Raw genomic sequence first — 52,140 nt, 5'->3', positions numbered from 1 at the left:
GCATCCCCAAATCAACCTCACAGGAAACCCTAAGTACACCTTCCCCCGATCTCTACTCATTCCAAGTTCCAAAACAATTTTAATTTTACTTATTTTTTGGTATGTATAACTGATATTCTGCTCCACACCACACTTAGACCTATGTTGGGTCTAAGTGTGAGAAGTATGCATGCCTACTTTTGCTATCTGTTTTGTTCACCTGCCTATATCTGTTTTGTTTATGTTTGGTTATTAGCATGTTTTGATTGTTGGCACTATCTCACACTTAGCCCAGTGTCCGGTCTAAGTGTGAGAAGTTTCCCTTGATTGTTGTTATGCCGTTGCCTGTGCCTAACCCTTCTTTCCACTGCATCCAGCCCCTCGAGGACGAGTTCATATGCAGTGGGGAGGGGGGACGGGTTAGTTACAGTAGAATCATACATGCTAAAAAAATTTTCGAAAAATAACAAATTCCAGAGAGTATTAAAATAGGCAATATGCATGAAATTGAATAAATGGAAGACTTGATTACTTCTTGGGAGAGTTAGAAAAAGGATTCAGTACGCTCACATGTAAAACTTGATTGCAAAAGCTTGATCAATTTGAATGACGCAAGTATGATAGAAACGCTCAATTTTTAAACCAACTGTGAAGCCTCTCTATATGTGAGTTAAAAGCCAAAAGTAGAACACTTTCTACTATTTTTACAAAAGAAAAATTATGAGAGGCTGATTTTTAATATTGAGATGAAAATTGCACAAGTAGTAATGACTAAAGGCATTAGGACTTAACCATTTGAGCCGTGTTCTTCCTTCGTTCCACAAACCCGCCTCATTAGTCAAGGCACCCCCTAGTTAGCCAATTCGAGCTTATACACTCTTTCCCTTTCTTTGAAGCCTTAAAACCAAATTCAAAGTTTCATATCACATGAGGAAAGAGGGTCAAAGAGATGGAGTTTGTCAAGGGTAACGAAAGGGGATAGCAAGAAAAATGAGGGGCAGCTAGGTTGATCAAGTTAGACAATCGGGTTGATCATTGATCATATAAAAAGAAAATGATGAAAAGGTTAAAAAAAGAAAAGAAAAAGAAAAAGAAAATAGCAGGAAATAGTTGTAACCTGACCCAGAAAATCAAAAGCAAAAAATAATATAAGGCTGAAGGTCGAAATCTGACCAAGAAAGAGCATCAAAGAAAAAAATATCTCAATTCTGATCCAGCGAGTCTAGGCAAATCTTTGACTTTTTGACTCATGTGATTTTTCTTTAAAATTTTTTTATTATTTATTATTTTTTATTTTTGAACTTAGAACCCCTAGGACCCCACCCTAATACGTTACTAACCTTGAGCCTCGTTACAACCTTAAAACAAGACCTTAAGGAACTATCTTGTGCAGTCCGATTCAATGTATTAAATTTATGGCAACATCGAGTGAACAGTCCTAACTTCTCAGGGTAGGAATGAGTGACTGAGTGAATCCAACAGTGGTTTTTGAATTGAGCAATCTTGACAAGCTGAGACCTTGATCAAGCAAAGGCAAAAGAGAATGAACACAAGCTACTGACAAATGGATTGACCTCGACCTCGGGTATGATTGTTGGAAAATTATTCGGTCTAATGCATACATGTGAATACGTGTCTTTATCTTAAGGTCTTGTTTTTCTTTTCGTCTTTTCTTTTACTTAAAAAATAAATAAACCATGCCTGAAATTTGCCCTATCTTTTTCTTTTCTTTTTCTTTATATTTGGGGACAAGTATGTTTTAAGTGTGAGCAGTTTGATAGGGCCTATTTCATGCATCGGCTTATGGGTGAAATACATACTACTTGATCGGTTTATCGCGCAAAACAAGTGTTAAATGTGCAGAATTACCACTTGACCAAGGCTTCAAGGCCGACATGATCAAGCAAGTACAAAGGCGATAAAAGGCTCAGAATCGGGGGAGTTGATCAAGGGGAGCGATCAAGCAGTTAGGAGGGGACCACGGGCTTCTGGAAGAAGAGCACGTGAGGAAATGAGCTGGATACAGCGCACCATTCTGTTATCAAGGACGACGTTCTAGAAGGGGACACGTGCTGGAATATGAGACGCAAGGACGAAGCTGAGTCACGAATTTGTTACCAAAAAGTGTCGACATTCTAGAAGAACAGCACGTAGCAATCAATGAGTCGCTCATTCTCAGAATGAGTGAATATTCCCTGACAAGATCGTTATCCAGCTGGAGACCGAATCGAGCTTATAAATAGAGGGTGTGCCACCACAAGAAAGGATGAGACACTTTACTTTCCGCCTAATTTAGTTTAGCATAGTTATCTAGCGTAGTCCAGCTCTCTAGCTTAGTTTAGTTTAATTCTCTAGCTTTGTTAGATAGCTTAGTTAGAAGGGCGACCAAAGGGAGCACTGCAAAATACTCATTTCTGTTAGTGTGACTTAAGTTTCCCGCTGAGATTCTTCTCAGTTTACCGCTTTCTTAGATTCCAAGTGTTAGCTTAGTTTAATTTCACGTTGTAATCAGTTTTTAGTTTTATAAACACGAATTAAAATATGTTTATGTTCCTTTATTAATTATAGGTGTGTTGTATATAAGCACATATTTATTTGCATGTGATTGTTGAACCATAGGTTGTAAATATGAAAATACTACTTAGGAAATAAAAGTTTGGAAAAAGAAATGATCACGTAACATGTAATCAATTGTGTACACTTATATGTTCACTTATAGTAATATAAAAACTTATTAGTCTTTGGTGTTAGTACACGTGTGATGAGTGCATGCAAACAAGAGAAATAAAAATAGCTTAGTCATAGATTATAATATATTTATTTGGTTACCTATGCTCCTAAGTCGGCAAGTAGTTTGTTTTGAGTATATATGATGCAAATGAGAGTTAAAAAAAGGGGAAAAAAGAGGGAGATCGAGAGAATAATTGAATAAAAGCTCTTGAAATCAAGAGAAAAGAAAAAAAAAGATATGTTCTTCTCGGGCAATCGTATACGCACACATGGGATCAAGCGTTATAAATTATCATATGGTTCAGCGAAGGAACCTATAGTGCGTTTTGGTGACAAAGGAGTGAACCTAGAAGGTAGAGTAGTATCAAGGTGAAATATGCTTATGTTCATAAGCCTAAGAGGTAGGATATCTTTACTATGAACTTTACTTCTCTGGTTTGAACTATGTGAACTAAATGTATAATAATGTGTTATTCTATGTGATAATTGCATATATGTCATTAGAAGACACAAATGGAACTATTATGATATTTATAAACCTGATACGAAAGTTCTAAAAAGAAATGGTATAAATATAATTATATGATGATGATAGAAATAATATGGTGTGAAATGTGATAATATGTGTTGAAGTGTGTATGAATCACACTTTTAATTTTACATATATTATGTGGTTGATTGCTATATGTTGATTGTGGTGAATATTTGGGTTATATGGTGTGAACTAAATATAGTTATGTGTTATTTGATATTGATGGTGGAATACGATATGGATATGTGATTGGTGCAACAGATATGTTTTATATGTTATATTCGAATTATTTGGTAGGATAAGATATGGATATGTGATTGATGAAATTGATTGTTTTGCATATGATATTGGGATTATATGAATCATTCGACTAAAGAGGATCTGTGACGGTCTTGCCCTGGATCTGAAATCACAGTGGGACCTTCGGGTCAAATCACAGTGGGACCTTCGGGTCAAATCATATTAGGACCTTCGGGTCAAATCACAGTGGGACCTTCGGGTCAAATCATATTGGGACCTACGGGTCAATCATATTGGGACCTTCGGGTCAATCATATTGGAAATCCCGGGCAGATACCAGGCTTGATCCGTCACAGAATAATAAAAAGGAATAGAGAGGCATATGTATATGGATATGAAATTGTTTATGATATAAGTTGTATATTATTTCTGATTATATGTATTTCGGTATATGCAGTGACGAAGCCAGGATTTCTACGTTGGGGGCCCAAATCGCCGTTAATAGTTGTAGGGTATTCAAGTCATTTTAACATATGTGGGATATTTTCTCGTCGGTGCATAATGATTATCGTTAAAAGTGACGTCGATATCGGTAGATCACACTAAAATTCAATGTATATGACAAGAAATTGAATCAATGTAAAATGAACTTGGACAGTAAGAGTGTGTGTAATAATAGAATAGATTTTTGTGAGTGTTTATGTGAAAAAACTTAATTAAAATGACATAGAAAATAGATAACAAGAAAAAGTGCATACTTTTTTGGAGCGAGATCATTTGGAATAAGGAAAAAATTTTGAAATAACTAAAAAGTACTAGTACTAAACTTGACTATATAATTAAATTGAAATGAAGAAAATCGCATGATTTTTGAACGAAGACAACTTGGAATAAGGAAGTAAAACAAATAAAAGAATCAGCACATATTTTTTGGAGTAAGATAATTTATGATGAGAAAGCAATTCTTAAATAATTATCAAGAACTATACTAAGCTAAGATGAAATGGAGAAAAAATGCATGTCTTTTTGTACTAAAACAATTTGGAATTAAGAAGTAAAACAGAAAATATTAAATAGAACTAAACTAAAGTGAAATAAAAGTAAATTAACTAAATTAGAAGAACAGGATGCATTTCAAAACAAATGGGAGAGCCAATGAATCAATCCTAGAGCTATTAGAGTGTAGAAATTGATGCAACAATACTTAGTTGAAAAATGATTTGGGAGAGCCAGGTTCGATCCTAGAATTACTGAAGGGTAGACCACCACACCAACCATCTAAGCTAGATAACTGGATATTAATGTATGCATCATATATATATATATATAGGGATGTATTCATTTCCTTTTGTATCTTTTGTTCTTTGTTCTTTTTAATCTCAGCCTCACGATTTTATCATCCGACGGTTAGATTGGTGCCACGTGTCATTTAATAATGCAGATTTTCAGTTGAATAATGCACACCGACTAATAATGCACCATTATAGTGTAATGATGCAGATTTTCAGTTGAATAATGCACACCGACTAATAATGCATCATTATAGTGTAATAATGCAGATCATCTGGATCGTTGATGAATGAGATCTAACGACCCATATTAAGAAGAATAAAGCATCTAAGGGATGAATAGGAGAATAACGCTCCTATATATATATATATATACTAATAGTTAGAATAGCTGAGGGGCCCATGGCCCCCCAGGCCCCAATGTGGCTTCGTCCCTGGGTATATGAGTACCTTGGTGATCATTATATGTGTTTGAAATGGGTTACGTTTGCGATTTGTCTGCGTTGGTGTGTGGATAAGAATGTGACATAATAAATGACTGAATGACTTTGGATATGGAAATAAGACGTATGGCAGATTATGGGAAGTAATATTCTTATAAGATAAGAATAAGTGTGAATAAATAATAATTAGCTAATTGAATAAATTAAGGAATTATATGGAAACATGTATTTTGTAAGTAAGTATATGAAGAATTATGGTGCAATGTGATAGTATTGATATGAGATATTATGTGGAAAACACGGTGAACGTATAGATGTTGTAATAATGTGATATGTGGTAATACAAAAAAAGAATGATGATATATGATGTCTTAAGAAATGACAACATGTGGAAGGTGGTACGGAAATTAATGTGTTGACGAGTAAAAGATTATTATAGTAAATTACGAAAGTGGGAAGTGCTAAGAATGAAAGATTATTAACGAATGAGCGTCAGAATCACCCATATTCTTGCTCAGATGGACATTGAGCTCCAAAGGAGTCTTTGCTGGCTTACAATCAAACGAGTTGAATTTCTTAAGCATTTTCTCAACATAATGAGATTGCGTTAAGGCAATTCCCTCATTAGTCCTCAATATTTTGATTCCGAGAATCACATCAGCTAGATCCATATCTTTCATATCGAAATTTCTTTTCTACATGTTTTTTGTCTCGTTAATAATGACACTATTGCTTCCCATTATCAACATATCATCAACATACAGACACACAATAACAAACCCGTTATCTGTGTTCTTAATGTAAACACACTTATCACACTCATTGATAGTGAATCCATTTGTCAACATCACGTTGTCAAATTTCAAATGCCATTGTAATGGTGCTTGCTTCAACCCATATAATGACTTTACCAGTTTGGATACTTTACGCTCTTGCCCAGGCACAACAAACCCTTCGAGTTGTTCCATATATATTTCTTCTTTCAGATCACCATTCAGAAACGCAGTTTTCACATCCATTTGGTGAATCTCAAGATTGTGCAAAGCAGCAATCGCAACAAGCACCCGAATGGAAGTGATTCTCGTAACAGGTGAATAGGTATCAAAAAAGTCATACCCTTCTTTCTGCTTAAAACCTTGGACAACTAGGCGAGCTTTGTACTTATCTATAGTACCATCGGGCTTATATTTCCTTTTCAGAATCCACTTGCACCCTAAAGACTTACAGCCTTCAGGCAAGTCTACCAACACCCAAGTGTTATTTCTCATGATGGATTCAATTTCACTGTTGATAGCTTCGTGCCACCACGCCGCATCTGGGCCAGACAGAGCTTCCGCCAATGACTTTGGTTCGTCATCCAACATAAAAGTTATGAAGTCAGGACCAAATGTTTTAGCAACTTTAACTCTTTTACCACGTCTTGGTTCAACATCCTCAGAACTTGACCTCGTCCTTTTTGGAGGATTAGAACTAGTGGATTCATCCATCATTCTTTCACTAGAACGATCCTCTTGCCTCTTGCAAGGGTATACATTCTCAAAGAATATAGCATTCCTTGACTCAATCGTTGTTCCTTCAGCCACGCCAGGCACAGCTGACCTATGGACTAGGAAACGATAGGCACTACTATTAAGTGCATGGCCAATAAAGATGCAATCGACTGTTTTAGGGCCTATTGCAACTTGTTTCGGAGGTGGCACTTCTACCTTCGCTAAACACCCCCACACTATGAGGTATGAATATGAAGGTTTCTTCCCTTTCCACAACGCATAAGGAGTCACATCCCTATTTTTTAGTGGAATTTTATTCAGGATATGATTCGCTGTTAACACAGCCTCCCCCCACATGTTATGGGATAAACCAGAATTAATCAACATAGCATTCATCATCTCTTTAAGTGCTCGATTTTTTCGTTCAGCAACTCCATTTGACTGGGGAGAATATGGAGCCGTTGTTTGGTGAATTATACCACTTGCATGACATAATTCTGCAAACGGGGCTACATACTCACCACCTCTATCACTTCGAACACACTTAATTCGACAATTAAGTTGATTTTTGGCTTCATTTTTGAAGTTTTTAAACGCTTCAATTGCCTCATTTTTACTTCTTAATAAGTAAAGGTAACAATACCTTGTGCAATCATCTATAAATGTGATGAAGTACTTTTTACCACCTCTAGTTTGAACAAATTTTAAATCACATACGTCTGTATGGATTAACTCTAGAGGTTTTGTGCTCCGTTCTACCGAGCGAAACGGTAGCTTGGTCATTTTTGCTTCAACACGGACTTCACATTTTTCTTGTGAGTTAAACTTATCTACTTTTAGTAAATTAAGATTTACTAATCTTTTTATAGCATTTAGATTTACATGTCCCAATCTTTTATGCCATAAATCAGAGCACTCAAGCAAATAAGAGGATGTGTCATCTTCCTTATTTCTTAATCCTTTTCCATGGTGAATGACCGTAACATTCAGCTCAAAAAGCCCATTCACTAGGTGACCTTTACCTATGAACTTTTCATACTTGGTCAATATAACCTTTTCACACTCAAATTCTAGTGAAAATCCATGATTTACTAGAAGTGAGCCTGACACCAAATTATTTCGGATGTCTGGGACATGCAGCACATCCTTGAGGGTAAGAACCTTTCCGGATCCTAATTTTAGGAACACATTACCCACACCAACCACCTCGGAAGAGGCTTGGTTTCCCATACGTACTTTTCTACCTCCAACAGATTTGTAAGTAGAAAAAATGCTTCTCTCGGAGCACACATGACATGTGGCACCCGTATCAACAAACCATTCATTTGGATTATTACCATGGTCCACGTCGGAGACCATAGCGATCACCTCGTGATCATTGTAGTTTATAACAACACGTTCAAATAATTTGCACAATATTGTCTCCACCAATAAGTACAAAATCATATTGAACCATATGTGCATTGGTATATTCAACAACCCATGCATCCCAATTACTACTACCAAGTCTAAATTGGTCTTGCTTGTCAAATGACAAACGATAAACATCATTCTCAAGAGAATAGATCTCAAGGAATTAACCACTCCATAGCGCATCGACATTGCGACCGTTCGTTGCTTTATTCCAGCTTTGAATTTCATGTTTCCTCCAGCTTCGGTCGACATGATTTCAACAAGAGTACACTATTTCGTCTTGCGATTGTTTGAAATATTGAAGCCTTTTAGACGGGCAAACTCTTGCTATTACAAAAGAACCAAAAACTGGAAGGTAAGTAAAACAAAGTAAATACAATAAAAGGAACAAGATACAAACTATAGTCTTCTTTAAGTCGAGTCGAGGTATCCCTCTCTCCGCAAGACGAAATACGCCCCGGCTAGTGCTCACGGATTGGCGTAATGTCCCCAAAGATGAAACGACTTTCCTCCTATCGAGTTGAAGCACCTCAAACTCGTAGGCTCTGGCGAACTTGAATTGGAGGCGAGAATCGAGCAATGCAATGCTCCTAAGATGCACATTAGAATGTTTGAGCTAGAGAAAAGAGAGAATGTTTGTTGTTGGTGTATTTCCTCTCTACAACTCTATGCCTTATATAGGCTAGAGATGGAGACATGAAAGATCAAGACATAAAGACATTACATAAACTAATTGGAGGTTACACAAGATGAAAAGCCAAAGGTTTGGCCACATCAAAAGTTTCCCCATATTTTACACGTTTCTTACATATATATGGCTACTTGGCTAGAGAGGACACGAGAATTAAGAGACAATTACGTGGAGTGAATATTATGCCAAAATTTTCTATTGAGATGGGCCTCTTGCCGCATTATGTAATGGTCGCACATTGGCCTTACACTTTTAATGTTGACATATGAAGAAAAATACTTTGTATAAGACTATTTTAACAACAAGAAATTAAAAGTGTTAAATTGTGAATTACTGAAAAGTATTACTTAGCTTTCTAAAGGTTAATGAAGCAGAGAGATTTCATAATATGGCCTCAATTTGCAAATCGTTCGAGATTTGAGATTATATTTACTAATCTTTCAGAATATGATAAAAACACGCGAAAAATAAGGGATTTTTGCCTTTTTTATTTTTTTTCTTATTATTATTTTTCTCTCAATGCTTATCAATTGACCAAACAATCACGTATGAGAGTTATATTTATTAGATGGTAAAGATAAACGGGGAAGACAAATATAAATTCCATTCGTGATTGATTTTTTAGAATTTGAGTCCAAATTCACGCCATTTTTAAAGTTTGCAAAGTTTATATTCTCTTTTCATCTCTTATTTTACTAATTTTGCATTAAAACTCGTGTTGTTTCTAAAGTTTCTATTAACAAACAGAGATGATAGTAGGAAATTGGAAAACCAAAATAAATTTTATCAAAATAAAAAAAAAGTATGGAAAAGTTGAGGGATGGAGCATTAGAGTGTCCACAATAGGGGAGCCGAGACGCTGACTACCGCGTCCTATTGCATGGCTATGAGAGCCACGGCGACGGCCGTTCTGATTATTTATTTATTTATTATTTTTTAATTTTTAAAATATTTATCTATTAAATATATTTCTAAATTATTTTTTTCATTCAATTCCATTCTATTTATTTTTATCCAATTAATTTTATTCAAGTCCAATTAAAATATACCAACAATTGATAAAATAATGTGATTTATGGCAGTGGCGTGGCCACTATTAGACTGAAAAAGTTTTTATGATTGTGAAAGAGTTTTTGTGGTTGTGCCTTGGGCGCCTTCGTAGTTGTGCCACGTTATTAGAGCGTCCACTATAATGAGAACGCGGCTATAGCCGCGTTTGGGGCGGATGCGGGGCGGAAGCGGGGCGCCTTATAGTGGGAAGGGTGTCCGCCGCGGGGGTGGACGCGGCGGGTGGGGGGAGGGGCGGTGGACGAGGAATCGCCGGGCGCGGGGCGAGGACGCGGCGGGGGGGGGCATTATCCAAAGTCAATGAAAAGATTTTCCTTATCTATTTCCCAATCCACCAAAATGTTAGAAATCTTTTGAGCTAACTCAGGTGCAGAATGTGGAGGAGGCATTGAACAAAATGCAAGTATTTTGCTATCCAATTTACATTTTTCATCCACATAATGTGCAGTCAAACACATATACCCCGAATTAGTGCAAGCAGTCCAAATATCAGATGTTAAGCACAACATTCCAGGAACACTATTCAATCTTATCCTCAATTTTTCCTTTTCGGATTCATACATATTCATGACATCCAAAGCATGAGTATTTCTAGAGATAAATCTTACACTAGGGTTCAAATACTTCAAAAGAACTCGCATTTCTTTAAATTCAACCCACTTTAATGGAAGATTGTGTGCAACTGATACCTTAATAAACAAATCCTGAACTATTTTTGGGTCTATCACATTATCTTTATCCCTTAACTTCCCATCATGATTAAGAAACATAGCACCCACATCTCCAAATTTTGGTTTCTTCTTACAAACCAACATATGCCGACTAAAAGTGGAAGTTCCCATTTTCGTACATTCATATTTCCATCTTCTAAGACAGTGATTGCACTTGACATTCTTTCCATCTTTGTCGGGTTCTTCATTTGTGAAGTTATTCCAAACATCGGAAGTTTTTTGTCTCGTCTTAGGCATGGAATCACCTTGAATCTCCGCGTTTTCAATATTAATTGTTGAAGAAGAATCTTCCATTCTTAACAATTCTAAATCTGCAACATAAATATAAATATAATTAGCATGAATTAATCACTAGTCAAATAATCATGCATAACCAATTCATAAACTAACTAAAATGCCCAGTTTAGCATCTACTGTATTCACATTAATCACTTATATATGTTTATTTGTTTAGTATAGAGTACTCAAACATAGAAGGGATGGAAATTTGTAACTCATAGTCATAGCAATATACGATATAGAAATCTCTAATTGCAATTACAGATTGACATAAATTTCGTGTATTTTGATTTTGTGATCCTAATAAAAACATTTTTTATTAAAAAAGTTGAATTGTGTCTGAACACCTCGTGTGTGCTTTTTTGTATGATTAATGTTGAATATTTGAAAAGGGAATTTCTTTTCTTGTGTAAGAGTCAAGCTAAAGAACATTTTCATACAGTATTATATATACTCACACTGTCACACAGCAGCAAAACAAATTAAATAAGTGTGGATTCTCCCACTTGACCAAATATAGGAAGGACCGAAGGAATACAATTTACAACTAAGCCATACTATCGTCAATAATAAAAAAAATGCATTCACGCATAAGAGAGAGAAAGGAGAGGGAAACTGACCTGATGGAAGGAAGGAAGGAAGTGAGAACAAGATTATGAGGGTGAAAGTAATTTTTTGAGAGTGAAAGAGGAACGTCTTTAAAATCTAAAAAAGAAACAAAATTGAAGTGAAAAAGATGAAGAGTCACTGCAGGCATTTAATTATTAGGGTTTTTTTCTATAACCCGTTGGGCTGACCCGACAGCCCGCCGGGCCAGCCCGAAAAAACCCGACAGCCCAATAGGGCCAGCCCGATAAGGCCGATTCATTAACGGGCTGTGATTTTTTGGCCCTAACCCTGTAATTTTAGCGGGTTTTTCGGGCCAACCCATCGGGTTCGGGCTACACTGACATCCCTAGCTATAGCCGCCCCTATAGGCGCGGCGCCTATAGCGGCGGACATTAGCCGCGGCTATGGACATGCAATTTTTAATTTTTTTTTTACACTTCAATTCACCTATAAATACACCCCACTCCATTAATTATTTTCACACCATTCAAACACAACATCTATACAAATTTCTCTCACTACAATTTGGGGTCGGAAATGAACAATTTGTGGAGAGACAACTGGAATGCTCTGATTCAACAGGTGCAACACCATGCCGCCCAGGAGGTAGCGGCCCGTTTGGCGGAGGAGGCGGAGGATGCGGAGGATCCGATCCCTCGCACCATTACTCATCGGCGGACAATCCCACGAGACCACGTCGGTGCTCACCAACGTTTAATGGATGATTACTTCGTGGATAACCCCCGTTATCCACCCGAGATATTCCGCCGGAGATTCAGGATGTCGCAGCGGCTGTTCAACTATATAGCGACGAATTTGGCGGAGCGTTACCGATGCGGCTGGCCGGATCGGGCTGTCCACACAACAGAAGTGCACCGCTGCAATCCGACAGCTTGCCTACGCTGGACCAGCGGACATGTTCGATGAATACCTACAGATGGGTGAGACGACTAGCCTCACGGTGCTTAGGCAGTTCTGTAAGGGGATCCTAGAAATTTTCGGTGGGGAGTTTCTATGGAAGCCCAACCCGGATGAGTGTCAGTGCCTACTTGATATGCACGGGTCGGTGCACGGCTTCCCAGGAATGTTAGGAAGCATCGATTGCATGCATTGGGAGTGGAGGAACTGCCCCGTGGCATGGAAAGGCCAGTTCACTACTGGATTCAAAAGCAAACATCCAACGATGATACTGGAAGCCGTTGCGGACTACCGTCTGAAGATCTGGCATGCGTATTTCGGCGTGGCAGGTTCGAACAACGACATCAATGTTCTTCAGTCGTCGCCTCTCTTCAACGAGGAGTGCCGGGGGGAGGGGCCAGAAATCAGCTTCGTAGCCAACGGTACGCAGTACAGTAGGGGCTACTATTTGGCAGATGGAATATATCCGCGGTGGCCCGTATTCGTGAAGACTGTCCGCCAACCGGTAGGACCGAAGAAACAATATTTTGCGCGCAAACAAGAGAGTGCTAGGAAGGACGTTGAGCGGGCTTTTGGTGTCCTCCAATCGCGGTGGGCTATTATACGGTGTCCGGCATGAGTTTGGCACGAAGATGATGTCGCGAATATTATGTTAGCCTGTATCATATTGCATAATATGATAATAGAAGATGAAGGATTTGCGGCAGAGCGATGGGCGCCGGAAGAGGGTGCAAGTACAAGTCACGGTGTCGCCTCCGCGCCGATCCAGATGGGCGTACCACGGAGCAATGAATATTTGATCCAACGCTTCGCTGATATGCGCAGGACCACATCACATAACACACTACAGGCCGATTTGATTGAAGAAGTGTGGGCACGTAGGGGAGGTGGTGGCGTTGTGTAAACTTGGTAGTGATTTGTACTAGATTCAATGTAGTGTGTGATTTTAATTTTAATTTAGTGTGTAATTCTAATTTTAATTTGTATTATATTTTATTTTATTTTTATTTTTATTTTTATTTTTATTTTTATTTTTATTTTTATTTTTATTTTTAATTCGTATAGTCGGCTTCTTCTAATCCACTAAGAGCTCGATAAATTTGTTCATAATTACTTGAAATATTATAAAATGAAAGTTGATTATAAAATTTGAGGGCTATTGGAGGTGTCCACCATAGTGGCGGACACAAAATTTTAGGGCTATGGACAAAAACTGGGGCGGGACTATTAGGCGTGTCCGCATTATAGCGGACACCCTCATGGAGACTCTTACGTGAATGGGCATGGTGCACACAAATAGATGCCATGGGATGCAAATCTAAAAGGCAATCAAAAGAAATTGTCCTCTCAAATGCTCAACAGGAACATATACTAAGCTGACATCACATGTATCTCTTGTAAGGATTTTGGTGGGACCCCCACACACCTTTAAACTTTGAATTCCATTAAAAACTCCATTTTTCTATTCAATTTTCTCTTGTTCAAGAATCAATCCATGATTTGAATGCATATGCTTACATATTTCTTTATTCTTTGTTGCTAGACACTTCCGGTCTTGATTACCTAATACTAGTAGGAATAGGGGTAGGGGTAGGGAATTATACTGAAATATCAGAATATCGGACATACTGTACCAAAAAAATATAAAAAATACCAATGTTTCAGTATACCGTAGTTTTCGGTATGGTATCATACCGTACCAAAAGATTTGGTATGGTAATGGTATTATATTTCCTATACCGCAGTATACCGGTATATACCGTCATATCGGACGCTTCGGTATACCATGATATACCGGTATATCGATTGATTATTATATATGTAGACATATATATTTATGTTATATTTATACTAAAATTTAAAAAGAATTATTGTACGAACAAGATTTGATTGTGATGAAAATGTTTTGGACTTTTTTGAGTAGCTGAACACGAAAATAGTTTTTTTAAATATTTTGGGTATAATAGATCTTTTTTCGGTATAACATGTATAACGGTATGCCGTATCGCAGTTCAGTATACCGAAAACACGGTATGAAAACGGTATAAAAACTACTTTACCGAATTTTCGGTATACCGAAAAATTCGGTACGGTATCGGTACGGTGTTTTGTCATACCGTAACTTTTGGTAAGGTATACGGTATGACACTCATAGTACGGTATACCGTACCGAACCACCCCTAAGTACGAGTATTACTTGCTTGCCTTGTAATTCAAATTCCAAGTTGGAAAATTTTTAGGCAAATCTTTGGAGATCTTAGAGCACCCGCAACGCGGTGCCGTCGCCGTTCCTATGCCGTTCCGGAGGAACGGTTTCGCGGCGGCACGCGTTGCAGCGTGCGTTCCGTCGCCATTCCGTGCCGCCACCGTTCCCATGCCGTGCCGCGTTTCGTTCCTCCGGAACGCGGAACGAAACGTTCCGCCACGCGCCGAGGCGACGTGGCGGACTCCCATTCGACGCGTGAAGCCCACTCGCTGCCCCGCGAGTGGGCTTCGTCCCGATGACGCAATAATTCATTTTTTTTAAAAAAAATTTCGAATTTAATAAAAAAAAATAAATTTTTTTTTTATTAACGGTAATGAGACCGTTAATTTTATAGCCGTTTGTTTTTTTTTATTATTTATTTATTTACTCTATAAATACTCCTATTTCATACTCATTTCAATCACAAACACACATCTATTTCTCTCTATTTCCACCCCAATTTTCATCTCAAATCAACTCTATTTTCCTTCTCCCAAATTTAATCAAACTAATGGATCCTTATGAACAAATGCGTCAAATATTGGAACAATCACTTGAAGAAGATCGACGACGGGAGGCGGAAGAAGCCGCTCCGCCCCAACGTCGCTCCCGTACGTACATCCATCGTAACCGGGAGGAAGCCGCCGCAAGGTTAGTACGCGACTACTTCTGCGATAACCCGGTTTGGGGAGATACGTACTTCCGTCGCCGTTTCCGCATGGGGAAACCGTTATTTCTCCACATCGCGAATACTTTGGCAGCCCGGGAAGAGTTCTTCCAGGAAGGGTTCGACGCGGTCGGACGTCCCAGCCACACGACGCTGCAGAAATGTACTGCAGCAATCCGCCAGCTTGCGACTGGACAAACGGCCGACATGTTCGACGAATACCTCCACATCGGAGATAGCACTGGGCGAATGTGCTTGCTCAAATTCTGCAAAGGCGTCCGGGCAGCCTTCACCGACGAATTTCTCCGGAGGCCAAGCACGGCCGATTGTCAGTTCCTTCTCGACCTTCACGAAACAGTGCACGGATTCCCAGGGATGCTCGGCAGCGTCGATTGCATGCACTGGCAATGGAAGAATTGCCCGGTGGCGTGGAAGGGGTCCTACACGAGCGGCCACAAAGGTACCCACCCAACCGTTATACTCGAGGCCGTTGCCGACTACCGCCTTTGGATCTGGCACGCGTACTTCGGGGTCCCCGGGTCGAACAACGACGTAAACGTGCTCAACCAGTCCGACCTCTTGACCGAAGTTTTGGATGGTAAAGCGCCGGCCATCAACTTCGTCGCCAACAATCGGCTTTATAAAATGGGGTACTATCTCGCCGATGGCATCTACCCGAAGTGGCCTACCTTCGTGAAGACGTGCAGTGGGTCTGCGAACCCAAAGCAGACTCTTTTTGCGCAGAAGCAGGAGGCTGCTCGCAAGGATGTGGAGAGGGCGTTCGGGGTTCTCCAAGCGCGCTTCAACATCATCAAAGCCCCGGCTCGTACGTGGTTCATGGAGAACATGGTCGACATCATGTATACGTGCATAATCTTGCACAACATGATTGTCCAAGACGAAGGACCCGAGGCGGGAAATTGGTTCGACCCCGAATCCCCCGGAAGCTCAACCGCAAGTAGTCCGCCTCGAAGTGGAGCGCATCCGTCTATACAAGAACGGTTATCTATTCGTGCAAGGACACGCGACTCTAGCGCCCACACCCAACTCCAACATGATCTAATTGAGCACATTTGGGCAAACTTTGGCGGATGAAATTATTAAAATTGTGTACTTTTATTTTTTTATGATTTTAATTGTGTGCTTTTTATTTTTTTAAGTTTAAGTTGTAACTTTGTTTTAATGTTGTGTGTTTTTTAATAAAATGTGTTTGTTTTTTTAATTGAATTGAGTTGAAATAAAAAAAATGAAATTGAATGAATAGTAATTTAAGGAACGGTTAAGGAACGGTTAAGGAACGAGGGTTGCAGGTTCCGTTCCTTAGTTAAGGAATGGAGTAAAAAAGTACAGTGAGGCCCTCAAATAGTGGTTTAAGGAACGGTTTAGGAACGGTATAGGAACAGCGTTGTGGATGGCCTTACTTTGTGAGTTGTGGTATTTTGGTGGGACTTAAATTTCATTTCATTTCATTACATTACATATTATCTCTGATCTCTATTTTCTTCCTTCCACTTTTGCTTGAAACAAAGTGAAGAATAAAAAAGAACCAAACTTTTTCCCTTCCATCATTCGTTACTTTCTTCTTCTTTCTTCTCTTGAATCTCTCATCACTTTCTGGGGCTTGTCACAAATTTGGAGAAATGGGATTGGCTACAGTAGAAGCTCAGTTTCATGTTTTAGCTGTTGATGACAGCTTGATTGATAGGAAGCTTATAGAGATGCTGCTGAAGAAGACTTCTTACCAAGGTAGTACTGAATTTTTTCAATGGGTTGATTTTGTTTCTTGAAAAAAGATTGCTTTTTTATACTCCATTACTTTGGTTGCTTATTTGTGTGTGGCAGTTACTACAGTTGATTCTGGTAGCAAAGCTCTGGAATTTCTTGGTTGGAATGTTGAAAACTCTAATGAATCTTTTTTCTCTCCCAAAACTAATCAGGTAATTAAAAGTTAAAACTCCACCCCCTTTCTCTAATGATTGAGCAAGAGTCTTATTACAAATTGTTATCTATTTTTCATGGCTTTATTACAGGAGGCGGAAGTAAATCTTATTATTACAGACTATTGTATGCCTGGAATGACAGGCTATGATTTGCTCAAGAAAATTAAGGTATTGTGATTTGCACAAGTTCTCTTTTCCATTTAGCCATCTGTGAATTTCTTGCAATTCCTATTGTCTGTTTTGGTTAAATTCTTGGACACTTTTACCTTTGTAGAATAATTACCTCTTTTCTCAAAAAAGGATAAACATAAATGAAAAGGGACATTTCTAAAAGAACAAAATTAAAATGAAAAAAATTAAGAGGTTGATCCACTTGAAGAAAAATATGCCTTGTCAAGATTTTGTTAGATCTGAGGTTACATTTGATTTGATGTGTCCTGAGTAGTTTGTACACAAAGTCCCTTTCTTGCCAATCAATTGAGATCTTTGCAAAATCTCTCCCCCACCTAATATGTAATGTAAGATGTTGATGGGATATTTACTAATTTCACATGCTAATTTCTTTATTATACTCCATATCTAACTTGTTAATTGGAGTTATTAATAAGGTAAGAGATATGAGGAGAGAACAAAATAAGAGAGGCGATTACTTTTTTCAAAAATAGAAATGACTCAATTATGTCGTAACTTTCCAAAATAGAAAAATGACTCAATTAACATGGAACCTAGGGAGTACTAGTTTTCATATATGTATAAGCCTAAATCGGGTCACGCTAAAATGCTAACTAATTTCTAATCCATAATTTTAATTTTGTATGTTAAAATTATCAACACAAAGATACGAGTTAATCAATATAAGATTGTTAATATATTTTTATCTTTGTGTTAATATTCAAATTTACATGTTGTATTGATAAGGTTATGCCCGTGTGTTGATAATATTAATATACTATATTGAAGTTCGTAGTTCTAAATTTGAAATTAGTTAGCATTTTATGACAGCCTAGCCTAAATCTTTATTACTACTATTATTTGTCATCTCTATTTAACCTTATAATTATAACAGGAATCAGCAGTTCTAAGGGATATACCGGTGGTAATAATGTCCTCTGAGAATGTCCCCTCAAGGATCAATAGGTATCCTCTATTTTCATGAATTTCTAAAATCTTGAATCTCCACTAAATTGGTGTTTACAATCATATTTCTATGACAGATGCCTAGAGGAAGGGGCAGATGAGTTTTTTCTAAAGCCAGTGAGATTAGCAGATGTAAACAAGCTTAAGCCCCACATTATGAAAACCAAGACCAAGGAAAGTCAAAAGCCTGAAAACCAGGATGATAATGATGAAGAAAATCAAGAAAGTGAAGAGAATGATAATAGTAGTAGTAGTAGTAATAAACAAGTAGAAGAAACACAAGACCAATTACAATCAGAATCTCCATCACAGCAACAGCAAACAGCATCATCCAACAACAATAACAGTAAAAGGAAGTCTATGGATGAAGGGGTTTCACCAGACAGAACAAGGCCCAGATACAATAATGGCCTCACTGTTATGTCCAACATAATTTTTTTTTCTTTTGTCATACTAATATTTTTTTGGTGAGAATATATACTTGCACTTCTTGTATCGTTAAGTGTGACACAGTGACAAAGTAGAAAAAATTTACGCCCAATTTTGTAATCTAATGGATCAAATACTAACTAATTTACATAATAACTACTCCCTCCTTCTCTAAATATTTGTCAGTCCAATTTTGTAATCTAATTTAAGGATGACAAGTATATCTGAAACAGTGTAATCAAATACCAGCTAAGTGTAATCAAATACCAGCTAATTTACAGTAATAACTACTCCCTCCGTCCCAAAAAATTTGTCACTTATTTCCATTTTCGTCCGTCCCTAAAAATTTGTCACATTTCACTTTTACCATTTTTTATAGTGGACCTCATATTCCACTAACTCATTCTCACTCACATTTTATTGTAAAATTAATATACTCCCTCCGTCCCTTAAAATTTGGTACCATTTGACCCGACACGCATTTTAAGAAATGTAATAGAATGTGAGTTGAAAAAGTTAGTTGAAAAAGTTAGTGGCATGTGAGTCTTGCTTTTATATATTAGTTTTAAAATAAAATGTCAAGGAAAATGAGTTAGTGGAATATGGGGTCCACTACAAAAAATTGTTAAAAGTGAAATGTGACAAATTTTTAAGGACAGACGAAAAAGGAAATAGGTGGCAAATTTTCAGGGAGGAAGGGAGTATAAAAGTAGGACCCACGTACCACTAACTCTTTCAACTCACTTTCTATTACATTTCTTAAAACCTGTGCCAGGTCAAACGGTGACAAATTATAGGGGACGGAGGGAGTAATAACTAATATCAATTTTGTATATTAAAAATATCAACACAAAGACATAAATTTATCGATATTCTTGTATTGATAAACTTATGTCTTTGTGTTGATATTTAAATTTACATGTTATTTTGATATAATTATATTTGTATATGTATTGTATCATTTGTCAATGATTTGTTAGTGTATTGGGATTTGATTTGATTATGTTTTATTCACTTCACTTTTTGTTGGTATTGTTAATTAAATGAATTGGCTTGTGAATGGATGAAGCAGCCAATTATTTGTATGATAAAATTGCAAGACTTTTCAGACTTTTTTTATGTATTATTGTACTATTAATATGTATTTATATGCATATCAAAATGAACCATTTCTTTGTTCTTTTATGAGAATGGATTTCCTTTAAACTCCATGTATGTAGTTCCTAAACCGCCAAGTTTATTTGAATTCAACAAAGTAGATTTCCTTTAAACTCCATTGCGAAATTGTTTAGGGGGAAATAATGTAATATTTTGTTCCATTGCAAAATTGTTTAGGGGGGAAATATTGTGATATTTTGTCAAGTAGGAGTATAATACACTAGTACTAGGTTAAATCAAATTATATGGTTAATGAATTAGCATTTGTAAATAACTATTCTATTCATGGAGTATAATACTACTTTATTCATGGGCGGACCTATATGTATTAAGGGAGGGGCTAAAGCCCTTAATAAAATTGATTTTTAATCTTATATAAAATTTTAAAATTTATCCAAATCTAATGTAAATTATTGAGTAAAAGCCCCTGTAACAATCTAAAACGTCCTAAAATATACTTTGAAACAAAATTTAGAAGTTTCAGCCCCTAGTGAGATTTATTTCTGCGTCCGCCCCTGACTTTATTCTCTCTAATTTTTTCTTTCTCTCACTTAACACACTAAACATCGGTTCTTAAACTTCATGCTAAAAAGTGTCTCAACTATACAGGAACGGAAAAGGTATCACTCCCTCTATCCCACAATAAGAGTCACATTTCACTTTTACCATAAATAGTAAGTAGGTTTCACATTTCACTAACTCTCTTCACTCACATTCTATTATAAAATCAATATAAAAAAGTAGACTTCATATTCTACTAACTTTTCCAACCACTATTTTTTATATTTCTTAAAACTCGTGTCCGTATCAAATGTGACTCCTATTACGGGGCGGAGGGAATAGATTACATTAAAGTCAATAAAAAATTATGATTTAAATTTAAAAAAACGTAAAATAAATATAATTATATATTCACCATGACCGCCCACATTTAACTAATTGGTACTCTTATGAACTTTATGATTTTCTTCCCACGAAATATGCTTGTGCTTAAATATTTTAGGCTAGTGGGTTAAGATAATATTTTAGTTTTTTTCTCCACCCAAAAGTTATAATTATTGGACCCATGTCTAGGAATAATATTACTCCTATGTAGTAGTTATTATCCAAAGTCGGCCCCATCACAAAATTGTTTTTCTGTTAGGACTAAAAATTTGTTGTTATGACCGTTGAATGGTTTCAATAGTGCTCCATATTTTAGTGCAATATAGTTTGACCGGAGATGTGATTATCTATTCATCAATATTAAATAGTATTTGTTTTGAGTAAAGGTACTATCAAGTATATCAACTATTCATATCACTTTTTATAGTCCAACTCAAATCTCATTTTTGTCACGTCATAATTTCTCATACCCATACTTTCCCTTATATCTACCCATACATACACTAAATACCAGTACAATTTATTTTATTATTTCATTTTTAATAATCTTCCAATTTATATTATAATTATTCAAAAAATAATTATATTCAGATTTTAATACAAAATTGATAAAATAAAGAAATTAAGATAGTTTTAAAAAAATGTTGAATTACTGTTAATGAAAATTAGCCCCACCTCATTAGTGAGAGACATTATAAATAAAAAAAAAAATAAATTTGATAGACAAATCGAAGTGGAAATATTTTTTTATATAAAAGCTTTATTTTTATATTTTTGTTATATGTAAACTTAAAATAAATAATCCAAAATAATATTAATTAAATATTCTAAATCACAAATTAAAATTTTTAAAATTATAGGAGTATTAATTAAAACTGAAAAATATACTATAATTTAAATTTCTAAAATATGTTGATAAAGATTATTTTTTCAATAAAAAAAATTATTAACATAAATAATCAAAAATGAACTTTAACAAAGTGCTACTATTTATTAAATTAACTTGATGTCCGACTTGGCCCCGCAAGGCAAGCCGAGCCTCATTGCAATCCTTGCCAAATCTCATACTACCGTCTAAAGTGACAGGCTCGCCTAGCTTGGGGCCCTTCTGGGTGCAATGCATCCTAAATGTAGTAGATGGTAATCAACTGCATCGAAAGAGTTCGATGGTAAAATGTAGTAGATTTTGTATTAATGGTATTTGATATATTTACATGAGACTGTATCTGACTGAATTAAATTGTAATTTTGATTCAAATTAATTAAAATAATTGCTACATCTTAAACAAAAATTATAATGTAAATAACAATTATCCATAATAAACTCTAGTGTGTGTTTATATATTATATAAATTGGACAATTAATTTTTTTATAGTTATTAATTTTATTAAAATTACTAAAAGTGGAAAAATAGATAATAGTTGCAAGCTAATCGAACCGAATTTTATAAGATTAGAGAAATTTTACCACTAATTTCCTTTTAATTTCGTAGACTAATCGAATAAATCTACACTTTCGAGCTACATTAACAGTTTCACACCCTAGTTTTGAGTAAGCAATTGCCTTTAAATTAATTGAGCAGGAAGGATTCATATCTTTTGCTTAAGAAAATAAATTAGAAAATAAGTGCATTAATATGTGATGATCTACAAGTGAATGACGTAGATTTTGTATTAATATTCTTTGTTATATTTATAGGAGACTGTGTCTGACTTAATTAAACTGTAATTACGATTGAAATTTTAGTTAAAATCAATAAATGTGAATTAAATAATTATATCTTAACTAAATTTCTAGTAATCACTAATTGGTAGCAAGATGTTGTTTTATGTGTTAAGTAGTGAAAAAAATATTATACTTTTATTAATTTGAGAGAGTATTTTTCTAAAAAATATATAATAATACTTTTTAGAGTACATATTGAAAAGAAAAGTGTGACAATTACTATGGATAGTAATACTAATACGAAAACCTAACGTTTTTTACATATAAATCGCATGTTTTCACGTCGAAATTATAAAAAATATACCAAAATTTCTCACTTCAATGATCAATATTATTACTCCATTCGTTCCACAATAAAAGTCTTATTTCACTTTTACCATAAATGGTAAGTTGGCCCCACATTCCACCAACTTATTTCACTCACATTTTATTACTCCCCCCGTCCCATTGAAAATGACTCAATTTCCTTTTTTGTTTGTCACAATCAAGATAACACATTATTAAAAAATGGAAATACCTTTATCTTTACTTTATTCCATCTCTCTTACTTTACTCTTTCTACTTAACACATAAAATAAAGCTACATAAAATCTCGTGCCGCCCAAGGAAGGGGTCATCTTCCTTGGGACGGAGGGAGTTAAAACTAGTACTCCCTCCGTCCACAAGAATATGCACTCTTTTCTTTTTAGTCCGTCCCACAAGAATATACATTTTCCAATTTTGGAAACTCCTTTCTCGCTAATAAGATGAGACTCATTCTCCACTAACAATACTTTAATTACTTTTTCTCTCTACTTCTATCTTACTTTATCAATTTTGCATTAAAACCCGTGTCAAACCCAAAGTGCATATTCTTTAGAGACGAAGGGAGTAGTATATATAAGTGAGATTCATATGTCATTAACTCATTCAATCTATTTTTATTTATAATTTTTAAAAACTAATGTCATGGCTAAATAGCACTCCTATAATTTTTTAAATAATTTTTGGGATTTTGACGCGAAGCAATATATGGTTGGGATCCAAAAGGAACGTAGTGTACTAGTCAAACCGAGCTCCCCAGGTAGTGGGTCCCAGTTTTTCGACTTCCCAACTTGGGAATTTTTTTGGGACATATCAGTAAAAAATATTCTCTTCTATCGCTCTTAAATTTCTGCAACATAAAAAGGCAACGCAAACGGATTTTCAGGTGAAAGGTATTCGTGACTTTGTTCGAGGATTCTATCTTGTTTTGCTTCGTTTAGAGTTGATGCGCAATTGCATGTGCACCTTTTTCGTTTATTATGGCGCCATCTGTTGTGATCGTGTTTATGTTTATATTTGAATTCTGTGCTATTTGAAGTTGTTTTTGTGAATTTTTTGTTTATGAGAGATGTGATGGTGGAGGTGGACTGAATTTTTTCTCTAATTTTTAATTTTAATTTTTTATGCCTTGTTTGCTGGCCAATACCGGTGATTAGGTATGCATGTGAAGTGTTTCCATTTCATCTTTTTGGGGGAATGTTATGTGTTTGTTGAAAAATGCAGTCTAAAACATTAGAGAGGTTCAGAGGAGAAAAAAAGAAGAAGAGAGTTTATGGAAATGATTTTTGCCGCATTAGCATTAAAGTTTAATGGCTGATTGAGGTCGTTGAAAGGAGAAACTACATATTGCTCAACATGCTTACTAAGGATTAGTGTCATAGCATACTTTTCTTTTACCCTATTTGTGTGTAGTAGCCGCGATAACGGAATTTGTTGATTTGTGTAACGTTTCAGGCTAGATTGCGAGAATCATCCGCCATTGATTTTTTGCGATTCACCCGTGGCGTGGTAAACTTGACCACGTAAATATATAGTGTTCTAATTGGGGGTGATTGAAAAATGGCTAATGGAGAAGTTAGAAAAGTCTCCCTACATGATATACATGTGGTAAGTTTCCTGGCTTTATTCGTTTCAAATGCATTAATTTTAGTTTCGGCTCGAATATTTTTTCTACTTTAGAAGCAACAAAGCATACTAGGAGTACAATACAAGACAAATGTATCTAGACTAATGATACCATTTAATATTAACTTATAGTAATATACAAGAACATAAGCTTTTAGCGGAGTTTCTTATCCCCGGGGCACCTCCATGAATCACGTGGATTTGTATTGGGTTTATAGTGATATGTTTCACTTGGTACCTTATCTACATTTTGATGCAAAGTTCGAATAAATGTGTTTGAAAGTGATTTAAATCGCAGCAAATGTACCCCACATAGCTCTTATTGTTAATGGATCGTATTTAAGCCTTTTTCACAGGAAATTAGCGATACGTAATTATGAGAAAGATTATATGAGTACCACAAACTGGGAGCAATGCTTTAATTGGTTAGAGAGAATATAGGAGATGGTGATCTCTCAATAGTTTTCTACACTGTGGGTGTCTACTTTTATTTGGGTTAGATCATAGTATATGAAGCAGATGACTGGTGAACTTACTAACATACTGAACTCCTCTTCATTTGTATGAATGAGAAGGGTGACATATATCTTGTTACGTTGATCTTAGCATTTTGACAACTCTACTGTTGTGCATACACTGTGGGTGGCTACTTTCAGTTGTTGTATACCCATTTTTATGGTTCCTACTTTTTTGCACATATTTTTTTTCTGATAATATCACTAAACCTTGTGTTGCTCCTGGTATCAGGTTCAAAATCTTATCGAAAGATGCCTTAAGCTTTATATGAGCCACAGGGAAGTTGTGCATACACTGTACCACCAGGCAAAAATCGAGCCTGGTTTTACTGAACTTGGTAAATCTTTTTTTTTTCCTTATTTCTTCCTGCAAGCATGGTGATTATCACTATTTAGATTCTCTATACTACTGAAACGCTCTCTTATTTATGTGATATCCATAACTGAGAATGTATGCGACTTTGTTGGAGTACATGCATTCTAATTCAGTTTATTTGCAATAAATAATTTCTCTTACCCTTTGTTCAACGTGGATATCAATACTAGATGTGTTAGACCTGTCTTTATAAGAAAAGTGAAAGAACATGTCTCCAACTATAAGGATTGAACAAATTATAGTACCACTTCTCTGTCCTCTTTGTTTTGGACAACTAAAGATCTTCTCTCCATAGGCCATTCATTCCCCTCCTCGTGACTCTTGCATTTGGCAGTGTAATTACTAATTCCGCGTCTCTTCATTTGGACTGAACTGCAATTCCGTGCCTTAGGCTGCCAACCTTGTCCTAATGAATAAGCAGGAAGCATATCTCTTCTCATGATACTGTTTTGCTCAGTAAAAATATAGCATTGGACTAGACTCGATGGGCTTTTAGTAAGTCTTTTATGTGCTGGGTAGTTGGTGTTTCGTTATTTTTCTCAAAAAGTAGAAAAATAGCATTTCTGAACAGTACTATCATTATAAAATGCATCATATTACTGAGCATGGAGAATGCAGGCTTGATTTCTTTATCAAGTTCTTCATAACTGCTTTACATTCAAAATAATAGAACAAAAACTGGGCAATTTTGCAGTGTGGCAAAAACTTGAAGCAGAAAATCAGGAATTTTTCAGGGCATATGATATGAAGCTGACTGTGAAGGATCAAATATTGCGATTCAATGAAATGCTTGAGAAACAGGTTGAGGTAATGCAGCAGATAACTCAGAACGGATCTTCATTGACTCCTCAATCCAATGGATCGCAGACTCAGCATTCAAGTGAGCTTGCTTTTAACTATGTCTGAAGTAGTTGATCATAGAGAAGATAAGGTTTCCTAAGTTATACTTTTTGTTAAATTTTTTGAAGCACACAGCAACTCAGCTCACAGAGACCCACGACCTCATATGCCATCTATAACGTCGGAAAACATGCACCATACAAACGGATCTTACTCACTTCAACAACTTATGCAAGTTGCAGCCAATATGCCGAGGCATGATGGAAGGATGGATTTTCATCCCCCACTGCCAATGGTTCAGAACTCAAACGCAGGAGCAGCAAAGCAAGGATTCAACGAGAGGAAAATCAAAACTGAAGGTGTCCATGCAGGAAATTCTGCATTAACGTTTATTTCTAAAACTAACTATGCCGAATCACATAATGCAATTAGAGAAACATCTATTGCTCCATTTAATGGCAGAGAATCCTGCTCACAATCATTCAACGAGTCCGTGATGGAGACGGAGATGAACTCATTCGGGGTAGATAAGATGACTCAAAACTTTAATTTAACAGGCTTGACAGCTGATTCTTATAATAGTACAGGTTGGTCCTTTCTCTCTCTCTTTCAAACACACACACACACACACACATACACGCATGCGCGCACACACAGCTGAGAGATTTTATTTTACCTGTCATGATGTTTATACATTATCTCTGCAGATCTATTGCAGAACTATTCTAGATCCCCATACGTGGGAACTAACAGGATCTTCTTGGATCCTTATATCAGGGAAGAAGACCAAGGTAATGTACTGAAATTCACATGTCTACTTTAGAAGGTTTGATCTAAATATTCATAGATACATTTAATTCGTGAGCAGACTATACGAGGACAGAGACTATGTCAGAGGACTCTACTTACAAAGGTTTTGGCACTGATTGAGGAAATTCTTACAAATGGTATTCCTCCTTAACTTTTAGGATGATCGCACCTTCATATTCTATAACTGCAATTACATTGGCCACAGTTAGTAAGCTAGGAGGATGTTGCCGAGAGCTCATTTCCACCTCTATTTTGGAATTTTTGCTGAGTCGGTCGAATCATTCTTATTTCGCCATTTTGTGGTTGATAGAGTTTTACATTTTTTTCTCGGAATTAGAAAGTAGGCACATTTTGTCGATGCTCACTCGGATAACTTATTAGTTATTGTACGATTTACAAGCGAAGGCTTATGTTTTTACGCATATACTGTATTTATTTACCTGATCAGGAACATCTTACTCATGCAGATGCAGGACGCGAGCAAAGAGCCCAAGGCCAACATTGCAGAGAGAAAGAGTTATGATTGCATAATGGAGGACGTATATGTTTATATAAATCTTTCATTTCAAAATATTGGATTCCCCAATCTTGTTGGTATTGTATTATGGCTAATTTTTGTTATTCATAAATAGAAAATGCCCAAAAAATGTAAACAAAATATGTTCTCTTTATAGAACCTTTCACAAGTGTTGGATCATAATCATTTTTGGATGTTACATTAAATTGGGTCATTTCTTTTCTTTTTCTTTTTTTTGTAAAAATACAACACGCTAATTTTCTCTATTTCTTGAAGGAATAGTGCATGCCCTTATGAATTCTAGGGCTTGCAAGAAATTAGGGTGGGAAACTGAACTTCAGAAATTCCCTAGAATTGGTCATATTCTTATGTTCCAATTTGTATTTGAGACGAAACTTTTTGACACGGAGTTTGAGAAATTAATATTTAATGTGTTAGGTAAATAGATAAAAAAAGTAAGAGAGAGAAAAAGTAGAGAGAATAGAGTAGAAAGTGAATAAAATAGAGAGAATAAAGTAAGAAATAGTAAAGTAAGATTGAGAAAAGTTGTTTATTAGTACTATATATGGATACTCAATTATGAGGGAACTTCTCAAAATGAAAAAAAAACTCTACTATGAGAGAATGGATGGAGTACTTTTTTTTCAATTTCCATTTCTTGTTTTTTTTTCTTAATTACATTTCTTTTATAAATTATAATCAATGGATTTAAGAGTAACTAAAAAAACTAAATTTATGTTAAAACAATAAAAAATTAATAATTAAAAAAATGTAAATTCAAATTGAACATTGTATTGATTTCAATGCTAGAGTACTTAATCCTCGGAAGGGATCAGCTAAGGCATAAGCTAATCCACCATATAATACACTAATGAAAAATAGACATATGATCTTTTTATAAAATTAAATAAAAGACTACCTTCACATCTTCACTCATTAGTCATTAATCATCAAAATTCAAAACCATCCTATCTTCAGAATCACATCAACAAAAAACCATTCCTCCCAGATTCAACAAATCAAATGTCGAGCTGCATCGCTATTTTTTCGCAACACGATTCATTCATCCGCTCTTATCGATCAGATTCCGCCTCGCTAAAAATCGCGCCACCGCCGGCGTGACAGCCAACGTGATCGGCACCCTGACCGGAAGCAGGATTGCCATAGCCAGAGCGCCGCCGCTCGATGCGGTCGTCCGATTCTTCTCTCTCGCCACAGTTTCCGGGAGCTGAACAGAGCTGCTTCCGAAATCATTATCGGATCTATCCTTGGCTAGATTAGTTAGGCAATCCGATCCTCTCGAGCACGGACTCGACATCGACGTTGTTGTTTATAAATAGATTCCACATGTCTTTTATTGGTCAGTGCTATGAAAATGTAGACATCGGAATCAGGCAATAGTGAATTACAGGAATGATATGTCAGAAATCACATGGCTTGAATCGGTGTGTGCGAACAGAGAGATAAGAGAGGGAAATCGGTGTTTCTTCCTCTTAAAGACAAAGGAGTTGCAGTGTAGGGAGGGAGAGAGTAATGACTAATGAGTGAAGATGCGAAGGTAGTCTTTTATTTAATTTTATAAATAGATTCCACGGGCCTATTTTTCATTAGTGTATTATAAGGTGGATTAGCTTATGCCTTAGCTGATCCCTTCCGATTAATCCTTATTTACAATGCTATGAATCTATTCTTTTCATCTCATAAAATTAGGTCCTACAGTATTTTTTTTTCATCTGCACATAAAATCAATCCATATCTATTTATAGCAATTTCTTTTTTCTCCTTCTATTTTACTTTATTATTTATGGGCATCACTATCAACTACACAATTTTAACTATTTTTTTCTTATTTTCTCTTACTTTATCAATTATACTTTAAAATCCATGTCTAACCTTAAATTTACCTTTTTTATAGGAATGAAGAAGTATTATATTCACTGTTCAACAATAGGAGTCACATTTTGTGTAGTCATAGAAATGTAAAGAATAGTGGGTTGGAAAAGTTAGTGGAATATGAGTCCCACATTTTTATATTAATTTTTTAATAGAATGTGGGTAAATTGAGTTAGTGGAATGTAGAATGTGAGACCTACTTACTCTTTATGGTAAAAGTGAAATGTGACTCTTATTATGGGATAAACCGAAATAATAAAATGTGACTCTTATTATATGACAGATGAAGTATAAAAATATATTTTATTATTCCCTCCGTCCCAAAAAAATTGTCACTTATTTTCATTTTTGTCTGTACTTAAAAATTTGTCAACTTTCACTTTTACTATCCCACATTCTACTAATTCATTGGCACTCATATTTTAAAACTAGCAAATAAAAATAGGACTCACGTGCCATTAATTTTTTTAACCCATTTTCTATTATATTTCTTAAAACTATGCCAGCGCTGAAATGGTGAAAAGTACAAAGCATTTGTGGGCTTTAATTTTCACTTGGAAGCCAAATTGCCAATCCGTCAATCCCTCTTCTGTCTACAGAGACCACACTCTCCTCTGTGTGCGTCTCTTGTTGTCGTTGTCTTTCGTAAAATCTGCACTCCTCTTTCCTATCTCAATTTGATTTAGCACTGCCTCCTTAATTTCCGAAATTGCTGCAATTCGACCGCTGTTATGGAAGGTTTCCAATAGGAAAAAGGACTCACAGAAATAATCAATCAATATGAAGTCTGAAGATTATTATTCGGCCCCCAGTGAGTTCTCTCTTCCGCATTTTACCACAACGAATGGGTCGATTCAATGTATTCGGTATTAATTCTCTATTTATTTCTGCCTCTATCGTTTAATTGAAGGTTTGCTGTGAAATTTTGTGTCTCAGATTAGTTTTCTAATAAAATCCCAAAAAATCTAACTTTAATTGATGACGAACCTTCGATTTTTCTGGAAAAAACGTCCTTTCCTTAATTGGTTGGCTGAAGCTTTTTATAATACCTATTGTTAGTAGGTCCAGGTTAGCACTATATGTTCAATCAGTCTTGCATAGACAGTTTCAATGAGTTGCTGCTTTTCTCTAATGCTGAAATAAAAGTATCATGGACCTATGGTTAGGAAATTTAATTACTGGTTGTAGAGATGTTATGGGCCGAGTCGAGTTATTAGGGGAGTCTGGGTGGCTATTGTGGGATTTCAGGATATGTTGTAACACACACGTTATTGTATCGTATTTCTGTATCTTCAGTTTCTAGCTTGATTATCCCATGAAGATGCACAGATTTCTATCTAGCTTGAGACAACGATAAAATCAATAAGATGGCATCTTAGAGAGGTTATTGGCAAGGGACTAAGTAAATGCGGTCTTTGAAGCTTACAGAAGCTCTTTAGTTTCGTTAGAGAAAGATTGTGCGATGACTTAATGTGGACCTTTATATCTTTTATACTCAATATTCTCACTTTTATTGGGATATCAAGTGTTATGAGCATGATTACCTTTTCTAAGCACTTAGTTTGGAATAGGATGTCTGTCATGACAGGTGGGATGTGAGCATTTTAGCTGTCCATATGGAGTTTGATTCAACTATATAATTCCATTGTCAAAATCAAATTAGTTATAATTCACGATAGAGATTGTCATGCAACTCGTAAATCAGTGCACGAAGTATCGTGGACTACAAGGCTGCCCAGAATTAGGTCAAATATTAAGTGTTGGTGCTAATGAGGTCAAAGGAAGTAATTTTCAATTGAGGCCGGGATCTGCGTTGGTTAAATGAATTAGGTCAAATATTTAGTGTTGGTGCTGACAATTCATATACGATTGACAAACACCCAATTTCATAATTTTACTGTGGAGTTGCATCAAGTTTGCCCCTTTTTTGTCATTTAAGTAGGTAACTCGCTGTCATTGTTGTTGTGTTCCACTTTTCCAGTACACGCCTAATAACATCTCTTATGTTTTCTCACTCATGATAGTTAACTTTAATTCATCTTAGAAATATACAGTATTTAGTGTGATGTTCTTAGGTTGGAATGTGTATTGTCACAGACAACTTTTTTCATCACCTTGAAGTCTTAAGATCATCATGTTGAGGAATCTTATTTCCAGGATCTCCTTATTTCAATATTTACGTGTGATTTATAGTTGGCACACCGGACTGGGTTTAGGATTTACGAAATTAGGTACTATAACTTGAATGTAGGATCCTTATTTTTCGAAGACAAAATTAGCTGCAGTGACTAAGCCATCCCTGCCCCCTGGTACTGTCTTTTGCATTTTGGACAGATGTAACTACTTATAACAACGTGATGGATTATTATTCAACCAACCCTGGACCAATTGATGATTCCATTCTAAAAGATCAAGATAAGCATGTTTCAGCTGCAGTTTGGGAGGGACAGGTATTTTCACTTTGGCACTTGTGCAGCTTCTCATCTTGTGTCTTGGTTTTGAAAAGATTTATAGCTTGTAAGGGGTTTATTTTTAATGTTAATAGGAGAGAGGTGCACTTCGATGCCATGAGCATACTTCAAAGCTTGATCGTTGGCTACTTACTGAGAGTCAAATTGAATTAGTTAAGAGGGCTGGATTTGGCTATTTGAGATTAATCCCCGCAATTAGTCTTGATAATCCACTCATATCTGCTCTAGTGGAGAGATGGAGGAAAGAAACTAATACATTTCATATGACTGTCGGAGAAATGACCATAACACTCGAAGATGTTGCTTACTTGCTTGGACTTCGAATCAATGGTGAACCTGTAATAGGTGTAACGTACACCACCTGTGATTCAGTATGTATCAAATATCTGGGTAAAGCACCAGATTCAGGGTACACGAGTGGTGGGATGGTGAAGCTGAGCTGGCTGAAAGAAGCTTTCTCCGTATGTCCCGAGGATGCTTCCATTGAAGACGTCGAGCGCCACACTCGTGCCTACCTTCTATACCTTGTTGGTAGCACGATTTTTTCAACCACGACCGGTAATAAAGTGCCAGTTATGTATCTCCCGTTATTTGAGAATTTTGATGAAGCTGGGAAGTATGCATGGGGTGCAGCAGCATTGTCCTTCTTATACAGGGCACTCGGTAATGCCTCCCTTAGATCGCAAAGCACTATTAGTGGCTGTTTGACGCTGCTACAGGTGAAGTAAAACTAACTCGGTCATATCTTTTTCCTTTTGCAGAGTGATACTATTGCCCCAAAAATGCTTAATGTCACTACCAGGCAAACACTTCAACAATGGCATTTATTTAAGAAAAAGTCTGAATTATAAACTGCAACGGTTATGCCGTTCTTTTTTGCAGTGCTGGAGTTACTATCGCCTGAATGTTGGTCGGCCTAAACTTCATCACAATCCTATCCATGAATGTTTTCCTTTTGTACTTAGGTGGAAAGGGAAACAAAACGGTCCAACCTCAAATCGTGACGTGGTCTTCTACCGTAAAGCTTTGGATTCTCTAAAAGCTACCGATGTGAGTTTAGATATGCTTTGCATACAACCCTTCAGTTTTTTTTTTGTTGTACATTCTGGTCTGTAATTGATCATGCGTGTTTCTTATTGTAGGTTGATTGGTGTCCGTATGCAAATATCAGCCATACTATTATACCCGAGAGCATCTTAAACCAACTCATTCTCGGAAGATCCAAGACAATGTTGATCTGCTTCGACAAGGCCGAAAGACACCTTCCAGATCGTTGCCTGAGGCAGTTTGGCATACATCAAATGGTCCCGGAAGAAGTGCAGCATTGGGAAAGGAAGACCCGTGGTGTTGATGGCGGGGTAGATCTATCTGGGAAAATGGAGGCAGAGATAAATGAGTGGGAAAATCGTCGTTTCCATATTGTGGAGGCTGAGGAAGGCATCGATGAGGGCCAATACGTGAACTGGTACTCAAGAATCACGCGGAGGCTGGTAGGAAGGCCTATACCTATCTCATCAGAGTTTCAGAGAATGGTAAGTAAGGAAGCCTCTGCCTCAATTCAAATTATCAGTAGGGTAATATTTACGAAATTCGATATCTTGTACAGAATGCTGCACTGAGGGACATTGCACATGTAGCAGATACCCTCTCGACGCACGGAATGGACGACCTACAAATACAGGCTGTTACGAGAATCAGGTACATCGCACACGAATGCCTGAGGGATCATGCTGGAACGTCAACCGTGTCCTTGGACAACTCAGAGAGTGAGGCTGTCAAGAAGATCAGAGGAAAGGAAAGGGTAAGAAGAAGGGGTACAAGTAAACGCAGACGAAAAGATGATCCTGAGGAATTCTATGCGTCAGGCATGCATATCCAAGTATATAACGTTCCCAATGAGGTTGATCACGAACAACATCTGTGCCTCACACGGAATCCTGGTCATGGGGTGATGGAAAACAATGGCACTACTGAAGCTGACCAGCACGAAGTCGAAGAAGTTGATGAAGACCACCTTTCTCATGGATCGGAGGAAAATCCATGCGAGTCCCTTACTAATGTTGGTGTTGTAGAGCAGGCCTCGCTGGGAACTAGTGAGGACGTGACCCACCAGAACGATTTCAGTGTCACAGCGTAGTTGGTTGAACGAAGTTAAATCCATGTCTTTTGAGGTAAATATTATTTGTTTCTGGCCGTCTAACATATAAAAATCTACTATTAGATGGCATACTTGTGCTTGTGTCGGACTATTAGATAGTCATGCTGCGTTTTATGGTTTAGACTGTCTGATACTTTTGTTCTGACTGGTCAAGAAATTTTATAAGGTTGTGAAGATGCCTAATTTAGCTTAATATAGATACACTTGTGTATTGTTTGCCACTACTTTGGGAAAAAATCTCATGCGATTCTCTTGATTTATACAGGAAATTTCAAACGGTGGCATGTGGGCCGACAATCGGTGTGGAGTTTAGCTTCCGACTTGGTCGGAGATGACAAGGTTCCTCGAGTCTGTCTTGTAAATTGAAAGTGTTTCAGATTGTAGAATATTGATAGATTTTCTATACTTTAATCAGATTGTTGGTTTGGCTTCTATAACGAGATTTGATTGTGCAATCACTAAACATGAGTGATTTCCTCAAAAACATGCATTTTGTTAAGCACGCGTTGCCTCCTTTGTCGTGCAGCTCACACGGGGAGAGATCAACCTCACACAACCAACCTTCATTATGCTGCTTGCAAGGCCAACCTTGTTGGTACGAAGACGAGAAGGCAAAAGTGTGGTAGTCTACGCACTGACTTTGCGTAGCATGCCGCTTCAGGTAGCCGTGCACAATCCGAACCGGCCCGGCGGTTCGAACCGTCCGGCGGGTTGCCGGTTCCAACGGGCCGGTTCAGGGTCGAAGGATTTGTGAACCGTGAATTGGCGGTTTGCCGGTTTGAACCGGCAGTTCAACGGTTCAAACGGCAATTTCCGGCATAGGGTTGTAGGGTTTCAGGCTACGGTTCAGAAAAACCGGCGGTTTCCGCCGGTTCCGGCAACTTTTCAGGCGTAGGTCATAAGGTGCAGTGCGTAGGCCTGCAAAATCGGTCAGAAACCGGCGGTTTTCGGTGCAAAATCGTGGACTGAACCGCCGGTTCATGCAGAATTCGAAATTTGATTTTTTTTTATTTCTTCCAATTTTACTCCTATAATTACCCCACTTCCCCTCATTTCTACTCACCACATTCTTGTGTTAACAAGGATTTCCTTATCTCAATCTTCATTTCTCTATTATGTCCTCATTTTCTCTAATTGCTCAAGTTGTTTATTAGTTTCTATATTCTACTACTCACTACTCACTAGTCTCACTACTATATTTGTTATTGTGCTCGTAATTTACCACTTATTTCATACTTCATACATATTTCATCCATACTACTTTCATTCATCAATATGTCTTCTTCTCGTGGTGGATCGGGCTGTGGTGATCGGGGCAAGGGAATTGCCCAAGATCAAAGTACTAGCCGTCGAGAAATTATGAAAGAGGTTTCCCGAGTGCAGGCTGAACGGATGCAAGTAAGTAATGAAAAATTTGTTTTTCCAATTCATATTTCATAATTTCATAAAATTGAGTTCATAATTTTTTTTTTTTTGCGTTCATACTTATAACTTCAACTTATATAATATTTGTACATAGAAGAAGATCATAGGACCGCCTTGCTACTCGCTGAAATGCAACAAGGTGGGGGTAGGGGAGGTGGTTCCCAACAAGCTAACGAGTTCGACGTTGCTATATCGTCGGACTCGGACACCAACGAGGATAGATCTCATTCTCGTATTCCGTCTAGCACCGGCGGAAATGAGGAGATGCCTCCCCCTCCACCCACTAACACGGCAAAAGCTTTGAAATCTGACATTTTTGTCAAACACTACAAGAAGGTCTCGGTGGTGATTCCAAGTCTTCATGATCCGACCTCTCAAGAAGAGACATCGGCGTTTCATGCTTACTGCAACTATTGCGATAAAGTGTACAAATTTGCGACTGGTGGAGGATATGACACCCTCCGTCGCCATTTGGTGACGAAGCATCCGGTAGAATGCGGCACTACTTCTACCCAAACCCAACTAAACTTCCAACCCGGCGGCTCGGGTTCGTCAGGTACGCCTCTGTTTAAATATGATCAAAATTTTTTTTCTGATGTTATGACTAGATTGTCGGCAATGAAGCATTTTCCTTTTAACGTTTATGATGACAAAAAATTTGAGGTTACTATGCAAAGTGGTTTGAACGTAGCAACCAAGAGAATAGGTAGAATGACCGTGCAACGATCTACCGTTCGGCAATGTTTGGAGAAAAGGTAGAATTATCACGTTATTTAGTTAACTTGGGCCACAGAGTGAACATTTGCTCAGATGTGTGGACGGATTGTTTTAACCGTCATTCATACATGGGCATTACGGTTCACTTTGTGGACAATAGTTGGACTTTAAACAAGTGTTTAATAGGTTTTAGAGAATTTGAAAGTCCACACACTGCACCCGAAATTGCTTCTTTGATTATACAAATTTTAAATGAGTTTCAATTATGCAACAAGATATTTTCTATCGGTTTTGATAATGCAACTGCCAACACCGCAAGTATTGGCGATTTGATTGCGGCTTGTGCACCGGTAATTGGAGGTAAGTATTTTCATCAAAGATGCATTTGTCATATTTTAAATTTACGTGTACAAGATGTGCTTGAATTATGGCAAAAACATGTTTCTCCATTAAAACTGCAGTTAGGTTAATCCATCAAAAGCCAGCTAGTGACAAAGCATGGAAGAAATATTGTCATCAAAAGAATGTCAGGTATACGAATTTTACTATGGATGTGTCTCATAGATGGAATTCGACATATGATTGTCTGAATTCTACTTTGACACATAAAGATTGTTTATGTGATTTTTTTAGAACCCATCTCGTTCATGATTTATATCTTTCGCATAGTTGTTGGGAACATAGTGTGGCTTTATTTAAATTGTTTAAATATTTTAAAACTGCTACTGTTGAATTGTCGGGTGTTTATTATTGCACTGTTGTTCGTATTTTAGAACATTGCATGTACATATCCCTTGGTTTTAAAACTGCAATGAAAAATGCTTCCTCTTCACTTGAGCTAATGTGTGTCTTATATTACATGATTGAAAAATGGCTCAAGTATTTCAGTGAGATTCCAACTGTGTTTTTGATTGCAAAGGTATTGGATCCAAAATGGAAATTAACCGGTACCTCAAGGATTTTGGATTTTTATTATAACAATTTGAGTTCAATTGATCTTGGCCCCCTTCAAGCAATCCAATCCGATACTAGTGACGAATTTGGAGTAGACCTCTCAGAAACCTTTCAAATAACCCTCCTGGACCGGTCCATTATCCAACAAACCTTCGAGTTTAACTTGCACGCTCTCTACACCGAATATGAAACCAAGTATAACAACATCCACCAAGTCAGAACCCCCCTCCTCCACAACATAACTATGGCTTTGCATTTCTAGCCGATTATGATGACCCCGACGCGCAATCCTAACTAGCCGACCTATACAGCTACAACACCGGCGGAAGGTCCTTAGGTATGGTAAGTGAATTAGATTTATATTTCGATTCACTCTTTTCCTTTGGTGATGAAGGTCCTACTCCTCCCGCCCAAATCGACGTCCATATTGGTGGGGAACCCACGAGAAAGATTTTCCCATCCTTGCGTCAATGGCCAAGGAGATTTTTTCTGTTCCGGCTTCCACTGTCGCCATCGAGTCCGCTTTTAGTGTTGGCTCGCGTGTGTTGGATGAATCAAGAAGTAAGCTCTTGACGAAAAATATAGAAGCCGTGATGTTACTTGATGATTGGGCCAAAGCTGACGTCCGAGAACAAGAAAATGATTGAGATGATCGCCATGAGGGATCACAAGATGAATTCACCGGGGATGAATCGTAGGGCAACCGTCAACCGCTGCCGGCCGAGCCAAATAGGTAAATAAGGTAAGAGACCTACGTGGACTTTGATTCCCTAATGCAAATGAGCATTGGGGATACGTAGGCACCTCAACTTAAATTTTAAATTTAAGTTGAGCTCAAGTCCTCTTTCCTTTATTTCTTTTTTTTTCCCATTTGTTCCTACTTTAAACATATGCAAATACAATTATATAATTGTATTTGTATATACTCAAGAAGTAGATTTCTCTATACGGCTAAATCCGGGAAACTTTTGACAATTCTACTATAATTGTTGATTGTTATACTAAACTCAACATTTAAGGTTGAATTGCTAAAGGTGTCCTTAATTTAGTTATGTAGAAAGATCTCCTTCGTCGATTAATAGTATATATACTTACAAGTTTTTTATAAGAACTTCTACATCGTTTTTGTAATTTGTAAAAACTAATTAGCTTCGTTGTTTACTAGTAGTCTCGTTTGTATTTAAATTTTTGTTTAAGACTTCAAGACCTCAAGGTTTTTTTATTTGTAATTGTTGTAAACGTGTAATTTCAATAAAATTACAACTTTAATCGTATTGTTTTAATTTTATTTACGCACATTTCATACATACATAAATAAAAATAATCCAAAAAAAAATTCAATCAAACTATTGAAAGGTGCTGAAGCTACAATAGTTAAATTAGAAATGTTTACAGTAAAATGAATCGACATAAATAAAGTGATTAAACGAAGAAATGTTTACAGTAAAATCAATCGACACAATTACACAAATCAAGGAACACTAAAAAATGTGAGAATATATATATTTGCGTGTTCGTATATACTTAGTTAGTTTAGCTTCAATGTGTATAACTTTGAATTTTCGATTGAAGACTGAACGAGAGAGAATTGCTTCCGACGCTAGCTATAATAACCGCTTATTATTGGAGTCGTAACAACTTTGAAAAGTGAAATGTAATTTAATTAAAATTGAATATTTGAAAAATGCAACAAAAAAAAATTTAAAAATCGACGAACTGCCGGTTCAGGCCGAAAACTGACGGTTTTGAACCGCCGCGTAAACCGCCGGTTTTTTAACCGGAACCGGAACCATCGGGACCCTTGGCGGGCCGGTTCCGGTTCAAGCATATCTTGAACCGTGAACCGCCGGTTCATGAACCGGAATCGGCGGTTCGGAACCGCTGTGCTTGTCTAGCCTCAGGTATCACGATACATCGATTTTAGGCATTACCAATTAAACTGGCTACAAATTCTGTTTGTTTTTAAATTTTTTAGTAATTGTCGACTGTCGAAACATTAGACGCATCTATTTTCTCGAAAATTATTGACTAACACATTTATGGCTATGATTTAATGGTTGTTTACCTACATGTATTTTATGTACCTACAAGTAAACGTGCATCTTCTTCCTTTATTTTATGTACCTTCAATATGTACTCACTCTATATATATGTGCCAAGGTAAATTGTACGGTTCATATGTTCAGTTTTTAAATTTTTTGCTCACGTCCATTAAGACCATCCACTACGCGTCTCGCCGGCATCTCGCGTACCGTCCCGGAGAGACGGGACCCCGACTCGACGCGTTGCAGCTCGCCGTCCCGTCCCGCGCCGTCCCGCGTCTCGTCCCGTCGAGCCAAGAGACGGGCTGTCTCGCCACGCGCCTAAGCGACGTGGCGCGACCTGGCGTCGTGCGTGACGCCCACTCGCCGGCCCGCGAGTGGGCGTCGTCACGTGCTGGAGCAATAAATATTTTTTTTTTAAATTCGAATTTTAAAAAAAAATAAAATAAAAAATAAAAGAAAAAAAAATTGTAACGATAATAATACCGTTTTTTTTAAAAAAAAAAATTTATTATTAATTAATTTTTTTACTCTATAAATACTCCTAAACTCATCATCATTTCACACACAACTACACATCTATTCTTCCTATCATCTAAATTTTCTCTCAAATTTTCTCTCAAATTTTCATATAACAACTCAAGATGTCCGGCGACGGCGACGGCAACTACGGCGGTTCCGGCTCCGGCGGGTGGGATCTCAACGCGTTCGGCGATTGGGAGACCATGATCAACACATTGGGCGGTTCCGGTTCGTCAACGTCGGGGACCCAGGGTTCGGCGACGCCAGGGGGTACCAACCACCCAATTTTGACCTTGATGCATATGTCCGTCCCTCCGCCCCGCGGTATTCGCTGGGATTATCCCAGATCCGGGAGGATTTTCCCGTTGATCCCACGCCGGGAGTAGGCCGAGGCAGTGGAGGTGGCCGAGGTGGTGTACAACCCCAGGCGGGCGAGGACGAGGAAGAAGAGGAAGAGGATCTTGGCCGGCATCCGTACAACAACCTCGAAACGCTGGCGGTGTACAACGCCTGGATCACCGTCTCGTACGATCCCATCGTCGGGAATCAACAATCTCGGAAGTGTTTCTGGGAAAAGGTCTGCGAGGTCTACCACCAGATAAAGTGTTTAAAATGCTCCGCTCTCACTTTGACCGAGTCGACCGACATGTCAAAAAATTCTGCAGCATCTACTCGGCCGAAGAGGCGCGCTACCAAAGCGGCGCAACGGCAACCGACATTTTGACGTCCGCTTTGCGCGCCTACTACCAGGACGAACGTCATCAATTCAGATTTGTTGATGTTTGGCAGGCCATCAAGGACGAGGAACGGTGGGCCGGCGGTTTTCGCTCAAGCTCGGGCTCAACCTCGAAGCGCACGAAGCATACGGCGAGTGGCCAATACTCGTCTGGTGGTGACACCGCTGAGGGCATCAGCCAACCTGAGGCTGAATCCCAGGAGTTTGCGGGTACGGTCGGCGATGCTGGAGGATCCGCGAGTGGGCGCTGTCGGCCGCAAGGGACGAAGGCGGTGAAAGCGGCTAGAGCAAGGAAGGGCCGAGGCGAATCAAGCCAGCCGGCCTCGGGATCGGGCTCGCGGGGAGGCTCAGACACACTTATGGTGGCGTACATGACCGCCACAATGGCGTACACTTCCCGCTTCTCGTACGCCCAATTCACGGCCTGGTGGAACGGAATTGTGTATATGGCAGCACAACTTGGCCTTCCGACTCCCCCTCAACCTCGACCACCTCCGGAGGATGATTAGCCGGCGGAGTAGTTTTTTTATTTTTCTTTAAATTTGTATTTTAAATTATGTTGTGTGTTTTTTATGTTGTGTGTTTGTTTTAATTGAATTGGGTTGGGAAAAAAATAAAAAATGAAATTGAATGAATAGTAATTAAGGGACGGAATAAGGGACGGTTAAGGGACGGAGCGTTGCAGGTTCCGTTCCTTAGTTAAGGTATGGAGGAAAAAAGGACAGTGGGACTCTCAAATAGTGGTCAAATAGTATTTAAGGGACGGTATAGAGACAACGTAGTGGATGGCCTAAGATCCCTTTTGTAGAGTGTTGCGATACTTAATTTTGCTAATTAATAACTTCTAGTGTTATGTGACTAATTTAAATTCAAAAGTATTACAGAAAAACTATCCATGCTCATAGTCATATTGATATAAAATATTTTATACTATATCCCTTTTAGAAGGTTCCAACCTAAGTAAGTCATAAAGAATATTTTTTTTTTCTTCATTTTATGACAATATTTATTTTTTTTTCTTACTTTATTCTCTCTTGTACTTTTTTAAGCTAGTACTATAACACCACTCTGTAAAATCATGTACCAAAATAGAATTTTCTTACTTAGACTGGGACGTACGAAGTACTCCTTCCGTCCCACTATATGTGATTGAGTTCTTGTCGGCACGTGATTTAAAAAAAATGATAGTTATTGAGTTAAAGTGAGACAAAAAAGTAGGAGAGATGATAAATTAAGAAAAAATAAAGTAAGACTAATTAGATGTTTTGTTTTTAGCTTAAAATGGAAATCAATCATTTATAATGGAAAACCAAAAAAAGAAAGATCATTCACTTATAATTAGTTGGATGGAGGGAGTATTATACTATTATAGCATACATTCTTTTTTACGTAGACCAATGATAATATACTTATTAATCTATAATACTTCATCCGTCCGCCATTAGGAGTCTCATTTCTTGGCAGCACAGATTTTAAGAAATGTTAAGAAAAGTGGATAAAAAAAAGTTAGTGGAATATGGTGGGTCTCACTTAGATATATTAGTTTTAAATAAAATGTGAGTGGAATGAGTTAGTGAAATATGAAACCCTATTACCATTTATAGTAAAAATGAATTGGAGCTCTTATTTGCAGACGGACTAAAATAAAAAAACGGAACTCCTATTAGAAGAGAGAGAGTAATTCAGTGTACATATCTCTTGGGTAATTACAAGTCAATGCTTAGGACTGCGTAGCTCTAAAAGACATGATACTGGAATGTTTGAATGCCGCAACATGTAAAAGCAGGCTTGCACAGTCCATGCGCTTGTGTGTGGGACGCACGCGCTTGTGTGTGGGACGCACGCGCTTATCTCAACCAATTTGAGGGATACTATTGATGCAAATTAAATATACGATTTTTACCCCCTTAGTTTTTAGTGTTTTTATATGTTTTTGGACTTGCAAAAGTTCCGAAACTGCCCGAGTGTACATGTAAAATTATAGATAAATATTGAAGACTTATCCATTACACTGACTAATCGGTCCACCTTCGTGCATGTGCATGAGAAATATGTGAATGGATCAAGCAGACTCCCAAGTCCTATATGCGTGTCGTTTGACACTTAATCCTAGCGATGCCTCAAAACCCTAACCCACGAAACTATGGACTAGCACATGGAAGGAAAGAAAGGATTGAATCACACAAGGATGAACAAGAAGCGAAAACATTATGCTAGGATGTCGTGGAAATGGAAATAATATTCTCTCAACTTTTTCTTCTCTCTTACTTTACTCTCTCTTCACTAACTCACAAAACAATACTGCATAAAATCTCATGCCGAAAAGTAAATATTGCATATTTAATGGGATAGAGGGAGTACCTAACTAGCCAATGAGAGTGAAAAACTCAAAAACGACAAACTAGCATATCTGAACTAGAAGGAACACGTAAAGCTAGTGGATGCTATGATTCAAAAATGGAACAAACAAAACTTTACCTGAAATGGAATAGACATGCATGAAAAGTAAAAGGGGACCACATTTTCCTAGAGGAATAAAGATGAAAAAGTAAGTTAGTACAAAAGCAAAAGTAAAATACCGAATCTGATTTTCTAAGATGATTTCTCTACTTCATCTTCTTCGAGCAACTACAATAAAGCATCTTAAACGAACAGAAAGAAAGAAAATAGAGCATACTTTCCTCGAGATATAAAAGCGAAATTGAAAGACGCGACAACTAAATACACTCCAACTGATCAACTTGCATGCGAATCACAAACAAAACTTGTAAAAATCATGGATTAAATATGTCCGGTCAATTGATTTTGACCAAATAATAAACATCACGAGACATTTAATTTTGTGAAATTAAATGATATAGCGTCGATCTACATTTTACGTAGATAAATGTAGTATATTCACTTTCTCAAATCCGATTTCCGGTGAGTGAGAAATAGTGGATTAAAGTTGGGTATAATTAGCTTTTAATTAAAGCTTGGAGTTTGAGCTTAGGGAGTAATTAACTAGTGTTAATTATCCCACATAGGAGAAGTAACACATATTTTAATGTGTTTAAATTAAGTGACTTTATGTTACTTAATAATTATAGTGGACCAAGATGGGTGAAAGAGCCCACACGCGCGCCGCCGCCTGCCCGAGCCCGTGGTCGCGGGCCCGATCCCGATCTCGATCTTGGATCTTGGTATTTGGGTGCTCTATGGGCTTGGTGCTTGGCCCAAACTAATCTTTTTAGACTACCGCTGAGTCAGCAATCCAAGTGGCTTGACATATTTTCAAGCGAGGCACAGTCACGGCTGCCACATAAGAAATCCACATGCTCCACACGCGAAAGGCACACTCCTGCCACACGCCTGTAACCGACGACGGTTACGAATTTGCCATGATGAGCCTTCAATGGCTTGGTTGACCCTGCATGGTGGTTTGGCCTATAAATAGGCTAGCCATACCACTGCATTAGACACACAAACAAACATTCTCTGCATTCATAAGCTCTCTCCCTCTCTCTGCATTGTCTTTCTGTTGAAGCTCTGCCCTCTCCTCCATCCAGTTCGTCGGAGCTCTGCTGATAGCGGTGCTGCTTCACCAGAGACGTAGCCGTTTTACCTTTGGGGACGACACGCCAAACCGAGAGCACTACCGGGGCGTATATCGTCTTGCGGGAAGAGGCCTCCTCGACTCGGCTAAACTTTGTTCACGGTTTATTGTTTCTTTTCGTTGTAATTTCAGCTTCAGTTTCTCCATCTGTATTCCTTCCTTTTGGGTTGTATTACGCCCGGTTTATATCTTGTAATCCCCAGAAACCAACAAAACTAACTCTAGCCATGTACTTTACGCAAAGTAAACCCAGTCTATAAAATCAAACAACTAACCATTGCAAAACACATCCAAACAAACAGAAACCAACATAAACTTCCATAATTCACATATTGTCCTTACTTTATGCTTCATTTTGCAGCGTCAGCTCTCTTGAAGATGCTTCTTCTTGATCAATTGCCTACATTTATGCGATTTTTGCTCCATTTTGTCTCATGTTCATTTTCTTGGCCGTTTACACTTTCTAACTGATCCAGTGGCTATCCTGCACGATTTGTGCATTATCTTCCCAAAAAAGATTTAATGTCACCCAAAAGTCAATGCATGAAAATGAGCATTATCAAACTTCTCACACTTACCATACTTGTTAAGATAAAAAGAGATAAGGCAATTTCAAATGCATGGTTCCCTTCACCGACTCTAAACTTAAAAATAACTAGGCTATATTAACTCTAACGCACAAAGACTCAAAACTAAAAGAAAAATCACATAAAACACGTGAACAAATATATGCTTAAGACAAGCTTATTTCCTAGCAAACGTCCCCACAAGCTCAAGTTCAATCATACTATCAACAACATCTTATTCCACCACCTCTCCTTTTCAACTTGATCATTTTGTCAGTTTATCAAGATAGCCATTGATCTTACCCAATGATGGATTCTTTTGGTCACTCATTTCTCACTAGAGATGTTAAAGACCATCACTTATAATATTGTACCATAGATTATTTGAGTTCAGCCAACACAAAATAGTTCCTTAAGATCTTTCTTCGGGTTGTAATGGGGCCTGGGGGTCATTATGTATGTAGGTTAGAGTCCTATGGGTTCTAAGTTCAATAAAAAAACATATTTGGTAGGGTAGATAACTCATCTATGTTTAGAATTCTAAGTGTATAAAAATATATGGAGACATAAAAAGATGGGAACGACCTCCTTAACAAGGTTCTGACTTCACAAAATTTGGAGATATGCCATAGCCATTTTGGCCTCATGCCTCTACATTCTACTGGTCAGGTTATATTATGTTTTCCTACCCTCTTTTTCTTTGTACTCTAAATCTCTTTCCTCATTTTTCTTCTTTTTCTAACCTATCACCTCTACTCCAATCGGTTAGTTGCTCCACAGTCTCCACTTGTGTCCCTCACTCACATGTTCAATTTGGGCTACTAGGGGTGCCTTTCCTCTTTGGCAGGTTCATTTGATTGTGAAAAGAAATTAGACTCAAAGTGGCTATTTCTATATTACCTTTAGTTTTCACTGCTTCAAGTCAATCTCCCTCTTGGCATAGTATGTTTAGTGATTGCACAATCAAATCTCATTATAGAAGCCAAACCAACAATATGATTCAAGAATAGAAAATCTATCAATGTTCTACAATCTGAAACATGGCCGAGGGCCAAACACTTTCAATTTACAAGATGGCTCGAGGAATCTTGTCATCTCCGACCAAGTCGGAAACTAAACTCCCCAACGGTTATCGGCCACATGTCACCCTTTGAAATTTCCTGTATAAATCAAGAGAATCGCATGAGATTTTTTCCCAAAGTAGTGGCAAACAATACACAAGTGTATCTATATTAAGCTAAATTAGGCATCTTCACAACCTTATAAAATTTCTTGACCAGTCAGAACAAAAGTATCAGACAGTCTAAACCATAAAACGCAGCATGACTATCTAATAGTCCGACACAAGCACAAGTATGCCATCTAATAGTAGATTTTTATATGTTAGACGGCCAGAAACAAATAATATTTACCTCAAAAGACATGGATTTAACTTCGTTCAACCAACTACGCTGTGACACTGAAATCGTTCTGGTGGGTCACGTCCTCACTAGTTCCCAGCGAGGGCTGCTCTACAACACCAACATTAGTAAGGGACTCGCATGGATTTTCCTCCGATCCATGAGAAAGGTGGTCTTCATCAACTTCTTCGACTTCGTGCTGATCAGCTTCATTAGTGCCATTGTTTTCCATCACCCCACCGATTCTCTGAGTGGGTGATAAAGCGTGACCAGGAATCCGTGGGAGGCCCAGATTTTGTTCGTGATCAACCTCATTGGGCACGTTATATACTTGGATATGCATGCTTGACGCATAGAATTCCTCAGGATCATCTTTTCGTCTGCGTTTACTTGTACCCCTTCTTCTTACCCTTTCCTTTCCTCTGATCTTCTTGACAGCCTCACTCTCTGAGTTTTCCAAGGACACGGTTGACGTTCCAGCATGATCCCTCAGGCATTCGTGTACGATGTACCTGATTCTCGTAACAGACTGTATTTGTAGGTCGTCCATTCCGTGCGTCGAGAGGGTATCTGCTACATGTGCAATGTCCCTCAGTGCAGCATTCTGTACAAGATATCGAATTTCGTAAATATTACCCTACTGATAATTTGAATTGAGGCAGAGGCTTCCTTACTTACCATTCTCTGAAACTCTGATGAGATAGGTATAGGCCTTCCTACCAGCCTCCGCGTGATTCTTGAGTACCAGTTCACGTATTGGCCCTCATCGAGGCCTTCCTCAGCCTCCACAATATGGAAACGACGATTTTCCCACTCATTTATCTCTGCCTCCATTTTCCCAGATAGATCTACCCCGCCATCAACACCACGGGTCTTCCTTTCCCAATGCTGCACTTCTTCCGGGACCATTTGATGTATGCCAAACTGCCTTAGGCAACGATCTGGAAGGTGTCTTTCTGCCTTGTCGAAGCAGATCAACATTGTCTTGGATCTTCCGAGAATGAGTTGGTTTAAGATGCTCTCGGGTATAATAGTATGGCTGATATTTGCATACGGACACCAATCAACCTACAATAAGAAACACGCATGATCAATTACAGACCAGAATGTACAACAAAAAAAAAACTGAAGGGTCGTATGCAAGCATATCTAAACTCACATCGGTAGCTTTTAGAGAATCCAAAGCTTTACGGTAGAAGACCACGTCACGATTTGAGGTTGGACCGCTTTGTTTCCCTTTCCACCTAAGTACAAAAGGAAAACATTCATGGATAGGATCGTGATGAAGTTTAGGCCGACCAACATTCAGGCGATAGTAACTCCAGCACTGCAAAAAAGAACGGCATAACCGTTGCAGTTTATAATTCAGACTTTTTCTTAAATAAATGCCATTGTTGAAGTGTTTGCCTGGTAGTGACATTAAGCCTTTTTGGGGCAATAGTATCACTCTGCAAAAGGAAAAAGATATGACCGAGTTAGTTTTACTTCACCTGTAGCAGCGTCAAACAGCCACTAATAGTGCTTTGCGATCTAAGGGAGGCATTACCGAGTGCCCTGTATAAGAAGGACAACGCTGCTGCACCCCATGCATACTTCCCAGCTTCATCAAAATTCTCGAATAACGGGAGATACATAACTGGCACTTTATTACCAGTCGTGGTTGAAAAAATCGTGCTACCAACAAGGTATAGAAGGTAGGCACGAGTGTGGTGCTCGACGTCTTCAATGGAAGCATCCTCGGGACATACGGAGAAAGCTTCTTTCAGCCAGCTCAGCTTCACCATCCCACCACTCGTGTACCCTGAATCTGGTGCTTTACCCAGATATTTGATACATACTGAATCACAGGTGGTGTACGTTACACCTATTACAGGTTCACCATCGATTCGAAGTCCAAGCAAGTAAGCAACATCTTCGAGTGTTATGGTCATTTCTCCGACAGTCGTATGAAATGTATTAGTTTCTTTCCTCCATCTCTCCACTAGAGCAGATATGAGTGGATTATCAAGACTAATTGCGGGGATTAATCTCAAATAGCCAAATCCAGCCCTCTTAACTAATTCAATTTGACTCTCAGTAAGTAGCCAACGATCAAGCTTTGAAGTATGCTCATGGCATCGAAGTGCACCTCTCTCCTATTAACATTAAAAATAAACCCCTTACAAGCTATAAATCTTTTCAAAACCTGCACAAGTGCTCATGGCATCGAAGACACAAGATGAGAAGCTGCACAAGTGCCAAAGTGAAAATACCTGTCCCTCCCAAACTGCAGCTGAAACATGCTTATCTTGATCTTTTAGAATGGAATCATCAATTGGTCCAGGGTTGGTTGCATAATAATCCATCACGTTGTTATAAGTAGTTACATCTGTCCAAAATGCAAAAGACAGTACCAGGGATGGCTTAGTCACTGCAGCTAATTTTGTCTTCGAAAAATAAGGATCCTACATTCAAGTTATAGTACCTAATTTCGTAAATCCTAAACCCAGTCCGGTGTGCCAACTATAAATCACACGTAAATATTGAAATAAGGAGATCCTGGAAATACGATTCCTCAACATGATGATCTTAAGACTTCAACGTGATGAAAAAAGTTGTCTGTGACAATACACATTCCAACCTAAGAACATCACACTAAATACTGTATATTTCTAAGATGAATTAAAGTTAACTATCATGAGTGAGGAGACATAAGAGATGTTATTAGGCGTGTACTGGAAAAGTGGAACACAACAACAATGACAGCGAGTTACCTACTTAAACGACAAAAAAGGGGCAAACTTGATGCAACTCTACAGTAAAATTATGAAATTGGGTGTTTGTCGATCGTATATGAATTGTCAGCACCAACACTAAATATTTGACCTAATTCATTTAACCAACGCAGATCCCGGCCTCAATTGAAAATTACTTCCTTTGACCTCATTAGCACCAACACTTAATATTTGACCTAATTCTGGGCAGCCTTGTAGTCCATGATACTTCGTGCACTGATTTACGAGTTGCATGACAATCTCTATCGTGAATTATAACTAATTTGATTTTGACAACGGAATTATATAGTTGAATCAGACTCCATATGGACAGCTAAAATGCTCACATCCCACCTGTCATGACAGACATCCTATTCCAAACTAAGTGCTTAGAAAAGGTAATCATGCTCATAACACTTGATATCCCAATAAAAGTGAGAATATTGAGTATAAAAGATATAAAGGTCCACATTAAGTCATCGCACAATCTTTCTCTAACGAAACTAAAGAGCTTCTGTAAGCTTCAAAGACCGCATTTACTTAGTCCCTTGCCAATAACCTCTCTAAGATGCCATCTTATTGATTTTATCGTTGTCTCAAGCTAGATAGAAATCTGTGCATCTTCATGGGATAATCAAGCTAGAAACTGAAGATACAGAAATACGATATAATAAGAACAAAATAGCTGCTAGCTGATCTCTTACCTTCTCGCTGAACATGTGTGTTACAACATATCCTGAAATCCCACAATATCCACCCACACTCCCCTAATAACTCGACTCGGCCCATAACATCTCTACAACCACTAATTTATTTCCTAACCTGAGAAAAGCAACAACTCATAACGACTCACTCTGTGTAACTGTCTCACCTAGCTGACAAGTAAAATGGAGATAACTGACGAGAAAGATTGAAAAAATAATATCAGCACCTCGACCTACAAACAATAGGTATTGCTATAAAAAGCTTCAGCCAACCAATTAAGGAAAGGACCTTTTTTTCCAGAAAAATCGAAGGTTCGTCATCAATTAAAGACAAGAACAGTTAGATTTTTGGGGTTTTAGTATTAGAAAACTAATCTGAGACACAAAATTTCACAGCAAAATCTTCAATTAAACGATAGGGGCAGAAATAAATACAGAATTAATACCGAATACATTGAATCGACCCATTCGTTGTGGTAAAATGCGGAAGAGAGAACTCACGGGGGGTCGAATAATAATCTTCAGACTTCATATTGATTGATTCTCTTTGTGAGTCCTTTTTCCTATTGAAATTCCCCCAGAACAGCGGTGCAATTTCGGAAATTAAGGAGGCAGTGCTAAATCAAATTGGGATAGGAAAGAGGAGTGCAGATTTTACGAAAGACGACGACAACAAGAGACGCACACAGAGGAGAGTGTGGTCTCTGTAAGGAGAAGAGGGATGAACGGATTGTCAAGTGAAATCAAAGCCAACTAATAGATTCAGAATTTCTACTTTCACTATAAAGAATTAAATATTCTGTCATTGAAATCAATAGTAGTACGATGTTCTAGTTGAATTTTTATTTTTTTTAATTATGTAATTTTTCGTTTATTTCATTTTTGTTGTTTTAACATAAATTTAGTATTTTTTGTTTACTCTTAAATCAATTGATTATGGAGTAATTTATAAAAGTAATAAGTAATTAAGAAAAAAAATGGAAATTGAAAAAAAAGGTATATAGTGTAGACTGTGTGGTATTCAATTCCATATAACTTGAATAATAGTAGTAATAAAGTTCAACTGAATTACATCGATCTTAACATTGTAATTTGTAATGAAATATTCGACAAAAATTATTAATGGTCACACACGGACGTGGACTGGTCGTGCCTAAGCCCGATGAGTCCTGCTTAAATACAACCCCAGCCCGTGCCAGACCATGTTTCAAGTGGGTCACACTTTTTTTATATTTGGGGCGGGCTGGATTTTAAAATATTTCTATATAAGTATACTCCTTCCGTTCCAAAAAGTATGATATTTTTTTTAGTCCATTCTTGAAAAAGTATGAATTTTCCAATTTGCAAATCTAACTACACTACTAACCTTATTCTCAATCGGCGGTTTTATCGTCCCCTATTGCATGAAATCCGTCGATCCCGAAACCGCCTAGCATCCTTTGCGCTGTTTGAGATCGGTGCTTATTGCAAGCCCGACCGCGGATCAAAAATGATTTTTTATTTTTTTTAACCTCTATCAATACATAATTTTTTCTATAGTAATAAATCAAATGTATCAAATATTTAAAAATATTATTTAACTAAAAATTAATTAGTATAATAAAATAATATATGTAAACTAATAAAATTATAGATTCTTAAAGTATTTTAATGGTTTAATTATGAGAAGTCATACGAATTGATAAAATAAAGAAAGCAATGTTAAGAAGAGAAAAAATGCACTCAATGAGGCTTGATCTATGGACCTTTTAATTAAAAAAACTAATAATTCAACCAACTAAGCTATTAACTTGAATATGATATTTATTGAAAATCCATATTTTTCTAAGCATGCATGGGGTGATTTTGCTATTTCGTGTTGAGAAAACCGGGTAATTTTCTCTCAAATAGTGAAATGAACCGATTCAATAATTTCAGAGTTAACCCAATGGGGTCTACTCGATAAAATTACTTTTCCAAATAAATTCTTTGGAAGGACTGGCAAGGACACTGTCCCTCTTAAATACCAGATTCCTAACAGAATTTATCAGTCGGTGTATTTATCACAATATAAAAACACCCAAAAGAACCGTACAAAACACTACTACCAAACCCGCAAATAATATTGAATACAATATCCCAACAGAGAATAAAGCCAGAAATAAATGCGGAACAAAATAAATAATAAAGAAAGAACACACCCGAAACTTTGATAACGGAGTTCGGCCAAATTGCCTACGTCTCCGAGCACCCTCTGCAGAGCCCGCTTATATATATAGACGGAGAAGAGAATACAAATTTGGGATGGATTACAAAATGGGGGGTGAGCTCCTTTTATAGGAAGCCACACCCCCAAACTATCTACTCCCCACCGATGTGGGATGGCAAATATTTTGCCAAAATTTCAACAAATCTCCACCTTGACAAAATATCAAATCCCACCGAACACAAATCTTCTCCATCCAAACAAACGACTCGCGGTGCTTTCATATTGGCGCAGTCAAGCGCCAGCTCCAAATCGCAGAATATTAACCAAGTTCAAACAATGTTCAAACTTGGCTCTCGTCACCACCTTGGTCAACATATCTGCAGGATTCTCCAAAGTTGGAACCTTTCTGATGACAATTTCCTCTTCTTCG

General features: G+C 37.5%; 4 protein-coding genes across 11 annotated transcripts; 3 read left to right on the top strand and 1 right to left on the bottom strand.

The window, feature by feature from the left end:
- The first annotated feature begins 16,815 nt into the window (after positions 1-16,815).
- Positions 16,816-18,896, top strand: LOC121749575 (two-component response regulator ORR9-like). 2 transcript variants are annotated; one of them, XM_042144146.1, is made up of 5 exons: positions 16,816-17,070; positions 17,176-17,261; positions 17,355-17,432; positions 18,331-18,401; positions 18,479-18,896. In XM_042144146.1, the coding sequence occupies exons 1-5, from the start codon at positions 16,965-16,967 to the stop codon at positions 18,870-18,872; spliced, it is 735 nt and encodes a 244-aa protein (XP_042000080.1). In that variant the 5' UTR covers positions 16,816-16,964; the 3' UTR covers positions 18,873-18,896. The 2 variants fall into 2 exon arrangements, with proteins under 2 accessions (XP_042000080.1, XP_042000079.1); XM_042144145.1 differs by having other exon boundaries at positions 17,167-17,261.
- A 4,772-nt stretch (positions 18,897-23,668) lies between these two features.
- Positions 23,669-27,800, top strand: LOC121746936. 3 transcript variants are annotated; one of them, XM_042140896.1, is made up of 8 exons: positions 23,669-23,795; positions 24,358-24,510; positions 25,276-25,381; positions 26,114-26,299; positions 26,388-26,846; positions 26,967-27,050; positions 27,128-27,206; positions 27,537-27,800. In XM_042140896.1, exons 2-7 carry the CDS (start codon positions 24,463-24,465, stop codon positions 27,187-27,189), a joined length of 945 nt encoding a protein of 314 aa, XP_041996830.1. In that variant the 5' UTR covers positions 23,669-23,795; positions 24,358-24,462; the 3' UTR covers positions 27,190-27,206; positions 27,537-27,800. The 3 variants fall into 3 exon arrangements, with proteins under 3 accessions (XP_041996830.1, XP_041996831.1, XP_041996832.1); XM_042140897.1 differs by lacking the exon at positions 23,669-23,795 and adding an exon at positions 23,808-24,225; XM_042140898.1 differs by lacking the exons at positions 23,669-23,795; positions 24,358-24,510 and adding an exon at positions 24,791-25,166.
- A 2,247-nt stretch (positions 27,801-30,047) lies between these two features.
- Positions 30,048-34,952, top strand: LOC121748745 (protein MAIN-LIKE 2-like). 3 transcript variants are annotated; one of them, XR_006039522.1, is made up of 8 exons: positions 30,048-30,290; positions 31,814-31,929; positions 32,025-32,669; positions 32,833-33,000; positions 33,093-33,482; positions 33,557-34,121; positions 34,374-34,447; positions 34,635-34,952. XR_006039522.1 is itself a non-coding variant. In XM_042143237.1 (7 exons), the coding sequence occupies exons 1-6, from the start codon at positions 30,260-30,262 to the stop codon at positions 34,085-34,087; spliced, it is 1,881 nt and encodes a 626-aa protein (XP_041999171.1). In that variant the 5' UTR covers positions 30,048-30,259; the 3' UTR covers positions 34,088-34,121; positions 34,374-34,571. The 3 variants fall into 3 exon arrangements, 2 of the variants coding, with proteins under 2 accessions (XP_041999171.1, XP_041999172.1); XM_042143237.1 differs by lacking the exon at positions 34,635-34,952 and having other exon boundaries at positions 34,374-34,571; XM_042143238.1 differs by lacking the exon at positions 34,635-34,952 and having other exon boundaries at positions 30,048-30,345; positions 34,374-34,571.
- A 10,660-nt stretch (positions 34,953-45,612) lies between these two features.
- On the bottom strand, positions 45,613-50,289 carry LOC121749656 (protein MAIN-LIKE 2-like). Of its 3 annotated transcripts, none has more exons than XM_042144243.1 (7): positions 49,969-50,289; positions 48,318-48,433; positions 47,556-48,200; positions 47,225-47,392; positions 46,744-47,133; positions 46,078-46,669; positions 45,613-45,825 (listed from the first exon to the last, which is right to left on the bottom strand). In XM_042144243.1, exons 1-6 carry the CDS (start codon positions 49,988-49,990, stop codon positions 46,112-46,114), a joined length of 1,899 nt encoding a protein of 632 aa, XP_042000177.1. In that variant the 5' UTR covers positions 49,991-50,289; the 3' UTR covers positions 45,613-45,825; positions 46,078-46,111. The 3 variants fall into 3 exon arrangements, with proteins under 3 accessions (XP_042000177.1, XP_042000176.1, XP_042000175.1); XM_042144242.1 differs by having other exon boundaries at positions 50,024-50,289; XM_042144241.1 differs by lacking the exon at positions 49,969-50,289 and adding an exon at positions 48,530-48,641.
- Between the last annotated feature and the right edge of the window lie 1,851 nt (positions 50,290-52,140).

Source organism: Salvia splendens, chromosome 9 (assembly GCF_004379255.2).
Source record: "Salvia splendens isolate huo1 chromosome 9, SspV2, whole genome shotgun sequence".
Classification (NCBI taxonomy): domain Eukaryota; kingdom Viridiplantae; phylum Streptophyta; class Magnoliopsida; order Lamiales; family Lamiaceae; genus Salvia; species Salvia splendens.
Note: the sequence above shows the minus strand (reverse complement) of the source record. Positions and strands in the feature narration are given on the sequence as shown.

Coding starts and splice junctions, on each gene's coding strand:
- LOC121749575 (XM_042144145.1), top strand. CDS start 16,965: ATGGGATTGGCTACAGTAGAAGCTCAGTTTCATGTTTTAGCTGTTGAT. Junction 17,433..18,330: donor ATTTGCTCAAGAAAATTAAG/GTATTGTGATTT, acceptor TAATTATAACAG/GAATCAGCAGTTCTAAGGGA. Junction 18,402..18,478: donor GTCCCCTCAAGGATCAATAG/GTATCCTCTATT, acceptor TTTCTATGACAG/ATGCCTAGAGGAAGGGGCAG.
- LOC121748745 (XM_042143237.1), top strand. CDS start 30,260: ATGAAGTCTGAAGATTATTATTCGGCCCCCA. Junction 30,291..31,813: donor AGATTATTATTCGGCCCCCA/GTGAGTTCTCTC, acceptor CATTTTGGACAG/ATGTAACTACTTATAACAAC. Junction 32,670..32,832: donor GCTGTTTGACGCTGCTACAG/GTGAAGTAAAAC, acceptor TCTTTTTTGCAG/TGCTGGAGTTACTATCGCCT.
- LOC121749656 (XM_042144241.1), bottom strand. CDS start 48,626: ATGTTGAGGAATCGTATTTCCAGGATCTCCTTATTTCAATATTTACGT. Junction 48,434..48,529: donor TTTAGGATTTACGAAATTAG/GTACTATAACTT, acceptor CATTTTGGACAG/ATGTAACTACTTATAACAAC. Junction 48,201..48,317: donor CTGCAGTTTGGGAGGGACAG/GTATTTTCACTT, acceptor TAATGTTAATAG/GAGAGAGGTGCACTTCGATG.
- LOC121746936 (XM_042140896.1), top strand. CDS start 24,463: ATGGCTAATGGAGAAGTTAGAAAAGTCTCCCTACATGATATACATGTG. Junction 25,382..26,113: donor GCCTGGTTTTACTGAACTTG/GTAAATCTTTTT, acceptor GCAATTTTGCAG/TGTGGCAAAAACTTGAAGCA. Junction 27,051..27,127: donor TATCAGGGAAGAAGACCAAG/GTAATGTACTGA, acceptor ATTCGTGAGCAG/ACTATACGAGGACAGAGACT.